This window comes from Lynx canadensis, chromosome B2, assembly GCF_007474595.2.
Source record: "Lynx canadensis isolate LIC74 chromosome B2, mLynCan4.pri.v2, whole genome shotgun sequence".
Taxonomy (NCBI): Eukaryota; Metazoa; Chordata; class Mammalia; order Carnivora; family Felidae; genus Lynx; species Lynx canadensis.
In genome coordinates this window covers 95,939,106-96,011,194 of record NC_044307.1, presented here as the reverse complement: position 1 = coordinate 96,011,194, position 72,089 = coordinate 95,939,106, and the positions used below count along the sequence as shown (strand labels likewise).

At 37.9% G+C, this 72,089-nt stretch overlaps 1 non-coding gene across 1 annotated transcript; it reads left to right on the top strand.

Moving 5' to 3' along the window:
* Positions 1–20,869: 20,869 nt before the first annotated feature.
* Positions 20,870–20,953, top strand: TRNAQ-UUG. Its single transcript has one exon. It is a non-coding gene; the product is annotated as a tRNA-Gln (tRNA).
* Positions 20,954–72,089: the final 51,136 nt, after the last annotated feature.

Here is a 72,089-nt window from a genome sequence, read left to right as displayed (position 1 = left end):
AGAGAGAGAGAGAGAGAATCTCAAGCAGGCTCCATGCTCAGTGTGGAGCACAACACAGGGCTCCATTCTACAACCCTGAGATCATGACCTGAGCAGAAATCAAGAGTCAGTTGCTCAACTGACTGGGTCACCCAGGTGCTCCTCTTTTTTTTTTTTTAAATATTAGGTTGACTGTTCTCCCCCAACCCTGACTATGGGTCTATACTAATTTACATAGCTTTGCTAAAGCATATACTGGGGAAGGAAATAAGGAGGAGCCTCACACAGCTTGTGAGAAAATGAAACCACTTTGACTTTATAGGGACATTTTGGAGGGTGGAAAGATGATGGTCTCTAGATTAGGGCAATTTCTTGCTGATACATAGAGACAAAGGTGTGAGTACCAGTGTTGGATCACTGGGAAGTGAAACCTTCAGAGAGACTCTATTGGCTTTCTGTACTGGGAGAGTGATTTATGCAGGCCTGGAGGGTAATGATTTCACTACAAATATGTTGACTCTCAGGGGAAAAAAAGTCATTCAGTAACAATAACAACAAAATTAAGTGATTTTCCTTTTGTAATACGGAGATACTAGGATGGTTTTTTCATCTATTGTATAAAGATATAATGAATTTGAGGCAAAGACTGTATTTCTGTCCCAACATGGCTCTGAAGAGCTTCTAGAACTTTCTACCTAGCCAGAGCAGATCTTCGGGTGATTAATATCTGAGTGGCATTAGCTATCAATTGAAAGATCCCCAGGGTCAGCAACTTCCATCTCTGTTGTTCATCTCAGTGCGCTGAACACCACTGTGCATGTGTGTGTAAGTGCTCCTGTTGAATTCATCTTCTGTAGATTGTTCTACCTAGAAAATGTTTACAACTCATATTTGATCCTGATGTTCCTTGTTGAAAACTTTGTACTGCCTTCTGGTGAGCGTATCAAGTCTGGAACTCATAACTTGTCCTACGAGGCCTTTTCTGTTGAGCTGACAGTCAGCCAGTTGTGCTAGTTCCACCACACCAGGTTGTTGGCAGTCAGTCTCCCTTCTGACCCGCTGGGTCTGTGCCTTTCCAAGTTGCTAAATATTTAGAACATTCCCCTTGCTTCTGTGGTCCCTGCCCACCTGTCAGCCTCATCCCCTGCTCACCACACCAGCACTCACACTCTCACTTTGTTTTTCTTGAGTGCACTGGGCTTCAAGACACTTCTGTCCCCACTCATCATTCTGTGTCTTCTACTGAGGAATCTTTGTAGTATTTCTTCACCAAGTAGTTCATCTTTCTCAGTCTTCTGATCTTGGTTGTAATCTCAAGTCTGCAGGCACCTTCCCTGAACCCCTGCTCCAGTTAGGGGTCCCTTTAGTACACTTCTAAAGCACACTGCAATCTTCTTTCAGCATTAATCATAATTTTAATCAAATGATGATTTGGGTAATTGTTTATGATAGTCTCCATGAGGCCAGGAAACTCATCTTGTTCTCACAGCACCAATGTTTGCTATACAGAAGATTCTCAATAAATATTTGATGGAGTGAAAGAATAAATAAAAGCTTAGGCCAAAGTAGTGTGAATAATCAGCATCTTCTAGAGCTATTCAGATTCTATAAATATACCCTTGTTGAATAAAAAGAGCTCTGATTCAAGTGCTGCTTGCATACTAATTTTGGCTGTGTTTGAAATGCAGTCTCTGGGGTGTTTTAGCTCTATTGCACTAGTCAGATCTACTCAAACTATTTAGGGGCTCTGCTTTACTTTCTTTTTTTTTCTCATTATTTTATTTTATTTTATTTTATTTTATTTTATTTTATTTTATTTTTTAAATATGAAATTTGTTGTCAAATTGGTTTCCATACAACACCCAGTGCTCACCCCAACAGGTGCCCTCCTCAATACCCATCACCCACCCTCCCCTCCCTCCCACCCCCCATCAACCCTCAGTTTGTTCTCAGTTTTTAAGAGTCTCTTGTGTTTTGGCTTCCTCCCTCTCTAACCTCTTTTGTTTTTTCCCTCCCCTCCCCCATGGTCTTCTGTTAAGTTTCTCAGTATCCACACAGGAGTGAAAACATATGGTATCTGTTTGACTTATTTCACTTAGCATAACACTCTCCAGTTCCATCCACGTTGCTACAAAAGGCCATATTTCACTCTTTCTCATTGCCATGTAGTATTCCATTGTGTATATAAACCACAATTTCTTTATCCATTCATCAGTTGATAGACATTTAGGCTCTTTCCATAATTTGGCTATTGTTGAAAGTGCTGCTATAAACATTGGGGTACAAGTGCTCCAATGCATCAGCACTCCTGTATCCCTTGGGTAAATTCCTAGCAGTGCTATTGCTGGGTCATAGGGTAAATCTATTTTTAATTTTTTGAGGAAACTCCACACTGTTTTCCAGAGCAGCTGCACCAGTTTGTATTCCCACCAACAGTGCAAGAGGGTTCCCGTTTCTCCACATTCTTGCCAGTATCTGTAGTCTCCTGATTTGTTCATTTTGGCCACTGTGACTGGCGTGAGGTGATATCTGAGTGTGGCTTCGATTTGTATTTCCCTGATGAGGAGTGACGTTGAGCATCTTTCATGTGCCTGTTGTCCATCTGGATGTCTTCTTTAGAGACAGAAGTGTTTTCTGCCCATTTCTTCACCAGATTATTTGTTTTTCGGGTGTGGAGTTTGGTAAGTTCTTTATAGATTTTGGATACTAGCCCTTTGTCCGATATGTCATTTGCAAATATCTTTTCCCATTCTGCCGGTTGCCTTTTAGTTTTGTTGATTGTTTCCATTGCAGTGCAGAAGCTTTTTATCTTCATGAGGCCCCAATAGTTCATTTTTGCTTTTAATTCCCTTGCCTTTGGAGATGTGTCAAGTAAGAAATTGCGGCTGAGGTGAGAGAAGTTTTTTCCTGCTTTCTCCTCTAGGGTTTTGATGGTTTCCTGTCTCACATTCAGGTCCTTTATCCATTTTGAGTTAATTTTTGTGGATGGTATAAGAAAGTGGTCTAGTTTCATCCTTCTGCATGTTGCTGTCCAGTTCTCCCAGCACCATTTGTTAAAGAGACTATCTTTTTTCCATTGGATATTCTTTCCTGCTTTGTCAAAGATTAGTTGGGCATACTTTTGTTGGTCTAATTCTGGGGTTTCTATTCTATTCCATTGGTCTATGTGTCTGTTTTTGTGCGAATACCATGCTGTCTTGATGATTACAGCTTTGTAATAGAGGCTAAAGTCTGGGATTGTAATGCCCCCCTCTTTGGTCTTCTTCAAAATTACATTGGCTATTCGGGGCCTTTTGTGATTCCATACAAATTTTAAGATTGCTTGTTCTATCTTCGAAAAGAATGCTGGTGCCATTTTGATTGGGATTGCATTGAATGTGTAGACAGCTTTGGGTAGTATTGACATTTTAACAATATGTGTTCTTCCAATCCATGAGCACAGAATGTTTTTCCATTTTTTTTATATCTTCTTCAATTTCCTTCATAAGCTTTCTATAGTTTTTAGCACACAGATCTTTTACATCTTTGGTTCGGTTTATTCCTAGGTGTTTCATGCTTCTTGGTGCAATTGTGAATGGGATCAGTTTCTTTATTTGTCTTTCTGTTGCTTCGTTATTAGTGTATAAGAATGCACCTGATTTCTGTACATTGATTTTGTATCCTGAGACTTTGCTGAATTCATGTATCAGTTCTAGCAGACTTTTGGTGGAGTCTATCAGGTTTTCCATGTATAATATCATGTCATCTGCAAAAAGTGAAAGCTTGACTTCGTCATTGCCAATTTTCATGTCTTTGATTTCCTTTTGTTGTCTTATTGCTGATGCTAGCACTTCCAACACTATGTTAAACAACAGCGGTGAGAGTGGACATCCCTGTCGTGTTCCTGATCTTAAAACCTGAGAAAAAGCTCTCAGTTTTTCCCCATTGAGGATGATATTAGCTGTGGGCTTTTCATAAATGGCTTTTATGATGTTTAAGTATGTTCCTTCTATCCTGACTTTCTCGAGGGTTTTTATTAAGAAAGATGCTGAATTTTGTCAAATGCTTTTTCTGCATCGATTGACAGGATCATATGGTTCTTATCTTTTCTTTTATTAATGTGATGTATCACATTGGTTGATTTGCAAATGTTGAACCAGCCCTGCAGCCCAGGAATGAATCCCACTTGATCATGGTGTATAATTCTTTTTACATGCTGTTGAATTTGATTTACTAGTATCTTACTGAGAATTTTTGCATCCATATTCATCAGGGATATTGGCCTGTAGTTCTCTTTTTTTCTGGGTCTCTGTCTGGTTTAGGAATCAAAGTAATGCTGGCTTCATAGAAGGAGTCTGGAAGTTTTCCTTCCCTTTCTATTTTTGGAACAGTTTGAGAAGGATAGGTATTATTTCTGCTTTAAATGTCTGGTATAACTCCCCTGGGAAGCCATCTGGTCCTGGACTCTTATTTGTTGGGAGATTTTTGATAACTAATTCAATTTCTTCACTGGTTATGGGTCCATTCACGTTTTCTATTTCTTCCTGTTTGAGTTTTGGAAGTGTGTGGGTGCTTAGGAATTTGTCCATTTCTTCCAGGTTGTCCAGTTTGTTGGCATATAATTTTTCATAGTATTCCCTGATAATTGCTTGTATCTATGAGGGATTGGTTGTAATAATTCCATTTTTATTCATGATTTTATCTATTTGGGTCATCTCCCTTTTCTTTTTGAGAAGCCTGGCTAGAGGCTTATCAATTTTGTTTATTTTTTCAAAAAACCAACTCTTAGTTTCATTGATCTACTCTATAGTTTTTTTAGATTCTATTTTGTTTATTTCTGCTCTGATCTTTATTATTTCTCTTCTTCTGCTGGGTTTGGGGTGTCTTTGCTGTTCTGCTTCTAGTTCCTTTAGGTGTGCTATTAGATTTTGTATTTGGGATCTTTCTTGTTTCTTGAGATAGGCCTGGATTGCAATGTATTTTCCTCTCAGGACTGCCTTCGCTGCATCCCAAAGAATTTGGATTGTTGTATTTTCATTTTCATTTGTTCCATATACTTTTAATTTCTTCTGTAATTGCCTGGTTGACCCATTCATTCTTTAGTAGGGTGTTCTTTAACCTCCATGCTTTTGGAGATTTTCCAGGCTTTTTCCTGTGGTTGATTTCAAGTTTCATAACATTGTGGTCTGAAAGTGTTCAAGGTCTGATCTCAATTCTTTTATATGTATTAAGGGCTGTTTTGTGACCCAGTATGTGATCTATCTTGGAGAATGTTCCATGTGCACTCAAGAAGAAAGTATATTCTGTTGTTTTTGGATGCAGAGTTCTAAATATATCTGTCAAGTCCATCTGATCCAATGTATCATTCAGGGCCCTTGTTTCTTTATTGATCCTATGTCTAGATGATCTATCGATTGTTGTAAGTGGAGTATTAAAGTCCCCTGTAATTACCACATTCTTATCAATAAGGTTGCTTATGTTTGGGATTAATTGTTTTATATATTTGGGGGCTTCCATATTCGGTGCAAAGACATTTATAATTGTTAGCTCTTCCTGATGGGTGGACCCTGTAATTATTATATAATGCCCTTCTTCATCTCTTGTTACAGCCTTTAATTTAAAGTCTAGTTTGTCTGATATAAGTATGGCTGCTCCAGCTTTCTTTTGATTTCCAGTAGCATGATAAATAGTTCTCCATCCCCTCACTTTCAATCTGAAGCTGTTCTCAGGTCTAAAATGAGTCTCTGGTAGGCAGCAAATAGATGGGTCTTGTTTTTTTATCCATTCTGATACCCTATGTCTTTTGGTTGGAGCATTTAGTACACTTACATTCAGTGTTATTATAGAAAGATATGGGTTAAGAGTCATTGTGATGTTTGTAGCTTTCATGCATGTAGTGATGTCTCTGGTACTTTGTGGTCCTTGCAACATTTCACTCACAGAATCCCCCTCAGGATCTCTTGTAGGGCTGGTTTAGGGGTGATGAATTCCTTCAGTTTTTGTTTGTTTGGGAAGACCTTTATCTCTCCTTCTATTCTGAATGACAGATTTGCTAGATAAAGGATTCTTGGCTGCATTTTTTTTTCTGTTCATCACATTGAAGATTTCCTGCCATTCCTTTCTGGCCTGCCAAGTTTCAGTAGATAGATCTGTCACTAGTCTTATTGGTCTCCCTTTATATGTTAGAGCATGTTTATCCCTAGCTGCTTTCAGAATTTTCTCTTTATCCTTGTATTTTGCCAGTTTCACTATAATATGTTGTGCAGAAGATCGATTCAAGTTACGTCTGAAGGGAATTCTCTGTGCCTCTTGGATTTTAATGCCTTTTTCCTTCCCAAGATCAGGGAAGTTCTCAGCTATGATTTGTTCAAGTACACCTTCAGCCCCTTTCTCTCTCTCTTCCTCTTCTGGAATTCCTATTATACGGATATTGTTATGTTTCATTGCATCACTTAGTTCTCTAATTCTCCCCTCATACTCCTGGATGTTTTTTATCTCTCTTTTTCTCAGCTTCCTCTTTTTCCATAATTTTATCTTCTAATTCACCTATTCTCTCCTCTGCCTCTTCAATCCGAGCTGTCGTTGCCTCCATTTTATTTTGCACCTCATTTATAGCATTTTTTAGCTCCTCCTGACTGTTTCTTAGTCCCTTGATCTCTGTAGCAGTAGATTCTCTGCTGTCCTCTATACATTTTCAAGCCCAGTGATTAATTTTACGACTATTATTTTATTTTATTTTATTATTATTATTATTTTTAATATATGAAATTTATTGTCAAATTGGTTTCCATACAACACCCAGTGCTCATCCCAAAAGGTGCCCTCCTCAATACCCATCACCCACCCTCCCCTCCCTCCCACCCCCCATCAACCCTCAGTTTGTTCTCAGTTTTTAACAGTCTCTTATGCTTTGGCTCTCTCCCACTCTAACCTCTTTTTTTTTTTTTTTCCTTCCCCTCCCCCATGGGTTTCTGTTAAGTTTCTCAGGATCCACATAAGAGTGAAACCATATGGTATCTGTCTTTCTCTGTATGGCTTATTTCACTTAGCATCACACTCTCCAGTTCCATCCACGTTGCTACAAAAGGCCATATTTCATTTTTCCTCATTGCCACGTAGTATTCCATTGTGTATATAAACCACAATTTCTTTATCCATTCATCAGTGGATGGACATTTAGGCTCTTTCCATAATTTGGCTATTGTTGAGAGTGCTGCTATGAACATTGGGGTACAAGTGCCCCTATGCATCAGTACTCCTGTATCCCTTGGATAAATTCCTAGCAGTGCTATTGCTGGGTCATAGGGTAGGTCTATTTTTAATTTTCTGAGGAACCTCCACACTGCTTTCCAGAGCGGCTGCACCAATTTGCATTCCCACCAACAGTGCAAGAGGGTTCCCGTTTCTCCACATCCTCTCCAGCATCTATAGTCTCCTGATTTGTTCATTTTGGCCACTCTGACTGGCGTGAGGTGATATCTGAGTGTGGTTTTGATTTGTATTTCCCTGATAAGGAGCGACGTTGAACATCTTTTCATGTGCCTGTTGGCCATCCGGATGTCTTCTTTAGAGAAGTGTCTGTTCATGTTTTCTGCCCATTTCTTCACTGGGTTATTTGTTTCTCGCGTGTGGAGTTTGGTGAGCTCTTTATAGATTTTGGATACTAGCTCTTTGTCCGATATGTCATTTGCAAATATCTTTTCCCATTCCGTTGGCTGCCTTTTAGTTTTGTTGGTTGTTTCCTTTGCTGTGCAGAAGCTTTTTATCTTCATAAGGTCCCAGTAATTCACTTTTGCTTTTAATTCCCTTGCCTTTGGTGATGTACGACTATTATTTTAAATTCTTGTTCCATTATATTGCTTAAATCGTTTTTGATCAATTCGTTAGCTGTCGCTACTTCCTGGAGTTTCTTTTGAGGAGAATTCTTCTGTTTCATCATTTTAGATAGTCCCTGGAGTGGCGAGGAACTGCAGGGCACTTTCCCTGTGCTGTCTGGAGTAACTTGTGTCGGTGGGCGGGGCTGCAGTCAGACCCGATGTCTGTCCCCAGCCGACCACTGGGGCCACAGTCAGACTGGTGTGTACCTTATCTTCCCCTCTCCCAGGGGCAGGACTCACTGTGGAGTAGTGTGGCCCCTATCTGGGCTACTTGCACACTGCCAGGCTTGTGGTGCTGCTTTGATGGGATCTGGCATATTAGTCAGGGTGGATCCTCAAGGTACACAGGAGCGGGAAGGGCAGGCTTAGCTCACTTTGCTGTTGGTGGTCACCTGCAGGAGAGGCCCTCCAGCACAGGGAGGGAGGCAGGCAGACCCATCGGAGGGATGGATCCACAGAAGCACAGCGTTGTGTGTTTGCGTGGTGCAAGCAAGTTCTGTGAGGGGAACTGGTTCCCTTTGGGGTTTCAGCTGGAGGATGGGAGAGGAAGATGGTGCTTGCCAGTGCCTTCTGACAGGGCTGAGCTCTGTCTTCCGGGGTTCAACATCTCTCCTTCCCAATGTCCTCTCGCCCTCCCTGCTCTCTGAGAGCAGAGGTGTTAACTTATAACATTCCAGATGTTAAGTCCTGCTGGCTGTCAGAACACACTCTGTCCAGCCCCTCTGCTTTTGCAAGTCAGACTCGGGGGCTCTGCCTTGCCAGGTGGGTTGCCCCTCCACTGCCCCGCTCCTGCCAGTCTGTGTAGCACGTACCGCCTCTCTGCCCTTCCTACCCTCTTCTGTGGGCCTCTTGTCTATGCTTGGCTCCGGAGTGTCTGTTCTTCTAGTCCTCTGGCAGTTTTCTGGGTTATTTAGGCAGGTGTGGGTGGAATCTAAGTGATCAGCAGGACACGGTGAGCCCAGCGTCCTCCTACACTGCAATCTCCTCTCTCAGGGATATTTACTTTCTTTTCTTTTTCTTTTTTTTTTCTTTTTTTTCGTTTTCTTTTCTTTTCTTTTCTTTTCTTTTCTTTTCTTTTTTTACATTCCCTTTGCCACTGCCTCCTGTTTACATCTTTAATGTCTGGGGTCATAGTCAGGTACTATTGAGTTTCACCTCACATGCAAAAATTATGTGAAAACTAACCTGGAAACAGAAATAAAAGGTAGTGCTTATTGAATTTCTTTTTGGCTCTATACCTTGACTTATTTTGGACTCTAGAATTTGAGCATGTGCTAATTTGTCTATTTTGTTTGCCCAGATCAATTATATTTTCCTGTATTTGTTTGAAGTAAAAATATTTTCCCACATGAAAGAGTCATTTTGAATAATACAACAAAGCAAAGTTGGCCATGCCCTTCCCGAATGCTATTGCCATTCTTCTTTTTCTCAAGTTTGGCTTTAATTAGTTTTATGACCCATCAAGTAGCCATTTCTGTGAATGAGCTCTATGCTCCATGACTCTACCAACTACTAGTCATTTCATTCAACTTCAGTAGTCAAGGTAAATCTCTGCATTAAACCTTATAACACAGTTCCACACACCCAGTTAATAGTGCCCAGACCAAACCAAACACATATTAATTTTTTTTTCAGAATGGAAAACACATTTTTCTTTGGGTACTATCAATGTTATTTTTTTTTTTTAAGAGAGAGAGAGAGAGCACAAGTAGGGGAGAGGGGCAGAGGGAGAGAGAGAGGGAGAGAGAGAGAGAGAGAAAGAATCTTAAGCAGGCTCCATGCATGGAGCCTGACATGGAGCTCAATGCCACAACCCTGGGATCATGATCTATGCTGAAATCAAGAGTTAGATGCTCAACGGACTGAGCCACCCAGGCACCCCTATCAATGTTCGCTTTAAAAAAAAAAATGTTTATTTATTTATTTTTGAGAGAGAGTGAGTGAGCACAAATGGGGGAGGGGCAGAGAGAGAGAGAGGGAGACACAGAATCTGAAGCAGGTTCCAGGCTCCAAGCTGTCAGCTCAGAGCCCCACATGGGGCTTGAACCCATGAACCATGAGATCATAGACCCAAGCTAAAGTCAGACACTTAACCAACTGAGCCACCGAGGTGCCCTTCAATGTTCACTTTTATTTTTAAAAATTTTTTTTAACGTTTATTTATTTTTGAGACAGAGAGAGACAGAGCATGAATGGGAGAGGGGCAGAGAGAGAGGGAGACACAGAATCGGAAGTAGGCTCCAGGCTCTGAGCCATCAGCCCAGAGCCCGACGCGGCGCTTGAACTCACGGACCGCGAGATCGTGACCTGAGCCGAAGTCGGACGCCCAACTGACTGAGCCACCCAGGCGCCCCCAATGTTCACTTTTAAATGATATATTTATTTTCCAAGTTTCTCCCCAAGCTGAGATGACTCCCCCCAGTGCCTATAACCTTGGAATAATTAAATAAAGTCACATCTCCTAAGCAGATTTTAATGTAACCATATGAAGGAAAAAGAATGATGGTGAGCAAGACAGAATAACATTCTTCTTAAAGAGAGACAAAAAAAAGGAGGATATAAAAAATTGTGAAAGATCATAAAATGTCTCAAATGGTACAGTTTAGACTCTGGTGAGAGCCAATGTGGGCTTCCCAGAATTCAAGCAAGAGCAGAAGAAATAAGTCAGTTTAGTTTAAGGAAGGAGATACTATAGTGAATCCCAAGAGAAGCCCCCCATTTCTCAGTCCCCTGTCCCATGAGAGCACAGAATCCCCCACTTGGGAGTGTTCCATGGTTAGTTAATCATTTGATTGTGTTCCCCAGATGTATGTGTGCAAGAAAACCCAGAAAGGTACAGTTAGGGAGCAGCAATAAATTCTTAATTAATGCTCCACATAATATATTCTGAAAACATAGTGGCTTTTTTTTTAAATGCCCCTGAGATTTCTCCAACCAGCAACCTGAATTCAAACAGGCTTTAGGTGAGAAGCGCCTGAAGACAGTCCCTTTTCACTCTCATTATTAGGTTGTCAGATGGAAGAAGATGTCTACCCTTGTCTGGTCAAGGTACCTCAATCAGGAAGGAAGGAATCCCCTCATGGCCTCAGCTCAAGGCACCCTCTCACCAGGCCTCCCTCCCAAAATGGGCTCAGAGCCTATGATAGAACTTCTACTCTGTGGACTAAAGGAGCAGACTGAGGACCAAAGCCTTGGGCTCTGATTAAAAAGAAATTCTACAAGAACAGTCAGAACTTGGGGCTTATCTGAGTTTCATTGTAAAACTGTGTTTGAGGCTGACTGTTTAATTCCCTTCAAAGCTTAAGTAGTGACAGAGAGCTTATTGGAATTCTCATATTGCCATATTACTGATGTGAATAATTGTTCTGGGGCCTCCTTTTGGCATAGGGAAAAGTTATTGCATTTTAAACTTATCACAGTCACAGTAAAAATTTGTTTTTTTTTCTGTGTTGACTTATTGAAGAGGTAATGTAAATGGTGAATAAGAGAGGAGAAATATCTCCAAGTTCAGGATAATGGTCCCCAAATTGCTATTGTTATAAAGGCTGATAAAATAATGGTTTTAGTACAACATTTTTAAAGTGTCTGAATGAATCTACACTTGTTTTCAATCAATCCAGATCAGAAGAGTCAAAGAAGATCCACTGGTTGACCAGGATTAAGACATGTTATCAGAGATCATGCACAGTGGCATTTAATGATTACATATTAAGGTACGTTGCACTCAAAATTTAAAATAAGAATGTTTGCCAATGAGGTTTATAGGGAAATAATTTTATACGTTTCTCTGCTTTCAGAGTATAGTCCCACTGTCAATGTCAGAATGCTTTTGGTTATATGAACTTTAAAAACTCAACTAAAAATGATGAGTAATAAGGAACATCTGTATCTCACATAACAAGGTATTTGGAAGTTTAGTGGTTCCAGCTTTGATTAATGTAGTGTTCAAATGATATCATCAAGGTCCTAGGTTCTCTCCATTTCTCCTCTATAAGATATTGGATTGTCTTTAAGCTGAATTTCCTCATGGCCCCAAGATGGCTGCCATTCTGCCTACTCTCAAATGCAGATAGCAAGATCCAAAGGCAGCAAACGGTTTGTTTCCTTTTGTGTGTCTCTTGCTGTCAATAAAGAACGTATTCCATGAACTCCCAACATATTTTGCATTTCCCTATTGGCGGGAAGAAGGCCCAGGGAAGGGTCGCAGTTTAGTAGGCAACAGAAAGTATCTGTCACAAAATTGAGGTTGGACACGCTAAGCCCAGATGGGCTTTCCGCGGAGAGAGTGGTCTTCTTATGTGCTTGATTAGTGGCAATATTTTGGCTTCAACCTTTTCTCACTTTCACAAGGGATGAAGTAATTTATTTTTTTGGAAGTGAAAACCAGGGAGAGAAGGGCTGTCACTGAACATGAATTTTAGGTGCTATCTTAGGTGATTCTTAAGTGGGAGTAGCATTAGAGTTTCTTCTTAATAACTTTCCCCTTCTGTAAGGGAAGCCCGGTGTTTTAGAGATCTGGAGAACACACCTACTGTCTCTTTATTTTCTTAAACTTACTGATTGATACAAGTAGAAATCAGAGATCTAGTTTCTATGTCTCAACCTCTCTCTGAAGCGGAATGAAAAAAAAATGCTCAAGAAGCTTATCGAAAACTGCAGAAGGACTGAGAAAACAGCAGAGGCATTAACTATGGGAGAATTGTGACATAAAGACAGGAGGAACACAGACTTCTGTAGAATCTGGAGATGCAAAGGGTGCAGTGTCCTTAGGTGAGTTACTTCAGGGTCTGTGACTCCCACCACCCTCTCACACTGCAAATCTCCTGCATTCCCTGGTTTTGTTTTGCAAAGGGGATATCCATGGATTTTTCTTTGCTATGTAATGGTCCCAGTTCTTGAACAATGCCTGAGAAAGGCAAAAGAAAAGTTAACTGTGAGAACATTCAAAAGGGAGTAGGGAGACAGGGCACAGGAGAAACCTCCAATGCCTGAGCTATTGCAAAATCAGGAAGGAGAAGGTTAGGAAGCTAAGGGAAATTTGAACAAGTAAAAAAATCTTTCTTATCTTCTTTAAAAATATCAGTAATTCCAGGGCTGAAGTCAAATGGTTAAAAAGTGGAAATGAAATATATGATACTGAATTTTCTAGAGTTTGGTTTGAAAGAAAACCTTCAAATACTCAGGACTCAAGTGGTGATTACATTAGAGCCATTTAATTTTGCTCAGTGCTTTTTATTTTATTTTATTTTTTTCATCCCTGGATTCCCTAGTTCTCCACACAGTTTTATTTTTAAAGCCTTTGTACAAGACAAAATGACCAGAGAAGAGCTATTTTTTTTAAGAAGGGTTTGAAGTTTGTTTGCTTAACAAAGTGTTTGCAGTCATAATTAAGTTGCATATTAAAGTTCAAAACCATCTCGTGTTGGAAGTGACTGAAAATTGTTACCATCTGATGGCTTTGTGGGCAGAGCTTTCACAAACGACACTGCACGCACGAAGGAATAAAGACCCAGTTTCTGGGCATTGCCCTGGGACCCATCCAGGGTCTGGGCAACATTCAAACTGCTGATTTCCCATAGTGGCATCATGGGTCTTAAATCTAACTGTCACGCTGCTGTGCCTTGATCTGTTGGAGTCATCCCAACTTGAGTCAGTCTTGTTGCTATTCTCATCTCTTTAGAGTTCTCTGATCTCCAGTCCACCTATCTGTTGTGGGACCAGAGGAGCCATGACAAGTCCTGGGTGCAGCTCTGTAACTCTCACCATGGAAAATCCATCTCAAAGCCAGGTTTTCTGGGGGAGAGAGAAAGAGAAGGAAAGAGAGAGACTGGTTAGGGTGTGGGATGAGTCAGCTCCTCATCTGTTGTGTTGAAAGGCAAACTGTCTTTAATTTTAACAGTGCTCCACTTCCATCTAAACTGGCATATGAAGCCTATTTGGGAACAGAAAAAGAAGTTTTATATGGCACATTTCAAACATCTTGCCTCAGGCAAGAACCTCACTGTTTCAGAGACGAAAATCTCTTTCCTGGCCTCCACACCTGAGTCTTTTATTTCTACTTAGAAGAAATTGGAACAATAGAAGCTTGTCTGTTCTGATGATGAGCACAAGGCAAGAATTAAGGCTTAAAAAACCCTGTGATGGGGCATAATTATGCACGAGCTAGTTCAGATGACCATGATGTTTAAAGTCACCACAGACACAGTGTTTGCTGAATATAATTTCACATGTACATTCAGGTCTAAGTCAGGAAACCCCAGCTTATACTGAATAAGAATGAGAATGGATTTTGTCAACATTACAATCATAATTTAACTGGGAATCAACCTGAAGATGAATTTTGGTTATTGTCTCATTTGTCTTCTTGAATATCGGTGCCTGATCCCACTAATTTCTTTTAGGCTATTCTTCCTGAAAGGAAATGCTCGCTAATATATCCATTCTGCTTAATAAAATAAACAAACTAAAAAAGTGGGTCAGAATTTGGAAGAAAGCCAACTCAATGACAAAAGAAGCAGCTAAATCTTTGGTTTTGTGATGAAAAACAAAGAATAACTTTAAAGAAAATAAGAGCCATACAATATAAGATCGACTTTACCATGAGCAGAATGTTTTTGGTGAAGGTAAAGCTATAAATACAGGGGGAAGACACAGTTACACAGAATTCTTTTTCAAACTTTTCTAAACGCGGATTTTAGAAGATTTATTTGAAATCTACATCAAAACCAGGTACTTTCAGAATTCTTTTTTTTTTTTTTTCAACGTTTTTTATTTATTTTTGGGACAGAGAGACAGAGCATGAACGGGGGAGGGCAGAGAGAGAGGGAGACACAGAATCGGAAACAGGCTCCAGGCTCTGAGCCATCAGCCCAGAGCCTGACACGGGGCTCGAACTCACGGAGCGCGAGATCGTGACCTGGCTGAAGTCGGACGCTTAACCGACTGCGCCATCCAGGCGCCCCCAGAATTCTTAATAAATGAGTGTTGTCCCTTTCCCTTCTTACCCTACAATAGCAGCAACTGGAGAGCGGCAACAGCTAGACATTAGTCATCATGACATTCTCTCTGTGCATGGATCCCTGCAATGTAGATGGCAGATACGTCACTTTATTCAGAGAATGGAATCAATTTGGACCAATGATACCACAGTATACACTGGTTTTTCAAAGTGACCCACTATCTATGAAAATCACTAGGATCTGGTAGTATAGAAATAACACAGCCACAGGGAGAACCCCCAAATCTAATGTTTCCTGAGATAATGTCCCTTAATTCAGTGAAGGTTTAAAATGACAAATGGAATTGGCCATCTTCTAAAGCACACTTAATTACTTTGTTTAATCAATCTGAGGCTTTTGAGAGTTTATTGATTTTTCATATACTGCTAGTGCATGGTGCTAACTCAAAAATTACATGTCCAGTAAACCCTTGGATTGCAAGTAACTTGTTTTGTGAGTGTTCAGCAAGATGAGCAAATATTTCTAATAAATTTTAACTTGATAAATGAGCAGTGTCTTGCAATATGAGTAGTACATGACACTAAATGTCACAGGATCACAACTGAGCCAAAGGTTCTTGAAATTCACTCTGATATACAAGTGCTTTGGATTACAAGCATGTTTCTGGAATGAATTATGCTCACAAACCAAGGTTTTACTGCATTACATACTAACAACAACAACAACAACAAAAATCCCAGTTTTCAGAAGGAATGGTCCTTAGTTATATTTTACAGAGAGATCACTAGATTAAAATGCCAGGCTTCACAGAATGGATATAAGGATGAGTTGTTGCCTTTGGGAAAATGTGTCTGAGTCCTGTGAAAGTTTCACATATTGAAATCCCAGATATCTCTATATTCTGTTCTTACAACCATTCACCATTCACCTCTGCCAAGTTCCAGCTCTTGTATCTAAGAGACAATATTAGGATTGAGATAGACATCATGACATTCTCTCTGTGCTTGGATACCTGCAATGTCTGAGATACCCAGACAGACTTTCTGTTGAATGGGTTGTTCATTTGGAAGGATAGAAAGAGGGATGAGCTACATGGCAAATGAGCCCAGGGGACATACATTAACCGAACTCTTTATGCTCACAATCAAGAAGGAAAATCTGGTACCTCTTTGTTAAACTCCAGCCATGAATGACTATTATAGAGCAGTAAAGTGACCAGCAAGTGGAAAAATCTATTGTAACCAGCTGATCAAATTAGCTGAACGTGATATTATACAAGTAGGAAACAGCACTGTATTTTCCTCACACCTAATTTTCCCGTCTGTTCTGTAGGTATCCTTCTTTCCTTCCCTGAAACAGTATCTTTGGAAGATCCCTCTCCAGTTCAGGGTACTTTCAGCCCGGTGCCAAAGTTCAGCCTGAAGAGTGCCTAACAAAGTTATAGCAGTTACTTATAGCTAGTGTGCATCCTGATTGGTCAATGCCCATGCTCTCTTAGCTGGTGAACTTACTAAGGTCACCACCTTCTGATATTAATGAACAGTCATGGTTTTAGCAATTAAAAATTTAGACTTTATCTAATGTTAAAGCTTTTATTTCATACCAATTCAAAGCTTTTCCCTCTCCACATCACTCACATCAAACCCAGTTTCAGAAACCTGCAATGCAAGTAAGTAGACAAATGGACTCTTTACTATTTCTTCACCTTGTCTCCTACTCCCAGCTAGGTTCTACTTCTGACTCCTCCAAGATAAAGAAGAGAGAGAAAAACATGAGGTGAGATAAAGAGAAAAAAATATCTTACTTGGCCATTGCTGTTGCAATCTGGCAATGAGGCTCTCTGTGAGTCAGGAGCCCAATTATGGGTTATTTCTTTCATAGGGTACTGTCTTGGGTACTCTGGGTGGGCCCATCAACTTCCTCCTACATTGCTTCTAGTAGGAGGGGTTGGACACATAAAAACTATACTTTCCAGACTCCTTTGCAGGTAGGTTCCTTGATTTCTATCCATTGGATTTACTTACCAAATTTGGAAGTCAGGAATGATGTGGGGATCATCTTAGGCTTTGGACTCTGGTTTCTAATAAGTCAATATGGTGGAAACATGAAGCTTTCCTGCAGCAGTGCTCCCATGTCCATCTCCATATTCTTGCATGTAGAAAAGTAGTAGATAAGGATTTTTTTTTTTAATTTTTTTTTCAACGTTTATTTATTTTTGGGACAGAGAGAGACAGAGCATGAACGGGGGAGGGGCAGAGAGAGAGGGAGACACAGAATCGGAAATAGGCTCCAGGCTCTGAGCTATCAGCCCAGAGCCTGACGCGGGGCTCGAACTCCCGGACCGCGAGATCGTGACCTGGCTGAAGTCGGACGCTTAACCGACTGCGCCACCCAGGCGCCCCAAGGATTTTACTTCTAGCTTGAGTGGTGACCTCAGAAGTGCTAGCTCCCCCAGTTAGTCAGTTCTGTATCATTCTACAAATTATTCTGAGAGGCTTGCTCCTTCAGTTCTTCCTAATATTTTGTGAGCACTTGTGCTGACTAATGCAGGTGCTTTTGTGGGTTCTTGATGAGACCACTCCTCTCTTCCCCAGAGGAGATCCAACACTACCATTCCTAGAGCAGGGGATGGCCCTCTGGCTGATTGCTTGCCATGCCAGCCCAGCTTTTCCAACTGACAGGGCACCCACACAATCTTTTTCTATTTTTTAAACTCTACCAGGTAAGAATGGATACTTATCTCCATATTCCGGGAAATGCAGGCCAAGTTTTCCCAAGAACTGTGTAACCAACCAGGCTCTCTCCTGAATCTCTCTGACCTAGGAGGTGTGTGAATTGGTAAAATGTCAGTATCCCTTCCTGACAAGACCCGCACTCTCTACAAGTGGATCTTTGTTCATCGTGAATTTAGGGACACACCATACTCTCCTCCAAAAATGACCTTCAAGGAAACCCTTTTCTGATCAGGCTGAGGTAAGAGCCACTTCTTTGGCAAGTTCTGTTGAGGTGAAAGGCACCTGGGTGGCTCGGTCGGTTAGGCATCCAACTTCAGCTCAGGTCATGATCTTGTGGTCTGGGAGTTTAAACCCTGCATCGGGCTCTGTGCTGATGGCTCAGAGCCTAGAGCCTGCTTCAGATTCTGTGTCTCCCTCTCTCTGCCCCTCCCCTTCTCATACTGTCTCTCTCTCTCTTTCAAAATAATAAATAAACATTAAAAAAAAAAAAGAAGGTGGGCATAGTTGTCACCTAGGACTATCAGCTTTGGGACCTCTGCTGAAAGGGAGATAACAGGAGAGTTCTCATTTAGCATCCAGTTACACTAATCTGTCTGATTTTCCAGATTGGAGGCCAGTACCCTGCTGTGAGGGTTGTTTGGGGACTGGGAGGCTGGTGGCCAGTTGAACAGTTAATAGGATGAGAATGGTCTGTAGCAGCATTGAAGAAGAGTCATCAACTTGGGCCTACCTTTTAACCGAAATGCTTACTGTTAAAGTAGTGTTTCTTCCCCATGCCCATTCCCATTCCAAGCTTTGCATTTCAAAAGTTATTTGCTGTATTTTTTTTATGTTTATATTTTTTTCTGAAAAAGCTAATGGTAAAATCTGAGACTGAACCCAAGGGACAAGAGATCTTTAAGATTTACTAATCATTCAAAAAGTAATGTGGCTGGGGTGCTTCGGTGGCTCAGTCAGTTAAACAGCTGACTCTTGATTTTGGCTCAGGTCATGATCTCGTGGTTCAGGAGTTTGAGCCCCATGTTAGGCTCTGTGCTGGTAGAGCAGAGCCTGCTCAGGATTCTCTCCCTCCCTCTCTTCTGCTCCTCCCTTGCTCTTATGCTCGCTCTCTCTCTCTCTCTCTCTCAAGAAATAAATAAAACTTTTTAAAAAGTAATGTGGCCGTATTTTTAAAACATCTCAAGGCAAAACAAAAAACAGAACCAAGGAATATTTGGCTTTTAAAAAAGAATAGAATAACAATGAGTCCATGTGTGCCTGAATTTTCTGAAGTAGAGAATGAGTGATTGGATTAGCCAACCAAATTCTCTTCCAGTTCTAATGCCACGTGGCTTTTTATGAGTCAACAGAACCAAAATGGCCAAGCATTAGCTACTGTAAGGAAGCATGGCTCAAAGAGCTCAGATTGGCTAAAAGCAAAACAAAATACCCAAATGAATTGAACACTTATGTCTGCACAAAAATCTGCATACAAATGCTTATAACAACTTTATTCATAATTGACAAAATTTGGAAGCAACCAACTTTGTTCTTTGGGAGGTGAATGGATAGAATGGACTGTTATTCAGCACTAAAAAGAAGTGAGCTGTGAAGCCATGAAAGGACATGGGGAAACTAAAATGCATATTACTTAAGTGAAAGAAAATAGTCTGAAAAGGCTGCATACTATATCATTCCAGATATGTGATGTCCTAGAAAAGGCAAACTTTAAAGACAGTAAAAAGATCAGTGGTTGCCAAGGGTTAGGGATTAGGAGTGAGAGGGGAGGGATGAATAGGCAGAGCATAAAAAAATTTTTAGAGCAGTGAAAATATTCTGTGTGATATTACAATGGTGGATACATGCCATTAAACATTTGTCAAACTCATTGTTTCACCAAAAGTGAACTGTAATGTAAACTATGGACTTTGGGCAGTAATGATGTGTCAGTGTAGTTTTATCAGTTGTAACAAATGTACTACTGTGGTACAGGATGTTGCTAGTTGCAGAGGTTGTACATGTGTGGGAGGTTGTACAGGGAATATGAGAACTCTCTGTATTTTCTACTCAAATTTGCTGTGAACCACAAACCCCTCTAAAAAAATAAAGCTTATTAATTAAAGAAATAAGCAAATAAAACATAGTTAAAGCAGCATTAGCTCACGTTTCTTGAGAAATATTAGGTAAAGTAATTTGTTGCAGTCCCTGTTAAAGTTAAGGCTATTCAATCATCACAAAAAGGCAATGTAGCCTGTAGCCTGACCATCTTTAGCCAAATGTTTTCATGAAACTTATGTGAAAGAAATCAAAGAAGCCAGATATCAACTGAATTCAAGCCCAACTTCTAACAACACTCAACCATTTCTCTCAAATTGGAAGGTTAAAGATGAACTATTGGCTAACATCCAAAGATCTTATATGAAGAAGTAGCAGTCACCATGTTACATTTTATGAGAAATACAAGTTGAACTTTGAGCATGGCTATCTCGAGAGTAGCAATTATTTGAATGTTGGTTCTTGGTTTATAATGCTTATCATGAAAACATGGTGAAACAAGGAATGAATTTTTAAGAATTTTACTTACTTTCAAGAATCCTAGTGAAGTGTTCCATTTTCTGTCGGCCACATCCACTCTTTTCTCAGATGAATTCTTTCAGTTGTAATCCACTGGATTTGGGAATATAGAGCTTTGGTTCTTCTCCAGTTCTGTCAAATGTTCGTAAGATTTAATGGAGGAAAGATGAGTTTGTTTTTTTACCACTGCATTTTATCCATTTAAATGAGAAGTGTGAGCACGGACAGTGTTTTGAGAGTAATCAATTCAAGAGTAATCAATAGTCAAAGTATTTTTAAAGTGTATAGCATCATGATGCCCTCTAGTGGCTAACCCACAAGAAATGTGCCTCAAAAATCCCTCAGAAAACAGAAATTCTTCCTTTCTATGGATGGAATAGTGTTATCTATTGAAGTACACTGTTATCTTTGATTTCTTTACTAAAAGATGTTTTTATTGGAATTTATGTTCAGTTGCCATTGCCTTATTGCCTTAGTGCCTCAAAGATCAAAACATGTTAAATTAATAAAAATTATTGTGTCAAAGCATTATAACCACCGAGTAAAGCCAATGGGTAGATGTGGTCCAGTACAATTGGTTTATTATATTAGAGTAAAGGAATATACCTCTGAGGCACAATGAGGAAATTCTCCTGAGATTTATTAATTGATATGTCACTGTTAGGCTTTTTCCATTACTGAAATGGCTATCTTGGATCCCTCAGCAGGTAGCAGCACTACTGAAAAAAGAAAAGAACAAAAAATAGACCCAACTGAAAAGAAATCAGAAAACTGATAACTGTGGGGCACCTGGGTGGCTCAATCGGTTGAGCATCTGACTTTGGCTCAGGTCATGATCTTGCATTTGTGGGTTCGAGCCCCACCTCAGGCTCTATGCTAACCGCTCAGAGCCTGGAGGCTGCTTCGGGTTCTGTGTCTCCCTCTCTCTCTGTGCCCCTCTCCTGCTCGTGCTCTGTCTCTGTCTCTCAAAAAATAACATAAAACATTTAAAAACTAATTTAAAAAGGAAGTTGATATTGATCCCACTATTTGGTAAATGACTTATAGGAATTTTTACATTCTTGAATCCTCAAGAACAGCCATTAGACTGGATGTATGTGTGTGTGTGTTATATACAAAAGATGTTTTATAAGCCTGAATAAATATTTAATAAAATCAGCATAGGTCTTAAAATTGTTTTTTTCTTCCAAGCTTTAGATAGTTTCAAGTGATTAAAAACAAAAATGCTTATAAATTATTGATTTGTACAATTTGCTTTTATTCTATTAAAACTAACCTTATTTTTAGATACATTTGAAGACATCTTTAAAAAAATTTCTTCTTAATGTTTATTTTTGAAAAAGAGAGAGAAAGAGAGAGAGACAGAGTGTGAGCGGGGAAGGGGCAGAGAGAGGGAGACACAGGACTCAAAGCAGGCTCCAGGCTCCAAGCTGTCAGCACAGAGCCCTACAGGAGGCTTGAACTCACTAACCATGAGATCATGACCTAAGCCAAAGTCGGACACTACTGATTGAGACACCCAGGCACCCCTGAAGACATCTTTTTAATTATTTCTTCTGGATAACACATCACAAGCTTCACATTCTTATATTCTTCACTGATAAGTCTCTGGTTTTGCAGATAAATAAAGTTCCATGACAATAGATTCCTTTAGAAGAAAACGTTCTTTAGAGTAAAGCTGTTTATATGACCTGACAGACATTGGTCTATGATAACAGTACTTTTCGGAAAGTAATTGGAATGTTTTCTCCATAGTAAACTCAAAAAATATTTTTATTAGTCTCCCTCCATGCGCCTGCCAGTCTGTATAATAAAGTTAACTAATTGTTGACAGTTGGCACTGGGGAGAAAGGCTAAAAAACTTATTGCAACATACAGCTTAACAGACCTGACATCCTGCCATTAGCTAGTAAGAACTTTTCAACTTTCTTTCCCTTTTCCCACATCAAACATTCTAACCTCTAACCATCCCCACAAGGAAAGAATAATAATAATAATAATAAATAACAACAAAAACAACAACAACAACAGCAACAATAATAAATCTCAAACAATCCACCAAAACAAAACATTGCACTTCCCTCCATCCCCCATGCCTGAAAAGGAAAGATCTGGGGCTGGCATTAGGAATAATAAAATGGGAGAGCTGTCTGAAGTTGAAATCTCTCTTTCCCTTCAACTATTTTTCCCCTAATTTACAACTTATTCCTGACATTGATTCCCTTTTCTCCAATAATGTTTCTCTGTGAACATTATTTCCAGCAATATATCCATCATCATAAAACTACCCTTTCATGAAATTATTTGTCAAATTCATAGGTTTGTTATAATAGACTTTTACTTGCTGCCCACTGAGTCTGTTCGAACGTTTTCTCGTTTCATTCCTGCTGATTCTAAAACTAACGTATTTACTAATCTTCAACTCTTCCTTTCACTTTCTAAAGGCATTATGATCTCATCCAATCCTCTGAGTATTGAATCTAGAAATAAGTGGGTCTTGCATACACAAGATTCAGATGCCTTAGGTTTATAGGATTTTTAGAGAAGCCTAGTCACTTTCAAGTGATCCGAAGGACAACTGAGCCTACTTTTTTCTGAGCCTACATCAGAGTATATCTGTTTCACTAGGTTAATCTTGGTTCTGACCCTGCCTTCCCAGTATCCTCCAATTGGCTGGGAACCAAGGCTAGGCTGGAGTTCCTGGGATCTTTCAAGGGAGGAATTAATTAATCTGGCTAGAGATTAATCCAAAGTGAAGATGGTAAATTTCTTCAAATTTTGCAACCGTGGCCTGGGGGCTTGCAGGGGCAGGGTGGAGTCTGGAATGGGCATTTCCCCCCCTCTTCTTCCTGAAAAGGGAATTAAAATATATGCAAAACATTTTGAGTTGTCTTTACCAAATGAAATTTTTAAAAGGAAAACACACAGACATATAACACAATTTGGGTTGTCCTAAACCAGTCAAGTCAGGGCATAATTGTAAAGGTGTAACTTATACCCACAAACTAATTTTCTAATTATATTGACTTTTAAGGGTGTACAGTTTTAGTTACAATGGAGTTGCAATGAATCATATTTTAAAGTATCAACGTGATTATAGGTTTTCCATTTTAAGAGAACCAAGCAAAGAAGAGAAGCAACCAACCATTAATAGTAGAATGAAATAATGAAGCAATATTTTGATCTTCATGTCCTGCACAGTGTCAAATTGACACTTATTTTCAGAGAAGAATTTGAGAAATAAAAGGTGTTGGGGGAAAAATATTCAGCACATATTTGCTGAGTATCTGTTTTGTGTCCTGAGTTTTTAAGATAAACACCATTAAAATTTCCTCATTTATTGTTTTCACTTTGCACAGGTCAACATACTTTTATTTACTGTGCTTTTAAATATTATCAGATTGGAATTTTTTTTCTATATTTACTAAGTGTTTGTATTTCTTTTTGTCCATTGCTCAAGTATACCCTTTGTGAATGTGTGTGTGTTTTAATTGAGATATTTGTCATTTTCTTATTTATTAATAAAATTTCTATATGTTAAATGCGCTAACCTCTGGCATTTACTCTGCAAATAATTTCCCCTGGTTTATTGTCTTTCAATTTTTTACATGGAGTTTCTTTTAAGTACAAAAAAAAATAAAAAAGATTTTTATAATCACACTTATCAGCCTTTTCATTTATATTTTGGTCTTTGATATAACGCATTGAAGTTTTTCTCTCCTAAGACCATATAGCCACTTAGATTTCATTCCAGTATAATTATTTTATTTTTTGCATTTTAATCTTTAGTCTATCTGAGATTCATTTTGGTTGCTGTATGTTGTGGTAACTTGACTTTATATTTTCTCTCTTTAGTTACCTGGTAGTCTTTTTTTTTTTTTTTTAAGTTTGTTTTTGAGAGAAAGAGCATGCAAGTAAGGGAGGGGCAGAGAAAGAGGGAGAGAGAGAGAAGATCCCAAGCAGGCTCTGCACTGTCTGTGCAGAACTGGACTTAGGAGATCTATCTCCCCAACCATGAGATCATGACATGAGTGAAAATCAAGAGTCAGACACTTAACAGACTGAGCCACCCAGGCGCCCCTAGTTAGCTGGTAGTCTGAACCAGAAGTTGAGTAATCCCTTTTTCCTTTGGTTTGAATGCGAGCTCATCATGTGTTAATATTTTATATCTTTTAAAAACTCTTTATTTAAAACTATTAATGTCCCTGCATAAAATAAAAATGTAGCGTTGTTTGATTTCCTCTTTTTCCCTACTCAGTTGACTTACTGCCTGATTTTTATAATGATCGAATAATTTATTAATACTTTCAAAGCTTACTTTCGACATTTACATTAAGCTTACTAAATATTTTTTGACTTTGTTCTTTTTATGAATCTCTAGGTCAGCTAGTATGTATTTTCAATTAAAAATATCAGAAAGGATAAATGATTTCTTGTCTTTCTTGATCCTTATATCCCCAAGAATAGTCTTGCTATTGATTTTATAATTTAGAAACAGTAGGGATGAGTACAAATTTAGGGATTTATTGATATCGGGATAAAGACAATGATAACTGGAAAGTTTTCCTTTCCTAAGAAACTGGTTTTTATTTACCTACGTGAGGCTTGTGGAATTTTTCTTTTCCTTTGAAATTGAAAATATTGACCCAGTTGTCATTTCATTAATGTTGCCACATACTTTACAAACTTTTTAAATCCAAAATTCTAAATTCTAAATCTTCCTGTGGTTCAGATTAAAGTTCTTCTGCAGGTTTTTATATTAGCTTTTTGTCCATTTGCTGTATTTTCTTCTGGAATTTAACTTATATATATTTGGTGTATATTGTAACATAATATATAAAAAATTTTCTAGGACTGTTTTTCATACCTGTTGTCTTTTTTTTTCATTTTATTAATCTCTGCATAATTTAGTTACAGGGTAACTTTTCTTCTATTATTTGATATATTTTTTTCATGCTGTTTGCAGCATATTGTTACTTCTGGATTCACAGCAACTTAAAGGTTTATTTCTAGCTCCTATTAGAGTGCTTGGCCTAGAAAAGATAATGAATAAAAGCATATTGAATTACATTGCAATAAAATTGCTCAGATATAAAAAGTGAAAAATTATTAGACATAATTTTCAGTGACAACAATAAGCATATATAACATATTAACTAGAGCAGCTATGAAGTCGTTTCAGAAATTATGATATTATGTATAAGAATTTTAGCCTAAAACCTCTAAGACTATTCAGTAACTTTCAAATCAAGTCCAGCCCACCCTACTCCAGGCCCCAGGCACACAATTGTAGTAGGAGTAAAAAGATACGTATGGATGTATTGAAATAATGACTAATATTTGCTCAGCCTTACTGATGGGAAGGACCAAGCTAAGGGCTCTACACACATAATCTCATTTAATCTTCTCTACAAAATTGATAGCCCTTGTATTTGCTAACAAAGGAACTGAAGTTTAGAAGGTCATTTGCAAAAGGTGTAGATGAGCTGGGATTTGAGCCCAGATCTGGTTAATTCCAAAGGCTATGATCTAACCATTAAACTGGACTGGACAGCTTTTCCTTTTTTCAATCTTTCTAATGCTGAAGTTCAATAACACTGTAATATTTCTTGACTCCACATACATAATGATTTTTTTTTAAATTTTCACAACTCTGATTTGGTTGCATAGAATCTGATCCTTTAAGATTATAGGCCACAAAAGTGGGAGGTTTAACCTAGTTCTAAAACTGGTAAAGCCAAAGTCATCATAATCCTATCTTCACTATATTTGTTTTTATCCACATAATTAAATGCCCACTGTTTGTAGTGGCTATAAAGAAGCATGGTTCCTACCCACCAGAGAGTTACAGTCTGGTTGTATGGGACAATATAGAGAGAAACCTCGCTTTATACCACTCCTTTTTTTTTTTTTTTAATTTTTTTTTTTCAACGTTTATTTATTTTTGGGACAGAGAGAGACAGAGCATGAATGGGGGAGGGGCAGAGAAAGAGGGAGACACAGAATCGGAATCAGGCTCCAGGCTCTGAGCCATCAGCCCAGAGCCTGACGCGGGGCTCGAACTCACGGACCGCGAGATCGTGACCTGGCTGAAGTCGGACGCTTAACCGACTGCGCCACCCAGGCGCCCCTATACCACTCCTTTTGAAATAATTGGTCTATGTGTGATAGCTTGATGTGGTGCTTCAAGGTACTTTTCAAGATCCTGAGGAGGATAAGGAGAGTTCTGATGCTGGAAGGGTTGTTTCCAATAATCCTTTATTCTAAAATCCTCAAATCCAAATCTTGCCAATTGTAAGGGAATTGACCCCCAGATTTCCCTTCCCAGGTCCTCCAAATTTGGGGCCTGTATGGTAATGACAGGTACATGATAAGGAACAAGAGCTTTCAGTCTTGTGTTGGATCATAACGCCTTAGAATGAAAGAGGATCATAATGACTCTTTTTTGTTGGTGACTGGGGCTAAAGTTGCTTTAAGGAGTGTCAGTGATAACAGAGCTTATGAGAAGGATGAACAGGAAAGCACCATGTTGTATTAATTTATAATTTGAGTTTCTTCTCCACTGATTATTAGCTCTGTGACCCTACATGAGTTCCTTTTAAAACCCCTCTAAGACTCATTGTTCTCACATTTTATATTAAGTACTCAATAAATGATAGTTATAACATTTCATATGAATTCACAGAATGGAATAGGCTTTTTTTGTTTTGTTTTTCTACCTAGCATTTATTTTACCTTCTTTTGGTAACAAATTTTCTTACCTGTCTTTTGGTATAATTGTCAATCAAAGTCTCTGTTCTAGTGTAAGCAAAGGGTGAACATATCACTGGACTAAGCCAACCACATTTTCTTTGGGACTTTGAATCTTGAATTTACTGACATCTGAGGAGATTGTTCATTGATTCCTGCTGTCTGGACCTCTAAGAGCTGCCTCAATTGCTATCTTCTTTCAAACTCAGTACTTTGAGAAACTCATGTCCTATTAAAATCCTCTTCTGCAAAAAAATTGGCCAGTTGAAGTGTTGTTTACAACCAAAGAAACTTGCCTACTACATCTAGACAATCTTTTCCATTCTTGTTTGGTTGGTTTCTTTGTCTTTGATTTACTCCAAGAGACCAGTTGGTCAATTACTGTGGTCCTAAACACATTCCTCTTGAAAATAATTTAATAGTCATCCTAGGCATCCCCTATATTGTCTTATACTTCATTGTGAAGTGTATTAATTTTCTCCAAAATGTTTCAGGGCAAATCTAAACCCCATGTCATCTGTGGTAACCTCATCCATAGCCGAGAATAATGAATCTGTCTTCTCCATGACATGGTGAACCTATGCTGCTGATTTGCCTGTTTTCTAGACTGAACATGCCCAGGTTTTTCATCTGCTCTCATAGGGTTTCATTTCCAAACCTTTTATTAACTTGGTTGCCCTCCTCTGCACTCCTTCCAGTTAACTAGAAAGCAAACTCTATCCAATAATATCATGTCATCACAGAGATCATGGAGGTCACATCCTGGCTAGAAGGTAGCCAGGTAGCCCCGCAGGCATAAAATTTTTTCTTCATACCTAAGGTAGTTGTGAATGTTCTGGGTCTCCTGTCCAGGCACACCCTGAGCATGCAACAAGTGGAGTGCGGTCAGCCAGCAGATACCTACGTATTCAGGGGAAGAGTCATTGCTTATTTGAGCAGCACTAATCAGTTCAATTTCTCTTTGTGGCTACTTTGAACTGCAGCCTTCTTCCTAACTCCAGACACCAAAGGTGGGTGATAACTAACAATTATTGAGTACTTATGATGTGCTGGGCACTGTGCCAAATGCTTAACATTTACGAACTCATTTAATCTCTACAGTGGCCCTTTACGTTAGGCTATTATCTTCATTTTACAGATGAGGAAACTGAGCATTATACTGGGTCCAGGTTATGTGGCTAGGAAGTGATGTGGCAGAAATTTGACCATAAAGCCCATGCTTTACTTGTTTAAATGCTCAAGAGGAACAGGCCAGAAAACATTGGACAACAAATTAGGAAAGACATGTTCCTTTTTAAAAGGCAGAGTCTTGAAATTCGTGTAGGGTGGAAACATGATTTAGTATGAGAAAATACAAGAAATAATTTATGCATGTTTCCCTTCTTGGAGGTTAAAAATGTATATTGAAGGGTCTAAGAAATGTTGATGTGAAGAAAACTATTTAACTAACTTCCTTAAATTTATTTTAACAGAGAACACTTCCATTTCACTAAGTGTGCAAAACTATACAGTAGACTTAACTACTTGTTAAGACGGTACACTAAGCTATACATATCATACCTCTAAGCATCATAATATCCTTGCAAGAAATACATTGTTATTTCAGGAGAGGAACTGACTTCTAGAGAGATTTACCTCTCTGAAGGTTGTCTGTGGGTAAATTACTGACGAGAGGTCTTACTCCAATTCTGTCTGATTTTAATGTCCTACATTGCTTGTGTCCTTAAAGTATTTCATTCCCCCCACCTAAGCCCTCAAATAAAGAAAACTCAGTTTTGAACGTTATTATTGCCTCATCTTCTTTTTTGGACGTCTTGGTCATGTGAAGACAGCATGATGAAGAGAAAGAACACCAGCTCAGTTCTAGAAACCTTAGGCTGAGCCATATTATCACCTCTGCTACCTTCAGTTTGGCTTTCCCACAAAAGTGGCTTAAATTCTCTGAGACTGTTTTCTTTTTTTTCCCCTTCCAGTTTTATTGAGGTATAATTGACATACATAGCATTGTATAAGGTCTAGGTGTGCAACATAATTATTTGATATATTTATATATTGCAAAATGATCACAGTAAGTTTAGTTAATACCCATCACTTCACATGGTTACAAAATTGTTTTTCTATGATGACAACTTTTAAGATCTACTCCCTCAGCAACTTTCAAATATATAATACAGTATTGTTAACTAGAGTCACCATGTTACACATTACACATCCCCAGGACTTATTTATTTTATAACTGGAAGTTTGTACTTTTGACCACATTCACCAATCCTACTCCCCAACTCTGGCAACCACTAATCTGATCTCTGTTCCTATGAGTTTGGTTTCTTTAGATTCCACATGTGAGATCATATGGTACTTGTCTTTCTTTGTCTTACTTATCTCACTTAGCATAACATCCTCAAGGTCCATCCATTTGTTGCAAATGGCTGGATTTCCTTCTTTTTTTATGGTCTGAGCTTATTTTCTTTCCTATGAAATGGATGTTCATTGTGTGAATGGCTCATTAATTGTTTTCTCTTCCCCCATGATATTTCTTTAATTCCATATTTCATTCTAACAAAGCAAACAAAACAAATGGCTTTACTTGGAACTCAAAAGGTAGAACCTGAGGTCAGATTATAGTTTTCAAGGTTTACAAAATTTTAGAGGTATCCAAGAAATACTAATATACTTTTCTATATTCTTATTTTATTAAAGTATCTTACTTAGAATTATCTTTTTAAAAAGAATTGTCTGTATTTTAGATGCAAGAAAATTAATCTTTTTTAAGTATACATTTCAATACTTTTGCCTTACATTTCTTTAATTGCTATATATTTGACACACAATGTGACAATAGTTTCATGTGTACAACATAGCGATTCAACAACTCTGTGCATTATGCTGTGCTCACCAGTGTAGCTACCATCTGTCACCATACCACGCTATTATGATACAATTGACTATATTCCTTATGTTGTGCTTCATCCCCATGACTTATTCATTCCATACCTGGAAGCCTGTACCTCCCATTTGACAAATGTATACAATTGTGTTATCATCATTGCAATCAGGTTATAGAACTTTATCACCTCAAAAACATTCCCGTTTGCACTCATTATTCTTCCCCCAGCCCCAGCTCCTGTAAGACACTGATCTGCTTTTGTCACTAAATGTTGCCTTTTCTAGGCTGTTATAATGAAATCATACAGTAGAGAGGCTTCGTGTCTGACTTCTTAAATTTAGAAGTCTAAATTTGCAATTTAGGCTTTTAAATTTTTTTTATGGCTCATTCTTTCAGTGTCATATTTAAGAAATTTTTTACTTACTCAAGATGGCAATGATTTTCTTTTGTATTTTCTCCCAGAAGTTTTATAATATTAGTGCTTATTGGTTTATGATACATTTATAATTAAGTTTTATAGATGACATAAAATATGGAATGTGTTCATTGTTTTGTATGTGGATGTCTATTGTTTTCCAGCATCATTTATTGGAAAGACTCCTCTTTCCTGATTGTTTTATCTCAGATCATGAAAATCAATTGATGATGTATGTGTGGATATCCTTATGGGCTCTCTATGCAATAGAAGCAATATATGTCTATCCTTACGCTATTAGCTGCATGTTTTTTTATATAGATCCCTTATTAGGTTAAGGGAGTTTTCTTTTATTTCTAAATTACTGAAAGTTTTTAATCAAAAATGGGTATTAAATTTCCCAAGTTTTGTGTGTATGTGCCTCTTGAGAGGACTATGTAATATATCCTTTTTCTTAACAGCTTTATTGATGTATAGTTGATATGCAGAAAACTGCACATAATTAATATATGCAATTTTATGAGTTTGGACATATGTATACACTTGTGTTACCATCATCACAATCGAGGTAATAAACATATTCATTACCTCCAAAAGTTTTCTTGTGTCTCTTCATTTTGTGGTGAGAACAGTTAACATGAGATCTACTCTCTTAAATTTTTTCATACCTTATTATTAACAATAGGTACCATGCTCTATAGCAGATCTCTGAAACTTACTCATCTTGTATAACTAACTTCATGCCCACTGAGCAACTTGCCATATCCTCCTCTACTGATCCTTCATTGTAGTCTGTTAATTCACTAAATTCACACTAATTGAGTCTCAAACATTAAACAAACCTTGAATTCTTGAAAGGACTAACACTTAGACTTGGTACATTTATTTTAATATCCTGTGATTTTTTTTTCCTTATAGTATCTTTAGTATTGGATCAGGTCAGTACTGGCCTTATAAATGAGTTAAAGGGAATTCTATCCTCTTCTATTTCCTAGGAGTTTATATGGAATTAGTATTATTTCTTCCTTAAATGTTTAGTAGAATTAACTATTGAAGCTGGACATAAAGTTCTCCTTGTGGGGAGATTTTTTTTAACTACAAATTCAGTATCTTTAATAGATATTCAGATGATTTACTTCCTTTTTGTTTTTTGGGTAAGCTTTAATAGTTTGTGTCTTTTGAAAAATTTTCAAATAAACTTAAAATCTGAGTATGTATGAAAGACATTGAATGTGTAGTTAAAAAAAAAAAAATCTTCCCATGAAGAGAACTTTATATCCAGCTTCAATAGTTAATTCTGCTAAGCATTTAAGGAAGAAATAATACTAATTCTAAATTGCTGAATTTATTGGCAGACAATAATATTTCCAGTTATCTATTTAATGTCAGTAGGAACTGTAGTAATGTGTCTGTCTGGCTAGATTAGAGACTGGCAAACTTCTTTCTCTATAATGTCATATATTAACTACTTTAGGCTTCTTCTTCCTTCTTATTGCCACCCTCCACCCCTTCCTCCTATTAAAATGTAAAAATCTTTTTAAAATGTGAAACGGGGGCGTCTGGGTGGCTCAGTCAGCTAAGCATCTGACTTCGGCTCAGGTCATGATCTCACGGGTTGTGGGTTTGAGCCCCACATCGGACTCTGCTGTCAGCGCAAAGCCCACTTCAGATTCTCTGTCTCCCTCTCTCTCTCTGTTCCTCCCCAGCTTGTGCACTTGCTCTCTCTCTCTCAAAAACAAATAAACATTACAAAAATGTTTTTTAATGTAAAAAGTATTTGTAGCTTGCAGATATACAAAATCAGGTTACAGACTGGACTTCATCCATTGGCCATAATTTACCAACACCTGGGTGAGAGTTTTATCAATTTTATTAATAATTTCAAAGAATGAGTTTTTGTTTTGTTTTTGTTGATTTTCTGTATTGTTTTACTGTTTTATATATCATTGATATCTGGTCTGATCTTTCTTTTCTTTTGTTAACTTGGTGTTTAATTTACTCTTTTTCTAGTTTTTTAATGTAGACACTTAGATTATTTATTTGAAATCTTTACTCTTTTCTAAGCAAGTAGCTAATGCTTTAAATTAACCTTCAAGCACTGTGTTAGTTCATCCCACAACCTTGGGTATATTGTATTTTTTGTTTTTATTAACTTCAGGATATTTTCCAATTTCATCTCTGAATTCTTCATTGACCCATGGTTTGTTTGAAGTGTTTTGATTGATTTCCAAGTCTTTGTAGATTTTCCATAGAGCTGTCTATTATTGCTTTTAAATACAATATCATTGTGGTCAAAGAACACACTTTTTATGATTTTAATTGATTTAAAATTATGAGACTTATTTTCTGACCCAGAATATATCCTTTCTTGGTGACTTTCAAGTGTTGTGCACTTGAAAAGAATATGTAATTTTCTGCTGTTGTTGGGTAGAGTGTTTTGTAAATGTCAATTAGGTAAAAATTTTGGTAGTTACATCTTTTACATTTTTTTAATTTTCTGTTTACTTGTTCTCTCAACTATTGAAAGAGAGCTGTTGAACTCTCCAACTATAATTTTGGATTTTTTTTATTTCTCCTTCAGTTATATCAGTTTTGTTTCATATGTATTATATTCTTTCAGTACTTTGAAGCCATCTTTTTAAGTGCATATATCTTTAGTATTGTTATGTCCTCTTGGTAAATTTATCCCTCATTGTGAAATTACCTTCTTCATCCCTGGTATTATTCTTTGCTCTAAAATCTATTTTTAGGATATTAATATAGCCATTCCATCTTTCTTTTTCTTTTCTTTTCTTTTCTTTCTTTCTTTCTTTCTTTCTTTCTTTCTTTCTTTCTTTCTTTCTTTTGTTCTTTAGAAATTGTTTATTTTCCATCAACCTTGTTTCCATTTTGTTTGCCTTTGTGGAAAAGCAGCTTAAGACCACTCAGTGATTATTCCTATCAATTCAGTGGCCTGAGTAGTGGGAGCTGCAGACCAGTCTTCAGTGGCAGGCTAAGTGCTCCAGTCCTCAGTAGGGAACTGCTGAATAGACCCAGAGGGCACCTGTAATGCCTTCAGACCAGTCCAAGACTTCAGGTTGATTAGCAGTGAACTTAGGAGCTGGAGCTGTCCATTCACCTTGAAATTCCTTCTTGGTCACGGCCTTTGAAGCAGTGACAAGCTCTTCCTTTTAATCTCTTCAGGATTTCTGTACAGGTAGAGATTAAGGGTGACCTCCTATGGGTGTTCATGGAATGTGGTGCGTGCCATGCATACACAGAACTTCCGAGCCAGCATCCACCACATCAGACCCACTGAGGGAGCTCCTTTGTTGTTAAAAGGGATGCCGGTGTCCATGTAGTGCAGAGGAGAGACTGCATTACACAGAGCAATGGCAGGAAGGTTAACAAGACCTGTGAGAGGGTGGTGGTCAGTCCTAGGATCAGTAACCACCAGAAGGTTGCTATTGTCATACATTTTACTTTTACATATATAGTTGACCCTTGAACAATGTGGGATTAGAGGCATAGTCCAAACTTCATGTATAATTTTTGGTCACCTCAGCTTAACTTCTAATAGTCTACTGTCAACTGGAAGCCTTACTGATAGTATAAATAATCAACAACACATAGTTTGTATGCTCTATGTATTATATACTGTATTCTTGCTATAAAGTAAGCTAGAAAATGAAAATGTCATTAAGAAAATCATAAAGAGGGGCACCTGGGTAGCTCTGTCAGTTAAGGGTCCGACTCTTGATCTCAGCTCAGGACATGATCTTGCAGTTCATGAGATGCAGCTTGGTGTCAGGCTCTGAGCTGACAGTGTGGAGCCTGCTTGGGATTCTCTCTCTTCCTCTGTCTCTGCCCCTCCCCCACTTGCACCCATGCTTTCTCTCTCTCTCTGTCTTTCTCAAAGTAAATATGTAAACTTAAAAAAAAAAGAAAATCATAAAGAAGATACATTTACAGTACTGTCCTGTGTTCATCTAAAAAGTCTAGAAAAGTAGACCTGTGCAGTTCAAACCCATGTTGTTCAAGGGCCAAATGCACTATAAACTTGAAAATTCATTGTTATCATTTTTGCGTTAGCCAAATATCTGTTAATAAAGTCCAAAGTAAGAAGAAATGTTTTCTACTTATTCATGTTTACTGTTTGCAGAGCTCTTCATTTTTTGTGTGTGTAGATCCAAATTATCATCTGACATAATTTCCTGAAAAATTTTGCCTGAAAAACTTTCTTTAGCATTTTTTATAACAGGTCTGCTAGTAACATTCTCTAAAGTCCTTTTCTTTTAAATTGAGATATAATTGACATTATAATTGACATTATACAAGTTTAAGGTGTATGATACAATGATTCAACATTTATACACATTGCAAAGTGATCACTACAGTAAGTCTAGTTAACATCCATTACTCTGCATAATTACAAATTATTTTTCTTGTGGTAAGGATTTTTAAGATTTTCTCTCTTAGAAACTTTCAAATATATAATACAGCGTTATTAACTGTAGTCACCATGTTGTATGTTACATCCCCATGACTTACTTATTTTATAACTGAACCCATTTCACCCACCTCCCACCCCCTACCTTTGGCAAACACTAATCTGTTTTCTATGTCTATGAACTTGGTGTTTTGTTTGTTTTGTTTTTAGATTCCATATATAAATGAGATTACATGGTATTTGTCTTTTCTGCCTTATCATAATACCCTTAGGGTTCATGCATGTTGTCACAAAGGGCAATATTTTCTTCTTCTTTTTTTTAATGGCTAGATAATATTCCTTTGTAAATATATATAATATCACATTTTAAAATCCATCTATCAATAGACACTTAGGTTGCTTCCATATACTTTAGTGTTTTCATTTCCTTTGAATAAATGCCCAGACTTGGAATAACTGGATCATATGCTAGTTCTATTTTTAATTTTTTAGGAAACTACATACTGATTTCATAGTGGCTGTACCAGGTTACATTCCCACCAAAATGCACATGTATTTCCTTTTCTCCACATCCTCACCAACACTTGTTATTTCTTATCTTTTTGATAATAGTCATTCTAAAGATGTATGAGGTGATAACTCAGTGTGGTTTTGATTTGCATTTCCCTGATGATTAGTGATGTTGAGGACCTTTTTATGTACCTGCTGTTGACCACCTGTATGTCTTCTTTGGAAAATATCTATTCAAGATCCTCTGCCCATTTTTTAATCAGATTTTTTTCCTATTGAATTGTATGAGTTTCTTATATATTTTAGATACTAACTCTTTATCAGATATAGGATTTGCAAATGTTTTTTTCCCATTCAGTAGGTTGTCTTTTCATTTTGTTGATGGTTTCCTGTGCTGTACAGAAGCCTTTTAGTTTGATGTAGTCCCACTTGTTTATTTTTGTTTTGCTGTTTTTGCTCTTTGCATCAAATCCAAACAATCCTTGCCAAGGTTGATGTTAAGGGGCCACTGCCATGTTTTCCTCTTAAAGTTTTATGGTTACAGGTCTTCTGTTCCAGTCTTTAATCCATATTGAGTTTATTTTTGTGTATGATGCAAGACAGTGGTCTAGTTTCATTCTTTTGCACGTGGCTGTCTAGTTTTTTCCGACACCATTTGTTGAAGAGATTGTCCTTTCATCATTGTATATTCTTGTCTCCTTTGTTATTAAATTAATTGACCATATAAGCATGGGTTTATTTCTGGGCTCTTTATTCTGTTCCATCGAGCTATGTGTCTGTTTTTGTGCCAATACCATACCATTTTGATTATTATAGCTTTGTAATATAGTCTGAAGTCAAGAAGCATGTCTCCACCATTGTTCTTTTTATTTTTGTTGTTGTCAGCCAATCATATTATTGTCAGCCAAATCATTGATCTCTTCAGATTTACAAGTTGAAGTCCAACTGTAAGTTCAGTAAGGAGAAAGTGACATAAAGGTATTCTTTTACTCATTCATTCCTTTATTCAACAAATATGTATGGAATGCCTGGATGTACATTTTTAGGCCCTGAGATATACAAGTAAACAAGGCAGGAAATTCTCTATCCTCATGGCACATTGTTGGAGGAGACATATATATACATACATCCACATAGTTGGAGGAGACATATATATACATACATACAATAAATTAATTTTTTTAATGATTACAAATAATGGTAAGGGCTTTAGAGAAAATGGGGGGAAGGAGGTTGCTACTTTATATAGGTAATTCAGCAAAGGCCTCTTGAGGAAGTAGCATTTGAGCAGTGGTTTGAGTCAACTCATTCCTGGATGATGGATGAGTTACAGAACTGTAAAGATCTAAGCTGAAGGAAGCATCAAGGATAACAGCCCTAGAGCAGAATGAACTTAACATCCTCAAGGAATAACAAGCAAACCGGGGCAGTGGAACATAGTAAGAAGGAGAGTAGAAGGCAATGAAGTGTGAGAGGTAAGAGGGGTCAGAGCATGTAAGGCTTGGTAGTGCTGGCAAGGGAGTTGTGTTTTAATTCAAGCATGAGGGATGCTATTGAGGGGGTGGGAGCAGGAGATTTAATTGTTCTGACTATTGTATAACAGATCTATGCTAGGCTAGAAAGAATGGAAGGTGGGAGATGGAGAGCTGTAGAATAGATCAATCCAGAAAATTAAAACTTTTTGCATATAAAGTTAACAGGCATTTGAAAGAAGAGAAGACGGGTCAAGGAAAGGAAGACTGAGCAATTAGTCAGAAGCTTGGAATTCATGGAGAAAAGTATCTACTGAGAAAGAGTAACTAGTGAGATTCCTAGTGATAGTATGTCTGAGAGACATTTTAAAACAAAACAGTCCACTAGTCAGTTGGGAGTTGTCTGTGGTTCAAGGATATAAGCTTCCTCTACTATTCTAAACCTTCTTAAAACTTTGCTGCACATACTGTACTGCATTGGTGATATTTTGAAGGAATCGAGTTGGTGTTCAGTACAAGACCACACAGTATAGGAAAAGGAGAGCATACAGAATATGGCAAGATAATTCACAAGATGAACTAATGCAAAGGATTTGAGAGTATGAAACCATCAGTGATGAACAAAAGTGGAAATTCTTCCAAGATTCTCAGGAGGGATTTGTGTAAACATTGGCTTTCCCTGGACATAGGTGATGGTGGTTTGAGCCAACTCATTTGAAGCCTGAAGGGCAGGATGACCCAGCTGATTCCAGGTCACACATGTAACTAAAGAACAAAGAGACAGAGTACAGTTTTATGGTGTGATTAGGTCAGTAGCATAAATCTTCAGGCTCATCTTTCCCAATCAGATGTTTCCTAGCAGTTACTTCTATTAATCATTTGTTTATGTATCCATTTGACAAATATATACTCAGCACCTACTCTATGCCAGATATTGTATTGAGATCTGAGGATATGGCACTAAACAGCATGTTAAACATAACATAGCTACTCCAGTTGGTAACTTGGCCTCATTCCAGCCTTCAGAATGGCTAGACATTTGGCTCAATTCAGAGATAGGCATTTGGCCCAATGAGACACAAGGGCACCCATGGTGGGGCATTTGGGGAAAAGAAGCTGCATCTCTCTTCTGTAGGAACATTTTGTTTCCTTCATGTGGGAAGCCAGTAGCTGCTCAAAACAAACTTAACCATTATAATTATTACTGCATATTATTTGTCTTTTCCTTAACTTTTTTATTTCCCTTACTATATCTTGTGTGAACTAAATTTCTAAAATAGTTTCCTATGTAGTCAGAATCTTTTGTAACCTACTCAGATACACAGCTTACAATAACAAAATTTTTGGTGTATGGTCAAATTATTTCCTGAAAAGGTCAAACCAGTTCTAGAACAGAGCATTTTCTAAACATTTAAACAGAAAAAATAAAGGCAATGTAACAAACATTCTGGAAAATTGTTTGGCAGTATCTATCAAAGTTGAATAGACATAGAAATTATAACCTAGGAATTCTACTTTCAGTATAAACCCAGCAGACTTACATCTATATCTCTTTATCTAGAGATACAGAGATATAGATATATAGATATAGATATCTATAGATATCTAGATATAGAAATAAGGACACTACAAGAATGTTCCTAGCAGTTCTATTCATAATAGCTAAAAATTGAGAATAACACAAATGTCCACCAACAGTATAATGCTTAAATTAATTATGTGAATTTCAACCAATTGAAATATATAAAGGAATGAAAATGAATGGAATACATTGAATAATATGACTGAATCTCACAAACAAAATGTCAAGTGAAAGAAGCCAGATACATAGAGTACTACCTGTATTATTTTATTTACACAAAGCTTGAAAACTGGCAAAACGCTTTCATGGGAATGGAAATCAGGAGACTGACTACCCTCAGGAATGTATAATGACCAGAGGGAACTAGAGGGAGTTTTGGGAGCTGGTCATGTAATCAACACCCGGGTGCTGGTTACATGGATATGTTCACATTGTAAAACTTCATTGAGTTGTATATTTACGATTTGTATTCTTATCTTTATGGATATTATACTTGAATGAAAAGCTTACTTTAAAAATTAGAGGTAAGATGCATTTTATTGTATTCCCTGGAATTCATAAATCACTATTTTGAAATATTGTGGATTCTCAATGAATATTTGGTGATGATTGCTGTCATTTTAATTAAATTTTTCCTTTTATCATTTTTCTTGGGGGATAATTTTTCAGCAAATATATGTTAGAAGTTCTTAGAAAAGAAAAATTAACTAGCCAAGCAAAATGGTTCTAAGCCAGCATACAAAAAAGGATATGTATCACTGAACTCTCATGTAGACAGAATTTACAAATTCTATTGAGTTAGATTTTTGTTTTTATTTTTTCCAAATTAAAATTTCAAGTGTATATCCTTCAACATGACTCCTTTTTGCTATAGTTATCTATAAATATAGAAAATAGTTTTCGGGGCGCCTGGGTGGCTTGGTCGGTTGAGCATCTGACTTGGGCTCAGGTCATGATCTCACTGTCCGTGAGTTCGAGCCCTGCATCAGGCTCTGTGCTGACAGCTCAGAGCCTGGAGCCTATTTTGGATTCTGTGTCTCCCTCTCTCTCTGCCCCTCCCCTGTTCATGCTCTGTCTCTCTCTGTCTCAAAAATAAATAAACATTAAAAAAAATTTAAAAAAAAGAAAATAGTTTTCTCTCCAATATTACTTGAATCTGTTCTATCATCTGATCTCAGCTATCCTTGCTCTAAGGCAGACTCTAATTATCTCTTTCCTAAGGGTGCTTGGGTGGCTCAGTCAGTTAAGCATCTGGCTCTTGATCTCGACTCAGGTTGTGATCCCATGATTCACGGGATCAAGCCCCATGTCAGTCTCTGCACCGATAGTGGGGATGTGGTTGGGATTCTGTCTCTCTCTCTCTGCCCCTCCTTCTTTCTCTCTCTCCCAAAAATAAATAAACTCTAATTATCTCTTTCCTAGCCTACTACAATAACTTAATAATTTGTCACAACCTAACCCCAGTCTTTCTCCCTCAAAGCAGCCCTATCTAGCTTCCATAGTGACCCATCTTACAACAATCTGATTATTATATTCCCTTCCTTGAAACCATCTCAGATAATGGAAACTCCATCCTTAGAGTTCTCTGGGCAAACACTTCTGTCTCATCCTTGATCCCTTTCTTTTTATTTGTCAGAAAAATCCAGTTAACTCTATTTTCAAAACATAATCTGAATCTGTCCACTTAATGTCACCATCATTACTCCCATCTCCATCAGAGCACCATCATTTCTTATCTAGACTATTGCAAAACCTGCAAACTAGTCTCCTTACTGCCATTCTTGTCTCCCTACAGTCTTGATGTAGCACCTTGATGTAGCATATTTGATATAGCACCAGAATGATTTAAAAACACACAGATACACAGGCACACAAGTCAGATTATGGTACTTCTATGCCTCAAGGCTCTCAGTGGCTCCCACTTTCACTCAGAGAAAGATCCAAAGTCCTTGTGCAGCCCTGTAAGACTTTTACCATCTGTTAGTTCTCTGACTTTATCTCCTACCCAACTACTCTACTCTAGGCACACTGGTTTCTGTGGTGTGCTATGAACACACCAGGCACAGTCATAACTTAGGTCTTTCACATTGGCTATTCCCTCTGCCTGGAATGCTCTTCTCCAGATATCCATAAACCTCATTCTTTTACTTACTTCCAGTGTTTGGTCAGATGTCCTCCTCTCATAAAACTTACCTGCACACAGGCTGACTTACTTTGAAGACCTGTTGGATGATGAAGGAAGAAAAACCAGAGGGGAGAAAGGAAGATATGGTTTCTGCTTTCAGGGAATTAAAGTATATTGAACATCACAGATTGTAAATAGACAATTACAATGCAGGATAATAAATACTGTGAAAGAATTAAAAAAATATAATTCTAGATTCATATATACATGTATATTTTTTGAGAGAGAGTGTGAGCATGCGAACAGGGGAGAGACTGAGAGAGAGGGAAAGAGAGAATCCTAAGCAGGCTCCATGCCCAGTGCGGAACCCCATGTGGGGCTCAATCTCATGACCATGAGATCATGACTGGAGCTGAAATCAAGAGTTGGATGCTGAACCTGAGCCACCCAGCCACCCTCCCAAAATATAATTCTACATTTAGAAGAAAGGCAGGACTAGGACATAAAGATCTGAAAGTAAAGTGCATGTATATGGGAACTTATAAGAGTAGGAAGAGAAGAGGACTCAGAACATGAGAAAACAGTCAAAAGTATAATTGAAAATTTAGGCAAAAATCTTATTCTGGAAACATATATAGTTTCAAGAAGAAAGGGGATGATCTGAATATAGGTATTAGAGTTGGTAATTAGGTCACTAATGACCATAATGTATAACATTTCAAGGGTATATTGAAGAAATTCAGCAGATAAGAGTGGATTAGGGTATGGGTGAGGTTGTAGAAATGAAATTGGTAGGTATAACCTATATAAACTATTCTTTCAACAAGTTTGTCAAGAAGAGAAGAAGGAGGGGTGCCTGGGTGGTTCAGTTGGTTAAGCGTCTGACTTTGCTCAGGTCATGATCTTGTGGTTGGTGAGTTTGAGCCTCACATCGGGCTCACTGACAGTGAGGAGGATGCTTGGGATTCTCTCTCTCTCGCTCTCTGTACCCCCCACCCCCCTTGTGCTTTATCTCTCAAAGTAAATAATAAATTTTTTTTTAAAAAGGGAAGAAGAAAGTTGGAATGAAGAAGGGGGAATTTAACCTTTATACAAGGCAATGGTACAAAGAAAGGGAAGAAAGTTTTAGAAAATTTCTATGTGATTAAAGAAAGGGAAGTTCATCATCCTTAAAGGAAATACCCTAGTGTTGTAGGGTGCTAGGATAGCTGAAGAAAAACTCACAAATGAGAAAGTAGATGACTATGTCTCAGGAAAATGAAACCGGCCTGGCTGTGTAGTAAACATAGGCTTGGATGATTATACCCAACCACCATCTTGAATTGTACAGAGGAAAATGAGAATAGAGAATGACTGTATTTAGGGAACCAAGGGATATTTTCAGAGTATGTCTTATAATCAACATAACATCAGTAACTGGGAATAACACTCGTTTTGGACATAGCCAGTATTTGGTGGGGGCGGGGGAGAGGGCATAAGTTCCATTTTCCAGAACAATCACATTTATTATTTGTTTTAGGGACTTTAATCATATCATCCCTTTGGCTTTATCTGCCAAACCAAAGATTTCTAATTTTTTACATATATCTTAATTTAGAAATCCCTATAATTCTATAATAATCTAAATTTCACTTCTTTGGGTCTTCTCTTATACTTTCATTTATATTGAGATATGGTGACATAGCCACTTTATATAAAGCAATAATTATATTTTTTCTAACATTTGAATATGCCATTTAAAGATGACAGGCATTTTGAGTCTTTTTGTCTACAACAGCACTGATGCCTCTGAGAATAGTTAACGAGGCTACTGAATCTCCCTCCCAGGTAGAAATTGATACATCAGAATCATCACTGCAGTGATGAAAGGATTCTGAAATTCAACTGGTTTCAGATACTTTCTTCACCCTACTCACTTCCTGCCCTGTAAGACTTGTATTAACTTGGTTTGAACTAGGGACTAAATTTGGTTTAATTTGCAGAACTCATGAAATTGGTGTTCAAAGTGTGTCTAATAATATTACTGCAAGAGGGGAAGCAAATTGCACTCAAACTTCCTTTTGGGTTTTTCAGCCATGACCTTAGAAATCATGGAGAAAACCATAACACTGAATATTACTTGTCATTATATATTATTACATGTTATTACAGGACACTTATTATTTTATACGATGTGTGATGATTAATGAGATTTCTCTCTATAAAATTAGAAAGCAGACTTGTGTTTTTGGTAATTCCATCCTTGTGCTTGGTACCGTTTTCATACCATATTTCATGTAATCAGTGCATTGAAAATATGGAATCAAGTTAGGAATTAGAAGTCAGACTCTCAGATTTTTATTTAACCCCTAACTTAAATATAGGCACAGAACCATGAAAATAAAACTCTTATAGGTGGAGAGGTTTGTAATAAAAATATCTTTCTTTTATGTATTATGTATTTCAGGAATGTATTTTAGCATTGCCCCATGGCTGATGGACTTGTTAGTTAGTGCTCTGTAAATCCACTATGGTAGTGATGGAAAGACTTTCCATGTACACTGTCACATGCTGCTACAAAACAAGGACCCTCTTGACCTGATGGCTGCTTCTGTTGTGGATTGATACAAGAGGATTCTCTCTGTAGATAAGTTGGATGAGGCGGCCCCAAGTGTTAGAGCACAGATGGATGCAATTCCTGCTGGTGCATAATTGTTGCACTGGACAAAGAGAAATTGTCACCAGATGATGATAAGAGTGACAGATCCTGTGGCCCAGAGAGTGGGTTAGAGGAATCTAGTGGTTGGTGCAGGCTGCCTTGGCTCCCATGTAGACCCAGGGCTCTAGTGATAGAAGGCTTCTTGGGGAAGCTGGGTGTTACTGTGGTGAGTGAACATCCATAGGGTCCTTTTAAGAAAAGTCTCACATTCCAGCTTGTTATAGATTGAATTGTGTCACATACCACCTCCCCCGCCCCCCAAATCATATGTTGAAGTCTGAAACCTCAGTACCTCAGAATGTGACCTTTAGTCTTACCTCTCTGTAAAGAGAGAGTGACTGGTAGCCTTATAAAAAGGGGAAATTTGAACATAAGATAATGTAGAGGGAAGACCATGTAAAGAGATAGAGAAGACAGCCATTGACAAGCCAAGGAAAAATGCCAGAAACAGGTCTTCCTTCAGAGTCCTTACAAGGAACCAATCCTGTTGACACCTTGATTTCTGACTTGCAGCCTCCAGAACTGTGAGACAATAGATTTCTGTTGTTTTAGCCCCCCACTTTGTGGTAATTTGTTATGGCAGCTACAATACACCTATCCTGACATTTCTATTTCTTCAACCCCCTTTGGTCAGCTCTCTCTTCCCCTGGTTTGCCAGCTACATGATTTCCCCTTCACAAGTCATTTCTAGTTTCATGCCTACTGGGAAAATTGTTCTTCCTCTCAAGGCTTCATCTCAAATTGTTTCTGTGCCACAGGTCCACCTTTGTCACCTAAAGATCTATACTTCTACAACTCAATATCCAAGAAGTAGAATCCTCTTTCCTCTGCTTTTTGTGCTCACATCTCTTCTTCAAGCAGTGGATGTGAGCCAAATGAGAAGACTCAGGGGTGAGGATATAAAACACCAGGAAAAAAAATCCCCTAAACCTTAATTTATCATCATGCTGCCTATATATAGGTACAGATTTATCAATACAGTTGCCCCAGAATGGGCCTCTGTGTTCCCTGACCCCATACAGTGACTCTTTAACCTCAGAGAATAAAAGTAAAATAAGGAAGCAGAAGGATTGAAGAGTTAAATGACGAAGTTAGAAAGACTTGGATGTACAAGCCTTGTTGTCAGCCTATGATGGCAACACCACCATAGGCAGGGAAGCAAAATTTAGTCTCTTACTCCACACTCACTGGTGGTATCCGGTGCACAGCCAAGGGGTTTCAGCCTTGTGGGTCTAGGAGTGAAGTGTTTACATGATACAATAGGAGAGACCAAGATGAATCCCTCTTGATCTCCTGAGAGAATAGGTACAAATGGGAACAGAATCAAGAGAACCAATAGCTATGCTTAGTTGTAAAGCATTTAATACAGTGGCTCATGGTCAGCACTCAATAAATGTCATCAGTTGGTATTATTATTACCATAATTCATTAACTCTGAGATGCACTTTTAAATTTTTCCTGCAGTATTTTAAAGCAATACCAGGCATAATGTCATTTCACCTGAAAATACATTCAGAATGCATTTCCAATTTTTTTAAGCATTAATTACTCATGGAGATTTTCTGATTGTTTCAATTTTTCAATTTTCAGTCATAAAAGAATTTCTACAGACTCCCTTTACCACATCTACGCATAAACTCACCATCTGTACCATATACTCAGCCTCTTACCTATCATTGTCCTCAAATTCACCATGTACCCCTCTAATCCAATGCATCCACTTTTGCTCTAGTTCCCATTACCTCTTACCCAAAGGATATCACTCTAGAAATTCTTCATTTTTCTCTCTTCAATCATTCCATCAGCAAACACACATGCTATTCTGTCTTACAATTTTAAACTTTCTCTTGTCTATACTTTTCCTTCCAGTTAGGTCTAATTTCTTCCTCCCTTTGCGGTAAAACTCCTTGGAAGATGGGACACCTGGGTGGCTCAGTTGGTTAAGCATCCAACTCATGACCAGCTCAGGTCATGATCTCCTGGTTTGAGTCCCACATCGGGCTCTGCGCTGACAGCAAGGAAACTGCTTGGGATTCTCTGTTTCCTCTCTCTGTCCATCCCCTGCTCATGTTCTCTCTCTCCGTCAGTAAATAGGTAAATTAATTAATAAACAAACAAACAAACAAACTTAAAAACAAAAAGCTCCTTGGAAGAATTATAAAGCATACATTTTCCCACACCCCTCACATTTTTGACCATTTGGGAATCAGAGTACCCAAGAAATGAAAACAAAATTACTTACATGAGTCTAGCCATGAGTAGTGAAGGACAGAGCATACTTGTAGTTGCTTCTGCTGACCTTGTCACAAGTTTGGGAAGCTCTCTTTGCATGATATTGGCTCAGAATCTGAGTAGATTCACGTCCTAGTTTCTCCAATTATTAGCTGTGTGATCATGGATAGGATTTTTTTTTTAAACTCTCTAAGTTTTAGTTTACTCAGCTACAAAATAGGGGAATGGTACAATTACCTATGTATTAAATTTTTTACGTGTATTAAATCAGGTAATGCATGTTAAGTGCTTAGCAAAGTACCCCCATTATATGGTACGCAACAGAGTAGCTTTGATCCTCATCATCATACATCATCTTATGCACACATGTAAACACATGAACTATGATTAATGTTGGACCATACTGGAATGACCATATAAAGGGTTTATTCACATTATATAACAGGCAGCGTAACATTTTACTCTTTGCCCATCCTCTCAGTGAAAATACCTGCCATTCAGTTGTGACACAATCATAGTGTTATCAACCTAGTGAGAAACAGCAGAATATTATAAAAGGCAAAGTCTTTTCATAGTCTTCAACAATCTATTGAAAATTAAAATATAATTAGTGGGGCAAAACAATGGTTTGCATCTTTTAATTACCCTTCTATTTTTTGACAGAATGTTTTAATTATTGTTTTCTTTTCTCTTCTCTTCTGTTTCTATTGATTTGTTGCCAGTTTAATTGTGCCACTAGGACCTCCCAGTTCTCAATGAGTTGCCCTCAGGGGATTCTGTCTGCTTCACTGTTTTAAAGTAAACCAGATCTCCAAATACCTACAAAACAAAATCAGAATTTGAAGCCATATTTTTAAAATGAGGAAAAACTAGTTGGAATAAATAATAAAGCATAAGATTGAATGTATAATGGAAATTTAAAGGAGACATAGTTACTTTAGACATAGAAGAATGATTATTATTAATAAATGTGCTATAGACTTATCTATTTAAGGCGTTAATACAGAAGAACAATAAAATAATATATTTTAAAAACTTTTTGTTTGGGCTTATAAGCCAAATCAGCTTTTCCCAATCATATTAGTTGAGCTGTGTTCTGCTGAGTATAGCCTATAGACAGGTGATCACTGTGAAGTACATTAATCAAGTCTATCCATACATGAGTTAGTATTCTCCGTAAATTCTTACTTTATTGAAAATTTCCAGTTACCTTTAAAGTGCAAATTTAGTGACAGAATTTTTAAATGGCAGTAAAAGATAAAGAAGACATCGATTAATGTTTGATTGTATGATCAATTGGCCTCATCAGCAAAGGAAAAGGTGTACAAGTAGTGAATGGCCTATAAACAACACCGTGAATGATGAGAGCATTGTCTCAGACTTGGATTTGAGTGTTGGCTCCACCAATATGTAGACCTTGAGCAAATTACTTAACCTTCTGAATCTTTATTTTGCCATCTGAAAACGAGGACAATGTTAGAACCTTCCTTATAGGGTTGATGTGAAAAATTAAATGAGATAATGCATATAAAACATGTGGCTAAGTGCTCAGTCCATGTTGTTATAATAGTAGTATAAAGCCAATATTCAGTACAAAGCCTCTTCAGTGAGTATACACCTAAATGCCTCCCTGAAAAGGAAGCAAAAACAAATGTCCAAAGTATTTGCAGAGTGATCTGGCCACAAGCATTAGCTGGATTTGGTGTCTCTTTGTCCAAGTGTGTTCTTTTATTCCACTCATGGAATAAATGGCATTCTGGAGCCACTGCCATGGCTAAGAGTCGGGATATAACCATGGAGCATGTCCAAATGTCATACCAATGGCAGCATGGTCATTCTTGAGAAATTTAGTTGGAAGAGGATCTTGAAACGTTGGTATAATATAATGGTTTTCAAATATTTTTCACCTTGATCCATAGGAAGACATCATGATTTGTCACGTTTACACATACATACACAGAAGTTTTATAAAATACTTACTCTTATGAGATATCCTTTGATACTTTTCTCCTGTCCTATCCATTTTATTTATTTTTTAAGTATTTGGTTTCACCAACTTTATTTCAGCCCCTACTGAAGGATCTCAGCATAGTTTGAAAAATGTGCTGTAAGGAACACTGTTCTCTACCAGTTTCCCAATGTCATCTTTGCTTTCTTCATTCATTTTTCAGCATCTTTGTAATTTTGTCTCCAGGTGAAGTAGCTGCTGTTACATAACAAGAGGATCTTACTGGTAGGAATGTTTCTAAGCCGGGTAAAAATTTTTGTTGTGTGTAGGATTTTAGGGGCATGTTGAGATAGAATAGAAGCATAGAGTTTGAAAGCAGTGAGGGTTCTTTTAGAGTTGAGATCAGGCCAAAACACCTTGCTGTTTCCCCAGAGGGTTTCGAAATATCTCGGACGCCTACTAGTGCTTCCACTTCCTGAGCATAGTCACTGACATGAAACACCTTTAGATGACTGATCTGGGGCTTTTCATTTACTCCTTCAGCCCCTTTGAGTCTGGCTAGCCTCTATTACTGCTCCTTGTGGTGTTCTATAAAGGTTACTTGATGAGGAGGGGAAGGAGGGGCCGGAATCTGCTCATTATCAGCAGCACCTCATGGCCAGAGCTGTTGAAACATGCAAGGCAAGTCAGTCTGAATGATCTCCAAAGCTGCGAGGTATAATACCAACAGGGCTAGTTGGGAAGCTGGTGAGAGGGCAACAATCTCAGTGCACCTTATATGTCATGACCCAGGACACAGACAAACTTGTGCCTCTCCTAACTCATCATCCTCAGCAGAGAAAATTAAGTGTCATAATGCTATGTAGCATTTTTGCACATCCTCTCTCTTCAGTTAAATTATAATCTCCTGAGACTAGGAATAATTGTCATTTTTTTGTGTGTTCTCCTATAGAGGCATGCACACTGTTCACACTCAATATGGACTGAATGAACAATATGCTGTGGCTGCATTTTCCAGATTTGCTATTTAATTTGTTGGCTCTGTAATATAAAATGCTACTTACTCCCTCCCCCACGATCGGATTGATTACATTAGATTTAAGCCATTTTAGAGAGAAATACAGAAAAGCTGACAGCTTGTGAATGTGCATAGTTAGTTGGGTATCCAGAGTAATAGGGATTCTGAAGTCTTTTGATGACATGAACAGAATGTGTGAAACTTGTAAGAATTCAAACAATTCATAAACCTCTAAATATCTTGGCAATTTCATTTTCAAAATTACCGAAGTGATGAGAGAAACTTATGATGAGTTGAGCAAATTCTCTGCCAGACTTTTTTTTCTTCTTAACAGTACTGAAGTGACTACAATAGAATGGATTAGGATGCAATCTGCCCCATTTTGTCTCAGTTGTTTTAATATTTGAATGGTTTTCAAAAAGGACCAGTTTGCAAATGTAGTTTGGTGGGGAAGTAAACTTGCCCCTGAGCTGAAACTTGATATGCCTAGTTACAATAAAGATCACGTTTTATGATAGAGTTACCATAAATACATGAGCCACAGGGGTTCTCATGAAAGCACCAGGGAATGAAGACGTGACTGCTGGAACAGGTCTTCAGATTTTATTTTCTCATTTGGTTGAGTCCACTTATCTCTAATGATTCTTTAAATAAAAGGGAAGTACCTTTTTCATTTAGTTTCCTTCAAGCTAAAGAGAAAAAGTGTAGAGCTTTGAAAAAGACCTCTAGTCTGTAGGCTTCTTTAAAAGCCAAATAAAAGCAGACACCAGCTGTAATTTCATAAGGACAACAGTGGCCATACCACCCAACGAATCGGCGAGCTCACCAGTCACATAGGGACAACGCACACTAGCAGAGATGAATCAGCCGGGGCCAATGGGCAGGTGAAAGGTAGGATCTTATTTACAACACAAATGCTGTCAAGTGCCTTGTGGGTTGAAGAGTGATTAGAAGAGCTTAGATGAAAGACAAAGTGGCCTTTTGAATACTGACAAACCTGAACCTGAACAACTCGAGAACTTAGAACTCTCGCCAGGTGGTTCATGTTGGCATTTTAGGGGATGGGTGAGAGTGTGTGTGAAGTGTGAAGTATGTATGAAGTGCAGAAGGAGGGGTTTCAAGAATTTGTTCATCCATCAAACATAATCTGAGTACCTCCTACAGGGATTGTATTCATTTTATTGATGGAGAAATGCTGAAGCCCAGACCCTTTCTGGATCCTTAAATGCTTTAAGCTTGGAGTACTCTTCTTCCCCAGCTCTCCCTCCTGACTCTCTTGTTCTCCAGTTTATTCCCTCCCACTTCTGTACCCTCAACTCCAACTCACGGTTCAGTTTTTAGCTTAAATGTGACTTCCACAGAAAAGCCTCCTACCCTCCCCCCCCCCAATTTTTCTGAATCCCTCTTGTATGATATGTCATTTTTTCCCTTTCCTGACACTTAACACAACCACAAATAAGTAATTATCTGTGCAATTATTTTTTTAAAGCTTGCCTTCCCTGCTGGGCAGAAAGCACCAGGAGGGCAAGGACAGACCTGTCCTATTCATTGTGTCCTAAGGACCTACACAGTGCCAGTCTCAGGGCAAGATTAACACATTTCGAAAACCTCCACCCCCTAGATTGTGTCACTGCAGCCTAAACAATATGCATGTACGTGGAAATTAAAATAACCATTTTTGGATGTTTAGAGTTTCTGATTGTAAAATTCTGGACACACAGGCATTGGTTTGCTGGATGTCTATGAAGGGACTTGTCTGTTTACCAAGGAATCTCACCTGTCATGTGGTAATTTATCCAAATGGGAGAGCGGGGATTCCAACTCAGGTCTGACTGATTTTCACGTCTTCTACCTTCTATCAGACCAAGCAGGAGGAGAGGGAAGGAGAGGAGAGGTGGGGGATCTCACACACGGTTTCTGCCTCAGTGAGACTGGTTTGTGTGTCTAATGCTATATGTGTGTGCACAAAGTTTGGCTCCTTTGTAACCCTTCCTTCCTTCCTTCCTTCCTTCCTTCCTTCCTTCCTTCCTTCATATAGTTGATATTGACTGAGTGTCCATTAGGTGATAGGCACTGGGAATACAGAAGCAGGTAAACTACGGCTCCTAGCTCAAGGTCCAGCAGGGGTGACACCACTCAGACAGATAGCAATCCAACATAGTCACTACTGTGACAGAAGTAAGAACAAAGTCCTAAAGAAACACAGTTCTAGTGTTCTGGGACTCCACTGGTAATAACACTTATGTTAGAATAGTAACTCTTTATTTTGGAATAATTATAGTTTCCCTTGAGGAAAAAAAAGAAAGATAGCTTGTAGCATTGGTGAGATATCCCTTGAATGTACTCAATGCAAGAAATGCTTCACACACGTTGCATGGCTACATGGAGATTCTTGTATTAGGAAGAATACTTATTATGAAAAATCCTAGATCACCAAAGAGAGACATTTAAACAGATTCTACATTAAGGTACAGATTTTTCTCTTTCTTCCTATCCAATATTACATTCACATGTGAAAATGTTACCACTGCTTTGATTTTAAATTTTTAACGTTTATTTATCATTGAGAGACAGAGAGAGACAGAGCATGGCAGACACAGAATCTGAAGCAGCATCCAGGCTCCGAGCTGTCAGCACAGAGCCTGACATGGGGCTTGAACTCACAATCTGAGAGATCATGACCTGAGTCGAAGTCGGACGCTTAACCAACTAAGCCACCCAGGTGCCCACCACTGCTTTGATTTAAAAAAATCAATGCCAGTAGGGCTAGTTGGGAATGATACATGCAGAAACACATTTTCCCCTGCCTCTTACTAGCCAAGGAATTCTTTTAAATGCATTCCCTGACCTACTCTCACATCCTTCTCTCTCTATTGCACCCCCGTCTTAGCTGATGGCACCCTCATCCTTCCAGTTGCTTAGGGATCTTTAGCTCAATTTTTTCTCAAGCCCTTCTTTCATATGATAGGACATCTCATTCACTACATGAAAAATATACCCTGCAGCTGATCACTTCTTACTACCTTGGTAATGCCACCATCATCATCATCATCTCTCTCTCTCTCTCTCTCTCTCTCTCTCTCTCTCTCTCTTTTAGTGTTTATTCATTTTTGAGAGGGGGGTGCACAGAGAAAGGGAGACACAGAATCCAAAGCAGGCTCCAGGCTCCAAGCTGTCAGCACAGAGCCCCATGCGGGGCTTGAACCCAAGAGCAGTGAGATCATGACCTGAGTTGAAGTCAGATGCCCAACCGACTGAGCCACCCAGGTGCCCCCACCATCATCTCTTACTTGGATCAAAATAGCCTCCTAATTGACCTCCCTCTTTCTGCCCTTCCCACTCACTCATCTACTCCACACAGCAGCCAGAGTGATCCTTCTAAAACTCTTGAATGGCTTCTCATTTCATTCAGAGTAAAAGACGAAGGATTGCACCAGCCTATGAAGCCCCAAAGGATCATTCCTGTCACCTCTCTGACCTCAGTTCCAAATTAACCTCCTTTGCTCCACTCTGTTTTTTCCTCCAGGGGACTTTTGACAAGGTTTGGCGACATTTTGGGTTTTTACAGTTAGGGTTGGGGTGTGTACTACTGGCATCTAGTGGGTAGAGACCAGGGAGGCTGTTAACCCTCCTGCAATGCACTGGACAGCCCTCGCTACAAGTTCACTGGCCCATAATGTCAGTAGTACTGAGGTTGAGAAAATAAATGATCCACATGTCTAATCACCTCCCTCTGGGCTGGGCTCACATGTCACGTTTTCAACAAGGCTTTTCCTAATCACCCCCTCCCCCCGAATGTTCTGCCAACACACTCCTAGTCTCCTGCATCATCCATGATGTTTTCCTTAAACACATCATCCACTAGCATGATTTACTTTTGTTGATTGTTTATCTTCTATCTGCCCAGCTAGATCACAAACTTCATGAGAGCAGACATATTTGTGTGCCTGGTGTACTAGTGTAGCCCAGAAGAGTGGCTGGCAGTGATAAGCCCTCAATGCGTTTCGCTGTAAAAACAAATTTAATGGTCACGCGCGTAAGACTTGCAGGGGGACTTCAGTAAGATCTAGCTCTTTGATACTCACCTGCCACTCAGTGTCCTCCTTACGGGTTCTTTAAAAGGAAATAGCCATCAAAGCTATAGGTTTGTGTCATCTGCGGAAGGGGAATTTGAAATTCCAGGTTGGAGGGTTTTCTTCTGTAATTTATATTTGCCTTTGAAATAATTAAAATAGTGTTACCAAGAAGCTCTGCATGGCTTTCCTCCAGGTTTAAATAAAAGATGTACGTTCAGGCAGTCTCCTTTCTCTGTATTTGATATGGCTGCCAGACAATATTGATTTAACAATTTGTCACCTTTCTTTGACTGAGTGATGCTAAAAAATGGCCAGTAGAGAATATTTATTATTTTTAGACTCCAAAATAAAAAGAAAGATAGATCTTTTAATCTTACCAATTCCATTTTGTAAGCATTAATACAGATCCTAGTGCTTTGTCCTCTTCAGCTTGAAATGTCGCCAGACATGATGAATTAGTTATTTCCCCTCAAAGTTCAATAGCCATGATTGCCAGTAGGTTTTTATGATGGTATACATCTCAATTTTTCTTTTCTTCACTGCATGGTGATCTTGCTTTTATTGGGAGATGATTTTTACTATATAGATGCCATTTGAATATAAGTTTTTGGTACTTGGGAGTCTCTCTAGCCTGTTCCTCCTTCACGAGCAAAATTTGTCTTTCTAGAGGGGAAAACAAGTACTAGTTTGAAAAGGTTCAAAAAATACTGTTTATCTCACAATTGTGCAAATGTTTGCCATCATAACTTATAATTCCCCTCCCCTCTACCTGTTTTGATTCACACTTAAATCGTTTATTACACAAGGAGTCTGAGAGTCCAGTACAAGCAAACTACATTTTCAAGTAAATTGCAGGTTTTGAGATGATACAGATTTGTTGTCTGGGCCCACACTCTGGTTCTTTTGCTTTCATCCAAACATGTAATATTGATTTGCTGTTTAAAGGCTGTTTGCTCTGTATGCCTTTCTTAAACCTAATGAACAAAAATATGGGAATCATTGTTTTCTTTGTTCTAATGGCACAGTAAGGTTGGTTGCAACACAGGGGAGGGAAGCTGGCAAACAGCTTTTTACTTTTAAGCACGACTTTCAAAATAAATCTTCAGGCAAATGCTTTGGAGACATCTCAACAAATGCCCTGTGATCTTTAGCTGGACTGTCAAGCTATTTTCCCCCCTTTTAAACATCAGTAGCTTAACTGCTTTTCTGCAAGACAAACAGAGCCAATTTTGGAGGGGGGAGTCAGTAATTACATCTGATTTCCATTATGATTTCTCTTTTCTGTGCTAAACAAAGAAACCAACACCAAGAGAAAATCTCTTCTTACTTTCATAAGATTTGAATGTGTCTAAATGAATGGTCAATAATTTTATAGGGGCCCCCCAAAAGTTCCAGACCTTTAAGCACAAACTATTTTAATCTTATTATTTGTCTTAATGTCTGGACTTTTACCCTCTTTCATTTATAGAGTAAATTTTCTCGACCAGGATTGGTAAGAATACAGGTATTTTCAAATATTGAAATGATTTTAAAAATTGCATTATCTTGAAATCGAAAGGTCTGGGAAGGAAGTTCCAGGCTTCCTAGGGCTGACTTTATTTGCAGAAAAAAAAAAATAGCTAGAGTCTTACACGGATGATGAGGAAGTAGATCATTAGAATGTCCATGCATCATGTGGGCATATCAATGCCTTCCTTAAACTGATAATAGCCAGTATTGTCTTAGGTTGTCACTTAGAGGACAAGCTATTCATTCGGTATATGCGCTAAAATATTTTTACATCTTTTATGTAATAGTGTCATGAATATATTATTAATATGTCTGTGATCTAGTCACCCATATATGTGTACTTAGAACAGCTCTAGAGTTTCTGCATGTTTAGTTTTTCTGAAATCAACTACAAATTATATCATGAAAATTTTAGCAGAAAGAAAATTTAGGAGTAGCAGAAAGACATAAAACACTGAATCGTCATGGTAGAAGGACTCTAGCACACCAATATAAGTTTCCAATCAGACAGTGACAATTGTATAACTAGGAGTCAGCATTAGCCTATGCTACTCTGAAGAAAGATCTTGCTAGGCCTAAAAGACAAGAATCAAGTGGAAGGCACTCAGCTATTTGTCATAACCAGTGACCTTAACGGAAAAAACGTGACTGTAGATTTGTTTCCCCAAATGGTGCGCTGTCTTGGTGATTCAGAAGGGGGAAGTACAAGTTTTAAAAATGGCTTATGCTCAGGAACAAAACTCAGGTCTCTTTTCTGTTCCTGTAGTGATATATGCCAAAAAATAAGAGTTGGTTCTCAGTCTGATCTGTCCACAGATGCATGGTTTCTTTCTTTAACCAGCTGTAGCTAATTGCATGAGGGCCGCCTCTTGTGCTGAACATGAAAAGGAAACCTGTAATTTATTGCAACAGACCATACCATTTCTGCTGTACAACTGCCTTTTCTGTCATGTCAATGAGTGGATTTCTCATGGTACATTGGCAGCTCAGAGACTGGAAAACAGCATTAGCTGGAGAGAGAGAGAGAGAGAGAGAGAGAGGAGAAAAGGGTTTCAGAATGCCTTCATGTGCTTTACACAGAGCTCAATAAAAGAATAAACTGGAAACAGAATTTCCCTTTGCAATCTGCCAGAGGCAATTTTTTGGGGGGACTATTGTTTACACATAGCTCTTTGAATCAACTCCACTGACTTAGTAAGATACAAGTACGTGTCACATGTGACATGCAGCATATGAGTAGTTTCTATTGAGCAATCATCCTCAAATGCTCAAAGGAGTGGCCGAGGAGACCTCTCACTGTAAACAGAGTAGGACCTCTCACTGTAAACAGAGTAGGACCCCCTACTTGTCCCCTATCTTCATGGTTTCAAGGAGCTCAAGAGTTCAGTGAGGTATAAAATAGGCACGAAATAACTGGGCCTGTTGTTATGAACCGGATCTGCCCATCAAGGTGTTTACTAGAAATTTAGTTCCTAATGAACTAGACTCCGCCTTGCCTTAAGGCCCACTTGTAAATGCTTGTCAAAGTGGTGCCCTTCTTTTGTTGAGTGGAAATCCAAATTAAAAGACATGCTATTTTGCAGCAATGGAAAGAAGCAAGTTGAGAAAGTGCCATGTATGTTTTCCAGTTGACTCATGGCCCCCTCAATAGTCCTTTTGTATGAGGGTGGTAAGTTTTCAGTTGATGCTCTGACAAGTGTGAGGAAGAGAACCCCGGGATGCTAATTCCCAGACAGCAGGATGGAAACTCCACCAGGGTCTCCACACTGAGCTGTTTTCATCATGTTGGGTGCACGCGGTACCTGGAGCCACACAGTTGGGTGATATACACGCCCACCCTCCCCACTCTAATAGTTTGGGAAAGATTCTAATTAAACACAGGATACCTAAGGAAGCCCAATCATCTGCCCATCTGCCATGATTGGCCCTCCAGATACTCCCTAGGGTTATTTCCAATCCAGTCCATCAATTCCAACTAAGATTCTTCTTCTTAGTACAATTTGAATCAATTAAAAATACCCAGTTTTGCTTGTGTGTCTTCAAGAAGCAAATCCTGCTACACTTTTTGTTCCTATACATTGTAAGGCAATGATTTTGCTGAGGAAATTGGTCAACAATGTCCATTTAAATAATTAAGAAATAGCTGAACAACATGTTAATGTATATGAAAGAGAAAAATGCTAGTTGAAACATGCATATATACACATACAGATCAAATATATGTGTATGTATCTGTGTATATACCTGTACATACACACACACACACACACACACACATAGTCCAGGAGTCAGTGACTAATCAGATTAATATTTGCTAACTGGAAAAATATTATCCGATTGTGTACATCCCAATCACATGATGTCTATTTTTCATCCTTTGTGGAAATAAGGAATAGAGAAGGGGCTTTTCAAAAACCTCAAAAAGTGAATAGTTACCAGTTTTTCCAACCACAACCCTCACAAATAAGCTTCCGTTTTTTATTTCTTATACTAGTTTTCCGTAGGGAAGTTGTTCCCTTCCAGGAAAAAAAGGGATCCATAATCTGAACTGACACAACCATCTCTGTCTATGACAATATATAACTTTGGTTTATAGAGAGTTTGGAATTGTTACAATATTATTAAATGATCTTTATTTTCAAACTATTTTCCCAAGAAACTCAGTGCTTTTGCATTAGAAAAGTTAGAGGATACACTATACTGCATAGTTCTTAAAATATACCTTATTAGTAGTTTTTTTTTCCTTTTTTCTAAATTTTTAAAAATTTTATTTCACTTTATTTTATTTTAATTTTCTTAATGTTTATTTATTTGAGAGAGAGAGAGGCCGTGAGTGGGGGAGGGGTAGAGAGAGAGAGGGAAACAGAATCTGAAGCAGGTTCCAGGCTCTGAGCTGTTGGCACAAAGACCGATGCAGAGCTCGAACCCATAAATGGTGAGATCATGACCTGAGCCAAAGTCAGACGCTTAACTGACTGAGCCACCCAGGTGTCCCTAAATTTTTAGAACTTTTAATTCCAGTGTAGTTAACATACAGTGTTATATTAATTTCAGGCATACAATATAGTGATTCAACAGTTCTGCCCATTACTCCATGCTCATCACGACAAGTGCACTCTTAATCCGCTTCACCTATTTAACCCATCTCCCCACCCTCCTCTCTTCTGATAACGATCAGTTTCTTCTCTATAGCCTTATAAGTAGTTTTTAAATAAATCAGATACAAATGGGTTCCCTAAGAACAATTTTAATTCTCAGGAAAGGTCCATTTTATTGCCTGTCGTATAAAAATATGTAAAATATTCATTTAAATTTTATCAGTCCTTTGAAAATGAACACTACACACTTTACTTCAAATATATCCTCAGAAAAAGCTTTTCAAAAATTGCATTTAACTCAAGTCTTCAAGAATTTGAATTATATTTAACTATATTATATTTAATTCAAGCATGTATCTAATTGAACTGACAAATGGAATTTGTTAGTTTTCAGGGTTTGTGGGAACAGTCCACATTACTGGTTTTGTTAGCATTGGGGTTCTTGATATGATTGTTTAGTTCAGGACAGAATATGATCCTTCTTAGGCAGATAAATCCATTAATATCAATTTATCCTCAAGGCTGAAACAAGAAGAAATTATACCTTAACAGTAAGAAGTTTCTGTTTTACTTGGAAGCCTGGGCTGGTCACCCAAAATAGACAGTTTATTATCCTCATTCTAATTCTACAGATGAAAGCACAAAGACTCAGGGTGATTAATGATCTTTCTAATGTTCACACATCTAATAACTGTTAGAGCCAAGACAGGTCTAAGTAGGTCTCATTTGATTCTAAATAGGTCTCATCATTCCAAATCCCACACTCCTTTCTCTATAATGTACTGCTCTTAGCAAGGTCAACTCTGAGGTCTCTTCTTAAAGCAGCACTTCTTTGCAGTAGAGAAGAATTGTTAAGTGTATAATAACTGTAACTTAATTTCTTTACCTTGGTACAACTCTATACATAAATTGATTCATAAAATCCTTATTTAGACTCTGTGTTTTGATTTTAAGTTCTGAAAGTGCGGTGTCATTTCCTAAAACAAACAAAAACCAAAAAAAAACTTTCTAATTTGCACCAAGCAGAAGATGATGAGAGTGTATATAAAGAGAAGGCAACTTAATTATAGAAATATGTAAGGAGAGCATCCTACAAACAGAGGTGACCTGGCATCCAGGTTCGGCCTGGCCACTCTATCTCTAAGTGACACAAATCATATATCCTGATTAAGGCTCAGTCTTCTCACCCCTTTTAGCACTAACCATCTCTCTTTGCTCTTTTTCTACATTCAGACTGTACAGAAGTCTTCAGACAGGCTCAAACTGCCTACATATCCATGGGGAACTGCCATAGAATAGCTTAAAAGTAGTTTTGTTTATAAACTCAGAAGAATACTACTTTAATAGATGTTGACTTTGATTAAAAGTCTGATTAACTTCAATTGCAGATTTGGGTTTGAATTGTGATGTCAACCCATTGGGTTTTTTCTGCCTTCTAGTTTATGTGACAGAACTAAATGTTCTCTAACCTTTCATGTGAATTAGGGAACTAAGGCAAGAAGTCAGCCCCTGTAAGTGCCATAGCAGCTTCAGCTGATGATGTCAGACAGAGTATTGGAACATTATATTGATACCATATAAATCTGGAAACCAGCCAGCAATGATCGTGTTGGCTGACATTTAAAGATGAGGCATTCTGTTCTGTATGGAAAGAAAACATCAGGCAAATTTATAGCTTGAATTGACTATATTAGGCTAAGTGAGGTACAAACATTCAAACTTTACCCTGAGTTATTTATTTTGGGGTCGTTCTGGGGTGGGGTTCAGGCATGGCATAGGTGAATGTACACATTTTAAGCTGGACTTAAACACCTTGCACCTGTAAATAAATGCATCAACGTGGATAGATAAGGATCAGCGGCCACTGATGGTCACAGATGGTTAAATGTACTATGAAGTTGGCACTCTCAGGCACAAAGCAACCCTGCCCACATCAAAGTCATGCATGCACTTTGATTTCATAGCCCTTTTCATTGCCCTTTTATGTTACTATGACAGAGGTTTTTGTGGTTAAAATCAAATGGTGTATCTGCCACTCGCCCATTCAGGATAAGGTGCCCAGAACTTTAAAGAAGTAAGCAGAACATTAGAGTACCAGTGAGCTGGTTCTGATTTTCAATGTTCACCCCAGTGACTTTCACCAAGATAGTGTGTGAAAAAATTGTTCAGAGCTATACAGATTTTAAGTTTGGGATAAGTCATAGTCATCTTTCAGGGGTCAAAATGTTTGTTTTTATTTCTTGAACATAACCACTGTATCTCTTTGTTTCTTTCCTCTCACACCCTTCGCAGTGCCATATTTTCCTTTGTACTGCTGTGACTTACACCTGTGGCATGCTGGCAGAGTGTTTTCATGTGGTGCAGGAAACTCCCAGATTCCAGGCTGACCCTTTCTTGTAATTTTGAACCCTTTATGAAGTATGTTGTTCTTGCCAGAGTCAAAACAAAGCAACACACGGAGACAAAGAACATGGGCACTGGGTCAGAGTAAATGACACTGGTAAATGATCCAGCCTCTAGTCTTTCTCCTACACATTCCTAATTTTTGGGGAATACAGATTCAAACCTACACCTGGACCCACCAGTTCCCCAGAGAGGGAGGCAAGTTTTTGCCACTTTTATTGTGGTGGGGAAAAAAAGCCAATGCTTCATTTTAATTATAATAAATCTTGAAAAGAAATCTAACCATTTGGAAAATTCCATGGCTTCATCCAATGATTCTCAAACTTTTTGGATCTTTCATTTCACCATATGATGTAAAAGCTCCTAGATTTCTATCACAATGAAAACAAAATCTCACTTTTCCCAAGAATGATATTTACCATATAATATATATTGAACATTTATGGTAAGTTTTAAGGACCTCAAAATTATAGAAGTTTGAGGGATAAGATTTATTGTACACATCTTTTCACCAAGAAAAAAGAAAATTGGAAGATGCATCTATGTGCAGAATTACTGTACCATTTCAGAAGTTCTCATCTGAAGATGCCAAATCCATTTAGAGCCAGTTCTCTGTCATTGTTACATATCCACCTAGACAACACGTGTAGGTCTCATATGGCTGCAGCACAGACCACTAGCTGAAAACTGTCCACCGCATGTGTCATCCAGCCAGAAATAGTTTGTGGGCTATTCATGCCATGCTGAACTAGACTTTGATATTCTGGAATCATTGGAATATGAACTGGGGCAAGTGGTTTGGGAAGGGTATCTTCCAGCTCAATTACACAGGCACCAGGCTACTTACCCAATTCAAAGACTAGAATGTGTTGAAGGGTGGGAGTGTGTGTATGTGTGACATAGTGGGTAGTAGTGGTGGTGAAATTTGTAAAAATGGAAATCCTAGGTTAAATGCATAGGCGCGTGCGCGCGCGCACACACACACACACACACACACACACACTCCTAGCCATCCCTGACTCCTCTAGCATCTGATCTTTGCAGGATAGGGTGTTTGATACCCTGTACTAGCCAAGGTAAAAGGCAAGAATTTTCAAAATGTTTGAAGGAAACAGGGAAAATGAAACCATATCAAGTAAAAGCACAATTATAGAATTATGATTTTTTATCGTCAGTAAAAAGTGTTTTCAAGTAATTATAAAAGTCAAATTCCCATACAGTATGTTAAGTTTATATCAGATCTGACCCCAAACTGACTCTCCTTCCAAATAATGGCTATATTGGAATGAGGACACAGCATATACCCCTCTTTGCATTGAATTCAGCCTCGTGATGCCTATGATGGCAATGTAGTAGGTCAGTAATTCTCAAATGAGAATCTGTGGTCCTTTGGTAGGATGCTAATAAGATCACATTAAGAGACTTTCTAAACTATACATGTCCAGACCCCTCTTTATCAGGGAAATGAATTGTACTGATCATGTTTAATAAGATATAATGCTATACTCTACTATCTAAAATTCTCATCGTTTTATGTATTGTCTTATTATTACTATTATAAATCAGGAAAAGGAAACTAATTTTAAAAGAGTTCTTTGAAGAGACTTCCAAGGAATCTTAGTAATATTTAATAATTTGTTAAGAAGTGAGATTGAGGGGCGCCTGGGTGGCTCAGTCGGTTAAGCAGCCGACTTCGGCTCAGGTCATGATCTTGCGGTCCGTGAGTTCGAGCCCCACGTCGGGCTCTGTGCTGACAGCTCAGAGCCTGGAGCCTGCTTCAGATTCTGTGTCTCCCTCTCTCTGACCCGCCCCTGTTCATGCTCTGTCTCTCCCTGTCTCAAAAATAAATAAATGTTAAAAAAAAAATTAAAAAAAAAAAAAAGAAGTGAGATTGATTGATTTTTGTCATAAGCTTCCTTGTAACAAGAATAGTCTCAGAGACCAAGTTGTTGGCCGTTTTCTGACTTTGAAGCCAACTCTCAGCTTCCTCCATCTTTTATTCTTTGTTTTAGAGATTTTGCTTGCCACCTGCCATTTAAAATGCTTGAATTTTTTCCTTTTTGGGGTTCTACCCATTTGTGCTTCCACAAAAAGTCTGAAAAAGTCTAGAAAGTTTAATTAAATGATGGCCTTATTCAAAGACAACTGAAACTAACCCTAAATTTAAAAAACGCAAAAATAAAATGTTTCCTTGTGTCAGGAAACATTCTTCTTCCATCCACTCTTTCCCATCAACATCTCTAGCTACCTGGGCACTTTGTTATATATCATTTCTCACCTGACATTTCTATTCATTTGTTTATTGTATACCCCTTCCACTCACCCCATTAGAATGTAATCTCCATGAAAACAAGAAAAGTGTTTTGCTCTCACTCAATTAAAATGGTACCTGAAACATACTGGGTGCTCTATAAGCACCCAGTATTGTTGAATACAATTAAGAAAAGCAAGGATAAATGTAAGAATCTATTTTCCTTCCCAGAGAGAGAGGCAAAGAATAACAGCTCTCATGGCAAGTCTGTGCTAGAGTATTAATTTTGTTTTTCCAATAGTTAACTCTTGAGAAAATGTGTATCAGTTCAAATATAGCTCAGAATATTTGAGGGATGTCTGTTTGAAATCACCTTAATGACTATTTGTCATCTGTACAAGCAAACTGATACCACTGGTTTTTAAAAGTTTTGTTATTCAATTCACTTTGAGTAGTCAATACTCTTGCATGTATGTATTATTTAGATTATAAATATTTGAGAATATTTCAGATATCTTTCTTTTATTGATTTCCAATTCAATCCCATAATGTTCAAGAACATAATTTGTATCATTTATATCCTTTTAAATTTAGCTAGATTTGTTTTACAGCCCAGAATAGGATCTATTTTAAATATTCTGCTATTGGTGGGTAGTGTTCTACAAATGCCAATCAGATTGATCATGTCTAAATCTTTTATACCAAGACTGATTTTCTTCAAGTTTGTTTACCAATTTTTGAGAGATGGGTCAGGATATATCTCTGGCTGTAATTGTAGATTTGCCTATTTCTTATTACAGTTCTATCAGTTTTTGCTTCATATATTTTGAACCTTGTTAGGTGCAGAAACATTTAGAATATGTTCATTTTATAAACCCTACAATACAGTGGTATTTTACTTTAAACGATTATTTTTCAAAGAGATTTAGGTAATGAATAAGTCTTTTATGTTTAGCCACATGAATACCATTTCCAATACTTACCATTCTTTTGGGTAGATTTAGATTTCCATCTTTAATCTTTTGCTTCTGTCTGAATGACTCTCTTGTAACATTTCTTATAGTACATGTCTGCTGGTTATTCTTTCAGTTTTTGTATGCCTGAAAAAATATTTTTGTGCAGTTGTTGAAAAAAAATTTCTGGGTTTAGAATTATAGATTGCCATTTTTTTCATTCAGCAGTAATTTAGAGGTATTGCTCTACTATCTTCTGGCTGGCTTTATTTCTTACCATAAGACTACTTATCAAAAAAAGACTGATTTTAAGACTTTCTCTTTATCACTGTTTTTAAGCAGTTTGATTATGATATACTTTGTAGCTTTGCTCATGTTTCTTATATGTCAGGATTCTTTGATCTTTGGGTTTATCATTTCATCACATTGTTAAAATTTCAATCATTATTTATTTAAGGGTATTTTATACCTCCTTTGGGATCCTAATTGTATGTATATTTGAATGATGTTCTGTTAATTATATTTGTTCAGAGTTTTTCTCTCTGTGTTTCATTTTCAATAGTTTCTATTGTTATATCTTCAAGTTCACGAATCTTGCCATAGTGTCTAATATGCTATTAATTCCACCCAGTATATTTTTCATCTCAGAAATATATTGTCCATTTGTAGAATTTTGATTTGGTCTCTTCTGTATCTTCCATGTTTCTACTTAACATTCTCAAAGTTTTCTCTAGCTTCTTGAACAGGATAAATAATTTATAATAACTGCTTTAATGTCCTTGTCTACTAATTTTATTACCTATATCATTTCTGGTTCAGTTTCAATTGATTTATTTTTCTCCTCATTATGAATTATATTTTCTTGCCTCTCTGTATGCCTTGCAATTACTGATTAGATGTTAGACATTGTGGAATTTTGTTGTGTGCTTGATATTTTTTTATGCATATAAATATTCTTGAAATTTCTTCTGGATCATAGTTAAGTTACCTAGAAACACTGTGAATATTTTTGGGATTTTTCTTTTAAGATTTGTTAGGTGAGACCAGAACACCGTTTAACTTGGGGCTAATTTTTCTCCTATCTAAGGCAATTGCCTTCTGGGTAGTCTATCTGATGCCCCTTGATTTATGAAGTTTTCCATTCTGAATAATGGGAACATAAACTATTTTTGGTGGTGTGAGCCCCAAGGAATGTTCCCTCCAATCCCCTTGGGTGATTCTTTCTCCAGCCTTAAATATTTCCTCCCATGCATGTGCTAATCATTTCCCAGATGAAGACTTAAGAGGAGCCCTCTGTAGATATCCAGAGACAGAATTCTCTCTGTCTCCTACCTCACTCCTCTCCAAACACAGAAATAGCTTAAAAAAAAGAAAAAAGACTGCATGATCAGATTGCAACTGCTTCTCTCCTATGTACTCCTGTCCTGGTTCCCTGGAAATGTTCACCTAAACCTTTGATTCCACAAGTCAGTATTTTTTGTCATTGCTTTCAATTTGATATGAGTGGATTCTCTCAAATGAGTAATGTCTCTATTTGATTGTAAGATTTTGATTCCTGGGGTGCCTGAGTGGTTCAGTTGGTTAAGCATCCAACTCTTGATATCAACTCAGGGCTTGATCTCAAGGTTGTGAGTTCAAGCCCTGTGTTGGGCTTCATGCTGGGCATGAAGCCTACTTAATAAAAAATTTTATTCCTGCAAGAACATTTGCATTTCCCCCCTTTTCCTGATTTATTGACAAAGTATTTTGGGGTTGGGATTCAGAAAAATATAAATTTTCTAAGGAATGCCAGAATGAAATTATACCACTATTTTGCAGTTTCCCTTGTAGTTAAACTTGGCCACGTGACTAGGTACATGAGTAGAAGGAAATTGAGTGACTTTAGTTTGAGATAGGAAGCCACTGTCTCTGGCCTTCTTTTATTCCCTTTCCTGGGGTTATGGGCCTCGTGACCCAGCATACATAATACTAGTAAGGACATCATACTACAAGTGTCCAGGCTATAAGTAGTCAGAACTTGAGTCCCTGGATGGCCTATGGAATAAAGTTTTCCTGCAATCGTGAAGTGTTCATTTCTAGATAGTTTTACAAGAAAGAGAAAACTTTACTTACGTAATCCACTATGTTTGGGGTTTTCTTTGAAGTTCCAGTTTAGACCCTAACTAATATAATATGTGTATTAAGCCCGTTTGTAGTTACCATTATGATAGATAAATTTGACCTTAGTTCTGGCATACTATGTTTATTTTTTTTAATTAAAAAATTAACTATGTCATTTGTTTATTTTATATATGTGTGTACATTATTTCAGGAAGGTTTGCATTTTTCTTTTCTACTGATTACTTTTATATCAATTTCCCTCTTTTTGTCTCACAATATTTTGGTATCATTTCTATTTTGTCAAAACATTTACATTCTATGTTGTATCAGTTAAATATACTAAGTGTTTGTTTCCTGTCCCACTGTTATAATTTTTCTGGCCATCCTTTTGTTGACTATAGTTCATTTCTAACAGTATCCTCAAAAAGGGCTGATGGGGAATACAGTCCTTGAGTTTTCGCTAGTTGAAAGCTGTTGTCTTTATCCTTTATATCCTCTAGTTATGAGGTTGCAGGACCAAATTTTCTTTCTTTCAGTATCTGTAAATGGTATTAATCTTTTATCTCCTGCATGGAATATCGATACAGAGAACTCAGACCATTTTTGCCCCAAAGCATCATTATAATTCAGACCAAACACTTTCAGAGATTGTAGCATAGTACGCTGATTTACAAAGTGAAAATAAGAAAGGATAAGGAGATTTTATTTTGTTTTTTTGTTATATGTATCATTGATTTTTACCTTTGAGAATTATATAAGGATAGAACACTGCCACAGGAAGAATGAGAAATACAGATAATAAGAATGGAGACTATAAATGTAATTCACGTGTACATATCCTTAAAGATAAAATAAAATATTTATGCTATTAAACTAACCAAGGATATAATTTAAAATCCTCACACCTTTATTGCTCAAGTGGCTCTATTTATTCTTGGAGCAATAACACAAGAGGGAGATATTGTAGACAGAGATTAGACCATTTACATGTTTCTTTAGTTTTATATGCTGAGAAGTTGGTGGACCTCGTTTTATCACTTCAACTCTCCTGCAAGTCATTTGAGATAAATCAGTTAAAACAATTCTACATCTGAAATATTTGACATTTACATACTTATAATTACCCATGGTAATTCAGGGTATTTATACGTAATGGCATTTGCTAAGCAATGAGGCTGAGGTGTCCAAAGACAAAGTCGTTTCATCATAAATGACAAAAATTTCAACTTGTCTTGTAAAAATCTTATATTTTTAACCTGGATTTCAAATTTTATCATGGCCAATATAAATATTTTATGTTCTCTGAGGGCATTTCTATATACAGTCCTTTACTGCTCTTTTGCTTGTTTATTTATCCAACAAATATTTATTAATTGCCTACTATATGGCATGCAGAGAATCAGTAGTGAACCAAAATCAGATAAGGTATTAGTTCTCCTGGAGTTTATTTTCTAGTATGGGAGATAGACAGAAAGATAGACAGACAGCCAAACAACCAGCCTGCCACCCAGCCAGTCAGCCAGATAGCAGACTCCTATTAAGAACAACAAGCCTGGATAGGGATAGAGCTAAGTGCAGAAAAAAAGGGGGGGGGGGCAGTGTTCTGCCTCAGATAAGGTGGTCAGAGAAGGTTTCTCTGAGGGGATGAATAGAATCTTAAATGGGAATAGGTGGGAGAGAGAAGCCGAAGAGCAAATGTCCACAAGTGAGAACATGCTTAGATGTTCTGGGAAGAGCCGGGAGGCTGCACAAGCTGAGGAAGCAAATGCAGTTGGAGAGTTGGTGGGAGAAGATGGTGTGGAACCTTGTAAGCCATGACAAGTGCCATGGACTTTATTCTACAGGAATAAAGTGTTTATATCTATGGAAAGATACTGAGAAGTTCTGAGTAGAAGAGTGATATGACATAATTTGTATTTTAAAAGAATCTCTGACTGCCTTGTGGAGAATGAGCTTTGGGGAGCATGGATAGGAGCCTGGAGACCTGTTAGGAGGCTACTGCAATAATCTAGAAAAGAGATGAAGGTGGTTTGGCCTAAGATGGTAGAGATAAAAGATAGTGAGCACTGTTCAGATAGAGGTTATATTTTGAAAGTCAGAGCCAATAAGATAAGTTGTTTGACTGAATGCAGTAATATGAGAGAAGAATAGTCCAGAACAATTCCAGTGATCAGCTTAAGTGATGGAACCATTTACTGAGAAGGGGAATGAGGGCAAAAGTGTTGGATGACAGAGCTTGAATGAGATTAGTTATGACATGTTAAAGTGAGATACCCATTAGATGCCAAAGTAGAGAGGTTGAGTAGGGAGTTTGGCATATAAGCCAGGCATTCAGTGGAGCATTCAAGGCTGGAGATAATAATCTGGGAATTTCTTCATGTACATGCTATTTAAAGCTATAGAACTAGACAAGGTCACACAAGATGCGAATTTAGATTAAAAAGAGGAGAGGTACAAAGAATGAACCCTGGGACAAGCCAACATTTAGAAATAGAGAGAGGAGGAGAATCCACATAAGAGATTAAGAAAGAAAACCAGGAGGACAGTGTAGTAGAAACCAAGTGAGGAAAGAATTTAAAGGAGACAGGAGCAGTTCTTAAAAGTTTTGAGCATAATTGCACTATGACTATGAAAGGTACTATTATTAGAGGAAGCTGGGTGATCAGGACACAGGAACCCTCTGAACTATTTTTGCAACTTCTGTGTGAGTCTAAAAGTATTTTAAAGTAGACATTTAAAATATAGTGAAAAACAGTTTCAAGAAGATGAGCAAATATGCTGCTGAAAAGTCAGTTTAGAGAACTTGGAGCTCAGTATTTAATTTGGCAACATGGAACTCAGTGATTTAGCGGAGAGCAAAGTCATAGAGTGGTGAGAACAAAATTCAATGTTAGTGTTTTCAAGAGAGAATGGTAAAAGGATGTCTGGACAGTGAGCAGGGACAATTCTTTGGAGGAGTTTTACTATAAGAGAGCAGAGAAATACTTTAGTAGGTGTAAATGGGACCAAAAGAACGTTTTAAAATACAGCTAAAAGTTGAACTTCTTGGTGCTTAAATTCCTACATTTCACGAACCACCATTTCTTGTTGTGATATATGTTTTAATGTTTTATTTATTTTTGAGAGTGAGAGAGAGACAGAGAGCGAGCATGAGTGGGGTAGGGGCAGAGAGAGAGGGAGTCATAGAATCTGAAGCAGGCTCCAGGCTCTGAGCTGTCAGCACAGAGCCCAACACAGGGCTAGAACTCACGATGTGAGATCACGACCTGAGTTGAAGTTGGATGCTCAACCAACTGAGCCACCAGGCACCCCTCTTGTTGTGATATTTTAAAGTCATTTCATTTTGACAGTTTTGCATTTTCTCTTACCACTCATGAGTTTGCTTTTTTGATTTTTTTAAATTATGATTGCCCTTTAAAATTGGTTCCTTGGTCTCACTCTGCCATCTATCGCTTTGTAGTCGTTTACATCTTTCAAAGTGTTTGTCAAGTGCTCTTTTCCACAAACTCTTTTCTGATCAAGAAAATATATAACTAATCCTTCCCAAGTATTTCATTTTATTTTATGTCATTTTTAATTTATTTTTAAAGTTTATTTATTTATTTTGAGAGAGAGAGAGAGAGAGAGAATGAGCAGGGGAAAGACAGAGAAAGGGAGATCCCAAGCAAGCTCTGCACTGTGAGCACAGAGCCTGACACAGGGCTCAAACTCATGAACGATGAGATCATGACCTGAGCCGAAATCAAGAGTTGGATACTTAACCGACTGAGCCACCCAGTGCCCCCACTTCTCAATAATTTTAGAACTCTAAGAACATCAATATGATTGCACAGACTTGAGATTCATATTTGTGTATGTATGTGTAAATATGTGTGTGCTTAGCAGTTATTCAGTAAATTCATTTAGGAAACTTTGTGCAGGGAATGTGGTTCTGGGTGTTATAAGGATACAGAAAGAATGGAGCATGTCAAGCGCTATGTATTTGGTGACTGTGGAAGCACTATGGCTAGCTGTGGTTATGGCCTAATTTAGGTTGACTCCTTTCCATGGCTGCTTTACCATTTTATCTCAAAAGGCCACAGAACCCTAAATACCTTTTGTCTCCTTGAGCATCTCCTGCCAACACTTGTAGTGGAAATCAAATAGGCATGGTAGGGCAGTGCTTTTTAATTAACAGTGCATACAACGTTTGCCCAAGTGCAGTGCAGGAGAATACACAGAAAATTCCCGTTGCTTTTCAGAAAGATTCAGCAACAACAAAAGGCAAACACTGAGTTTCACAAAGCACATTAAACAGGGCAAACAGGCCTCTGATCCAATGGTTTAATTACAGTACAGGGTATTCATTGTGGCAAACCATGCTTAGCATTTCAAACCACTCCATGTGTTTCTCAATAAAAAGGAAAGCTCACCCAAAACCCCACAAAGCTTCTCACACTCTACAAAACCAATGGTGTCATAGAATAATGTTCTGTTTGTTCGTTCTTAAGTTTTCAAACCATCCCAGTTTTGTAAGAGCTGACTAAAGTTTGAAAGACTTTATACTTTTTTTCATATCTTCTACCCAGTCTGGCTGTCTGCCCTCCTGCCTGCATGCCTCACCACCCCTCCTGTTAATTTTTGGGGAGGAGTTTTAGGTAAAGTTTTCTGAGCTATAATTGTCTTACTAGTTCAAGACTCACTATTATCAGCAGTCCAGCCAAGGCATCTCAAATTATGACATTTCTTTATTTCCCCCTTTTCAAGCAGCCATGCTGTGTACTTTATATGTCCTTGTATATGCATACAAACTTTAAGGATATTTTGCATTTATGTCTATTCTCAATTTGCATAAATGGTTCTGTATTATTAGTTTCCTTCTTTAATTTACTTTTATTATTTTATTTTATTTTATTTTATTTTATTTTATTAAGTTTATTTATTTTGAGAGAGAGAGAGCCTACATAAGCAGAGTAGGGCCAGAGAGAAGGAGAAAGAGAGTCCCAAGCGGGCTCTTCCTTGTCAGCACAGAGCCTGATGCAGGGCTGATTCGCACAAACCATGAGATCATGACCTGAGCCGAAATCACGAGTCAGATGCTTAACCTACTGAGCCACCCAGGCACCCCTAATTTACTTTTTAAAATTCATCATTAGGTGGCATCTGGGTGGCTCAGTTGGTTAAGCCTCTTGGTTTTGGCTCAGGTCATGATCTCATGGTTCCTGAGATCTAGCCCTCATGGGGCTCTGTGCTGACAGTGCAGAGCCTGCTTGGGACTCTCTCTCCCTCTCTCTCTGCCCTTCCCCAACTCGTGTGCACACATGCTCTTTCCCTCTCCAAATAAACAAACTCTTGAAAAAATAAAACTCATCATTAAGTATACGTATACATATATGTATATGTATATAGTACATATGTATGTATATAGTAAAATTCATTCCTTCTAACTACTTCATAGTATTTCCACAATATGCATCTCCTTTTTCTTAGTAATAAACATCCAGTGTGCTTCCAACCCTTAATGTAGTAACCATCTTTACATATGTGTACTTACAGCATATACCCAAAAATGGACTTATTGGGTCATATAGTAAATGTATACTTAATTTCACAAGCACTACTGTGTTGATCTTCAGATGGCATTACTAATTTACACACCCACTAGAAGTGCATGAAGCCTCTCATTTCCCTGCATTCTAACAAATATTTGATATTATCTGACTTTGTGATATTTGCAAATCTCATATATGCAAGGAATTATTTCTTTTGCATTTATTTTATTACTATTTCAGTTGAAAACTCTTTATATAATCACTGGACACTCAGTTTCTCTTTCTGTGAATGGTCATTCTTCCCCACCTCTACCCCTTTCCTGTTGGGTTTTCCATATTTTGTTATTGATTTGCAGAGGTTATATGGATATTCTAGTGATTAATACCTTGTCGGTTTTATGTTATTTTATTTTTAATGTTTATTTATTTTTGACAGAGATAGAGAGTAGGGGAGGGACAGAGAGAGAGGGAGACACAGAATCCAAAGCAGGCTCCAGGCTCCAAGCTGTCAACACAGAGCCCAAAGTGGGGCTCGAACACACAAACTGAGATCATGACCTGAGCTAAAGTTGGCCGCTTAACTGACTGAGCCACCCTGGCGCCCCACCTTGTTGGTTTCAGTTAAGGTGACTATATGCCAGATTTATGCCCCTGTCCTAGCTAATAATTAATAGGACCCTCTTTTGTTATCAAATATATCCGTAAGTTTAGATGTTGCAAATATCTTCTCCCAGTGTATGACTATTCTTTTGATGTTGTCATTGGTGTTTTTTTTTTTTTGTTTGTTTGTTTGTTTTTGTTTTTTTTTTTCAACGTTTATTTTTGGGACAGAGAGAGACAGAGCATGAACGGGGGAGGAGCAGAGAGAGAGGGAGACACAGAATCGGAAACAGGCTCCAGGCTCTGAGCCATCAGCCCAGAGCCTGACGCGGGGCTCGAACTCACGGACCGCGAGATCGTGACCTGGCTGAAGTCGGACGCTTAACCGACTGCGCCACCCAGGCGCCCCTGTCATTGGTGTTTTAATGCAGCTGAATTTATGAATTTTTTGCATTAGTGTTTATGCTTTTGAAATCTTTTTAAAAAGTCTGGTTTTAATCCAGTTTTGTATTATTGGACAGTTAGGTTTTTCTGGCCATTTGCTATTTCAGACAATGCTGTATTAAACATCCTTTATATCTCTTTGTTCATATGTGTGATATTTTTCCTTAAGTTATGTATCTATGTGGGTGAGACTGCTATGTACCAAACAATTCCTGTCTCCTTTTCCTCTGTATACATTGTGGCTAGAACACATTCCACAATGTCTGTTACAATTGTTAACTGGGTGCCATGTGACTGGCTTCTGGCCAGTAGAATGTGTAGAAGTGATATATGATTTTTCCAATCCTGGCTCATGAAAACTTCCCAGAGGGGATTCTCCAGTGCTCCTCTCCCTTCCCTTGCTTTCTGGCCAGATACAGAGGATGCAGTGGAGAACTTAAGCCTGGGTGATAGTGATACTACTAGATAGAAATACCCTTAGGCTTGAAATCACTAGATGGAAAGCCATCACTTAATATTAGATTGGGATTTATGTGAGCACTGAAAATTTTCTGTTTAGCTACTTATATTTTGAGGTAGTTTTTATACTAGTACAGTAGTTTGGAAGGGCTGCCCTAAAAAAACACCAGATTGGGTAGCTTAGGGAACAGAATTTTTTTCCAACAGTTTTGGAAGCTAGAAGTCCAAGATCAAGATATTGGCCCAAGTTTGGTTTCTCCCAAGGCCTTTCCCTTGGCTTATATATAGTCATCTTCTGGCTGTGTCCTTATACAGCCTTTCCTCTCTGCATGTATATTTCTGGTGTTTGTATGTCCAAATTTCCTCTTTCTCTATGGACAACAGTCAGAATGAATTAAAGCCATCTATACAGCCTCAGTTAACCAAAATTACTTCTTTAATGTCCTATCTCCAAAAATAATTACATTCTGATGTACTGACACTTAGGCCTTCAACATGAATTTTGAGGGAGACATAA